At 34.6% G+C, this 64,404-nt stretch overlaps 4 protein-coding genes across 6 annotated transcripts; 2 read left to right on the plus strand and 2 right to left on the minus strand.

The window, feature by feature from the left end:
- The first annotated feature begins 3,857 nt into the window (after positions 1-3,857).
- LOC125670021 (SUN domain-containing protein 2-like) lies at positions 3,858-32,698 on the plus strand. Of its 3 annotated transcripts, none has more exons than XM_048904912.2 (22): positions 3,858-4,090; positions 6,924-7,013; positions 11,097-11,129; positions 11,721-11,881; positions 12,925-13,332; positions 14,107-14,136; positions 16,486-16,512; positions 17,758-17,901; positions 19,160-19,322; positions 19,576-19,649; positions 20,477-20,544; positions 20,703-20,864; positions 21,761-21,925; positions 23,292-23,360; positions 25,180-25,223; positions 25,622-25,829; positions 26,186-26,389; positions 27,437-27,521; positions 27,682-27,797; positions 30,219-30,386; positions 30,814-30,906; positions 31,037-32,698. In XM_048904912.2, the coding sequence occupies exons 1-22, from the start codon at positions 4,062-4,064 to the stop codon at positions 31,178-31,180; spliced, it is 2,685 nt and encodes an 894-aa protein (XP_048760869.2). In that variant the 5' UTR covers positions 3,858-4,061; the 3' UTR covers positions 31,181-32,698. The 3 variants fall into 3 exon arrangements, with proteins under 3 accessions (XP_048760869.2, XP_048760871.2, XP_048760870.2); XM_048904913.2 differs by lacking the exon at positions 3,858-4,090 and adding an exon at positions 8,112-8,125; XM_048904914.2 differs by lacking the exons at positions 30,814-30,906; positions 31,037-32,698 and having other exon boundaries at positions 3,887-4,090; positions 27,437-27,525; positions 30,219-30,355.
- On the minus strand, positions 32,532-42,092 carry LOC125670022 (mammalian ependymin-related protein 1-like). Its single transcript, XM_056163962.1, has 6 exons — positions 41,885-42,092; positions 39,320-39,430; positions 37,545-37,620; positions 33,270-33,428; positions 32,941-33,047; positions 32,532-32,638 (listed from the first exon to the last, which is right to left on the minus strand). Exons 1-6 carry the CDS (start codon positions 42,023-42,025, stop codon positions 32,594-32,596), a joined length of 639 nt encoding a protein of 212 aa, XP_056019937.1. The 5' UTR covers positions 42,026-42,092; the 3' UTR covers positions 32,532-32,593.
- Positions 42,093-45,492: 3,400 nt separating this feature from the next.
- LOC125668643 (uncharacterized) lies at positions 45,493-49,810 on the plus strand. The gene is made up of 3 exons (XM_048902961.2): positions 45,493-45,756; positions 46,178-46,562; positions 47,560-49,810. The coding sequence occupies exons 1-3, from the start codon at positions 45,586-45,588 to the stop codon at positions 47,670-47,672; spliced, it is 669 nt and encodes a 222-aa protein (XP_048758918.2). The 5' UTR covers positions 45,493-45,585; the 3' UTR covers positions 47,673-49,810.
- LOC125668644 (uncharacterized) lies at positions 49,377-52,477 on the minus strand. The gene is made up of 6 exons (XM_048902963.2): positions 52,079-52,477; positions 51,403-51,513; positions 51,220-51,298; positions 50,745-50,915; positions 50,042-50,145; positions 49,377-49,808 (listed from the first exon to the last, which is right to left on the minus strand). Exons 1-6 carry the CDS (start codon positions 52,211-52,213, stop codon positions 49,746-49,748), a joined length of 663 nt encoding a protein of 220 aa, XP_048758920.2. The 5' UTR covers positions 52,214-52,477; the 3' UTR covers positions 49,377-49,745.
- Between the last annotated feature and the right edge of the window lie 11,927 nt (positions 52,478-64,404).

Here is a 64,404-nt window from a genome sequence, read left to right on the forward strand (position 1 = left end):
ATTATTATTATTAAGGCGTTATATAAATCTTATTTATTATTATTATTATTAAGGCGCTATATAAATCTTATTTATTATTATTATTAACGCCATCATATTTTTTATTTCAACTTCAGAATAGTAGTGTGTGGAATCAGAGTGATGTTTAACAACGTATTTTTTGAATGACTACTGATCACTAGACATGAATATTTTCCTTTTCCATTTAGGCTGAAGAAGCATATTGTCTATGATGTCAAAAAGTCTAGTCCTTAATTTATTCTGAGGAATGGTCGTGTAAAGTGTTGAAAATCATACGTTTTGATGTTGTTGATTTGAGAAAAGTTTTGCGATTTCAAACTTACTTACTGTACTTTAGAATTTCGTAGAACCCACATTTGATTTGCACCACTTCTGGCATATACAGTTAAAATTACTTCTTCACAGCTGTTCATATTTTCGTGAGGAGCAAAGATAAGGGCTTGGTAAAACATTTACTGGATCCAGCAATGTATCTTTCTTTGTAAGGGTTTTGGGAAGTTTAGGAATCCAATATAGGCACGGTAACTCACAATCATCGATCCCATTGATTAGGATATTAAATGTTTCCAAAACTGAAAGATGATTTTGAAGAATTTCATCTTTTATAAGGGCAGCTGGAGTATAAGTACGATTACCAAATGTGAACAAAAAGCGTGAAACTTTAACACTATAATCAAAATTGGCATGATAGACATAATGCACCACATCACCCAAAAAGTCAGAAGGGGTAGTTATATGACACGCCATATTTATATCTATATATGACACGCCATATTTATTCCTCTATAAAGATATCTTATATAATTTGTGAGATATCTTCTCTTTTTATTAAGATATCTAATAAACTTTATAAGATATATCATATACTTTATCTCATAAAATATGTAAGATATCTTATAAAACATATAAGATATCTTATATATGTTTTATATAAGATATCTTATTGAATATATATTGTATTTTATAAACTTATAAAGTTTTTAAAGTTATAAAATGTCTTATATACTAGGTAAGATATATCATATATTTAATGAAATATCTTATAAAGAAAAAAATATAAGATATCCCATATTTGAAAAAAAATATCCCATTAAGGATATAAGATATCTCATAAACTTTAGAGGATATCCTATAACATTTACATGATAAGATATCTTATATAATTTATGAGATATCTTTAATGAGGAATAAATGGAAAAACGGCGTGCCACAAATAACTGGTATTACAATACTTTTCCCCATGTGTATAGATAGAGAGTAGATTACTGACAACTACATACAGAGTACTGTCCCTTGCACCTGGTTGCCATTAATGAACTGTAATCATGAAATATTATTAATATTATAAATTGTCGTCATTAATATCATTATATGTGACTTAACCCCATGCAATGAATACAAATATGTGAAAAATACGGAAGCCGATAGGTGCCAGGGTATAGATTTATAATATTCATATAACTAGCGGCTGCCACTTAATTTATGTGGCGGCCGCCAATTAATTTTACTGGTGGCCGCCATTTAATTTAACTGGCGACCGCACTTAATTTATCTGGCAGCCGCCACTTAATTTATACATGGCGACTGCCAGTTTCAAAAACAATTTTAAAACTCATATTGCTGAGTGATTTTATTTTGGGAAGATTTAGAATAGGGTCGTTTTTCAAAGTGTTGGGACAGTCGGAGGAGAAATTTTCTCCTGCAATTGTTGACAAGCAGAAAAAGAACCTAAAAATGTCTCGTTTACCCAAACTTCATGCTCCTAAATTGGAGGGAGGGGGCTCCGTTCGTCTACAATTAATCAGTTCATTCATTATTACCATTCATTACTCCCACCAGAAGAATAGGATGGGGGACTTTTTAGTTTATTAGCACAAAACCATACGGTCTACAGGCATGTACAAATGAAGATTTGCTTGTGCGCGAATCTGTCGACATTTGATATCGCGAACATTTATATAGAGTTGTAAATTAACAGCACAATCGAAAAACAATAGCGTATATCACATACATATTACTAAGTGTTGGAAAGGGAAATTAAAAGGATTGCACCCCTTTTTTGATTTTGAGAGAGAGAGGGGGAGCATGGAGAGAGAGAGAGAGAGAGAGAGAGAGAGAGAGGGGAGTTGAATATAAATTAAGTGGCGGCCGCCATATAAAGCAAGTGGCGGCCGCCAGATAATAAGTGGCGGCTGCCACATAAATTAATTCCTTATATTTCATACTGTCCTTCGGATTTTATCGTGCCAACGTCTACCGGAACCTGGGACCTCCGTTTTTACTGGACTTCCATCCCAAAATATACCAAGGCTGGACACCCACGCCCGGTGAAACAGCTAGCGCATGATAAGACAAGTATCAAGTCAAGTGCAAATAAGGGTACTGACTAAAACCCGGTCTCGGTCCTGGTCTTCGGTCTCGGTCCCGTGACTAAAACCCGGTCTTCGGTCCCGGTCCCATACACCTTTATTCAATAAAAATAGAATATATCAGGATATTTGAGCTCCATTTATCAATAACTTAGGTATGATATCTCATGCCTGCATTCTGATAGTAAATTGATCATATTATTTTCTTCTTTTGTAAAATAATATGTGAAAACTCCGGGACCGGTGGGACCGAGAAATAAAAACAGTGCTAAAAGCCGGTCCCGGTGTCGACATTTTTCCTCAATAGCCGTTTTAATCTACCTTTTCATAAAAAATATAAGGACGTGATACTCAATGGCATCCCTTTGTATACATATATTTCTGATTTATTGTGTGTATAGGTTTTTTATTCCAATATTCTTTATACATGTATTTATGTCAGAATCGAACTCAACTACAGCTACATTTTGTCCCAAATGATCGCGTTACACTACCTTTTCATTAGAAGATAAGGATGTAGAAGGAAAATAATATATATGTACTTATCCTGGTGTATTTGTTTGTAATTTACAGTTAGTTTATTTGTTCATTAAGCTGTCTGTATAAGAAGTATGTTGACAATATTACATCTGTGTTTACAGCCGTTTAAACACTTTTTAAAAGTAGAAACTTCAGATGGATGCTTAAAAAAACAACAACATACATTTAATGTCATAAAAGTATAATATCATCTACTGAAAACATCACAAAACGGAATTTAACTCGATTAGTTTCATTATAAATTATCAAGCGTTCGTTTCTGGAAGTTGTCCGGAAATGTGAGGATCAACATTAGTTTTGTATTTTATTCTGTTTTGATGATATCCGCTGTGTTATTTCATCGTCTGCTACCTATTTTGTAAAATTATTTTCTTTTTTTACTCAAAATAACAGACCAACTTAGTAATGAAAATAGGATATGTGCAATGAGACACGATGAATACAAGAAACGTTCTTTTCTATCCGACACGTAGAAGTGATGGGGCGGATCTATGAAATTTTCTTCAAGGAGTTGCGACCTCGGGTGGATTTTGATGTATATACGGTACCCTTTTCGTCAAAGGGGGAGGGGTAAGACCGTAAACTAAAATGAACCAAAAACGACATGTTTTAAATGTTTGTTTGTTTGTTTGGGTTTTTTCCCAAGGAAGTTGTGTTGCACCGCCTCTCTTTTAGATCCGCCAACACCCTTTGAGATCATCTCTAAAAAAAATTAGTAGGCTGAGGTATTCGGGATTTAACCAAGCCAATGCAGTGTAGTACTGTAGAAATTTGCAGAGGTTGTTAAAAATATGGGTGTCGATGAATGCAAGATATAGGGATCTGTGTGAAATATATTTGAATTATTACTAAAATACATATAGGCCTATAAGTTCGATCCACGCCTTCTCGGCTGGATTGTTTACACATATGTGGAACAACCAATCAGAGCACTCTACTTATAAGCATTTCGGCTATGAAATGATGCACAAAATTTGACGAAGAAAGGTTGAAAGCGATTGTAATAAATGTTTTGGATCTAGTCTATTGTGTTTTTAGGAATATTAAAAAGAAAACACAGTTATTTTACTACACTGTGTAGATGTTTGATGCACTAGATTTGTTGGTGTCTAACTAACGGGATAGACTTGCATGATGCGAGTTGAAAGAGCGTCCAGTTCGTAAGTATTTGCAGCAGCTTTCAGTTTAGATGTAAGGGGTGTACATAGAGTATTTCTAAATATGTATAATTAACATATTTTTCTTGTTTACTATTTACTCACATGTCAAATTCGAGAGGTTAGTACAGTACCAACACCATAAGCAGATAAGAGCATGTATGCAGGTGCTTGGGTCATAACATGAATACACATCTATTAGTATTACCTTATCATATGTATATATATATATATATATATATATATATATATATATGTAAATAATCATATGTCTAAGGTTAGATGTGTATTCATGTTATGACCCAAGCACCTGTGGATCAGAAAATAAAAATTGATATGTTTCATTGGGGAAGGTGGGGTGCGGCCAGATGCAGTAGGCTTGGAGTTAAAACTCTAACAGGTTTGGGAACACTTCCCCTACAGCGAGATATTCTCGCAAAAACGCGATTATCCCTCTTTAGCGAGAGTTAATATATCCCGTACAACTAAGAAAAACACCCATTGAGTACATCCTTTTGTGTTTCACGTGAAAAGAAGAAAAAGTGCTAAAATGTCTTATACTTCTGCAAATATACAAATCAAAACAAAAAAGCTCATGATGTGCATTGGATTTCGGCCCCCTTCCTTCTTATGCAGCAGCATTCACCATTGATATGAAATTTCTTAACTGTGTTGTCAATTTTATAGAGATAATTCATGACATGTTGAGTGTGTGTCCCACTTATTCAGCATTACATGCAGTTGTGAGTTCACCATTATTTTCAATTAAAACCCCAAAACATATGTTTAAAGTAATTGATTAATTTCTTGTGGATGAGGGTTAATAGCGGTTTTTTTGTAGAGGAAGTGTTCCCAACCTGTCTAAACTCCATTTGGAGATGTCATTCGGATCTCTGTCTAGCCAATTGGAACCATCATGAGAGATTCCTAAACCCATTGATCATGTTATATGTTGTTGACAAACCCATGAGTCTGAAACAAAAATTTATGCTATAGGCCCAAGTGTAGATCATCTAAAAGAGTGTTATAATTGTAATCTGGCATTGAGACTAATAATGAAGAGGAATGTAAAATGATCAAACTAAATTGATAATCTTTATCGTAAAGCACCAGACTAAAGACATGGTATCAAATACTGGGATGACCTACTTCAAATATTTTCCTTCTCAAATTCTCTTTACATGACCCTGTAGAACTCTTCAGTATACTTGTTTAATAGGGGCATTGAAATAAAAAAGTTATGAGAATAACTATACATATATCACTTCACAGTTACAATTTAGTGATAGTACAATATAAATTATGGTGAGGTAACTTCTAGATACAAACAAACAACCTAATAGGAAATTTCAGAGTGATGTTTGGGGGGAGGGGGCAATGAAAAGGGAGAACAAACCAACTAATGTTCACAAAATTTCTTTTTTTCTTTTGAAATTCCAAGTTTTGAGAGGGACACTGATAAGGATGGGTGGGTGGCTGGGCTTTTAAGAGTTTCTGAATCAATTGTAGTTAACAATTTTCAGGAGATGAACTTAGAGAGCCCTCACTTTTATATGATATTGGAGATGTACACGTGTCATACAGTGATTTGTGGTTTGATGTGCACGGCCTTCTTATATAAAAAAAATAATAAACTCGGATGTGAAGGGGATATGGTTGTTGTTTATCAGTTACAATCAGATTCATCACCATGAAGACCAGTCAAAAGAAGGAAGAATATCTATGGGGAAATATTTTATCCTTTTGTTAATTTTCTCTGATAACAATTTATCAGCATACACATGTATATTTCATGTATTTGGCAGTCCTACATTTATTCTATGTTGAATATCATATAGACTACACGTGTATGTATTTTGATGTTTTATTGTATTTTTTATTTGATTTTTCTCTGAAATATACACATCAGTTGATCTTTTTACACATATTTTTGGTATCTGAGGTATGTAAGGAGTGTAGGTACATCAACTTGTAGTCCTGAGTACTATGGTTTTTAAAAAATATATATATATTTGCAAAGGATTCAGAATTTTAAAGATTCCTTGAAGACTATTTAGATTGTGCAATGCAAATTAGATGAAATTCTCTTAATAATAATAAGTTGTTATGTGTGGACTATTATTTTGAACTGTAAACCATAAAATATTTCACAGAGCAAATATGGTAAAAACATGGGAAGACAGATCATTTGAGGGTGAAACATAATAGTAATAGTTACAACTGATAGTTACAAATCAGGCCCTGCAACCCCCCCCCCCCCCCCCCCCCCACCTTTTCACTACATTAGTCATTTGAAGTAAAATTTGAAGGACTTTCCCTGCATATTATGTTATCATGGCCCCAGAGGAATTTTTCTTACGTGCTAAGGTGCCTCCGTGGCTGAGTGGTCAGAGCATCGCGCTCAAAATCACACGGCCTCTCACCTCTGTCGGCACGGGTTCGAATCCCAGTGAGAAAGTTTCCCAGTTTACTTTCAGAAGGTCGGTGGTCTCTTCCCAGGTACATTGTATCTGGGTTCTCTCTTCCACCAATAAAAACTGGGTGTCACCAGATAACTGAAAAATTGTTGAGTGTGGCGAAAAACATCAATCAATCAATCTTACGTGCTACACTGTGTAGGATTTGTCATATTCAGAATGTTAACAAACTTGTGCACATGTTGGAAGCATCAAAATAAGTATTTCACAATCAATATTTTTAACGTGTGGTTTTTATTAATGTTTTTTTTTTTTCATTGATTTACAAAGAAAGAATAATATGCCATGTTTGAACAAAGAATTACTTTTGCAATCCCAAATTTCATACTTAATCGTGATTCAAACATTTTGATTAATAGATCAAAAAAGAAAATATTAAAGACCTACAACTACAGCAGAACAGTGCACTCAGCATCTACAGATTTTCTTGAAGATGATTACTTCAAAAGGTGAGTACAAAGTATTATTTGCTGTGAAATTAATGCATCATTTGATAAATTGATAACACACTTCTGTATACATTTAAGTTTATGTAATACATACATTTACAACAATTATTTATATATCTTGTACGTATAGTGTATATTACCCACTGAATATACTATAGCTTTATCCAACACCTTTTGAATAAATGTATTCTTGGTTACAAGTTGCATGCAAATAAAAACACGCCATGAACTTGTGCGAAGTTAAATTGCTGAAAGGCCAAAAAAAAGAGAGGGGGGGGGGGATCAAGATATGAATAGTGAGATTTTCTAATTTACTTTTTCCAACTTATTGAAATGGTGTATATATTCCCATGGGAAATGCTTCTCAAAATATCTACATCATTTCAACTCATTCGATATAATAGCAAATATAAGATATATACATGTATAGTTATTTAGGTACATATATATGATATGTATATATTTTCTGCATGTAATTTAGACTGTTTTTTTGTTTTGTTAAGTATTAGTATAAGCTGAACAGTACAATGAATAAGTACAAGTGTTATATGTATACTACACAGATAAATTTTTAATGGTTTGGTTAATGTTTTATGGAATGTTGACAGTTCTTTTCAAGATTACAACAAGTTTCTCTCAGTTACTAGTTATAAGAAATGCACTAGATGATAAATGACAATTGATGAATTCTAAGTGAAGAAAATAATGTCAAAATATGATGTATTGATATAATTGTGGTAATTATTCATTCATTGTATATATATCAAAATGTCTGAAGAATTTTGAAGTCGATTTCAGTTAAGTTTTATTAGAATTTGTAAGACCTATGATACAATGCTAATTTGATAGCTCTGTGAATTTCACCATTGGATTTTGTATTACGTAACATTTCCCTGTAGTCTGTCACGGATGTACTTAGTGGTCATCTTGGGAAAGATATCTTTCTATTTGTGTGCATCATCAAGAGATAATTTGAAGATTTTTTTTAGCACCCTGTATGACTGACTATAGTTTCCAGGTAGTTTATGTACAATAATTTATGTTTGTAGTTGATTGTTTTGACAAATACAACAACAATATTTGTCTGTTTTTTTCCAGATATTTGGTTTGTTGTGAGTGATCATGCTTTTATAGGCATGGATTTTGTGCTTGAAGTTTTCACATGTCAACAGTTGCATGAGAACTACAGTTAATACCAGCATCTATCAAGTTTATGAATTAACATAAGCAACCTTTTTCTACTCACTTCAGAATAACAGACTACAGTACTTACCATCACAGTCGTGAATCATGTGACTTAAAATTAGACAATTTCAAAACGGTCACCAATGTTTTCAGTCACAGCAAGACTGTATTTTTTCTTATATTTCTGTCTTGTTTTACAACCATTTTTTTTTTTAAAAAAGTCTCAGGATTTGCGATCGTGAATCATTCGTAACATAAGCTCATCAGTAAGACTGTGTAATTCCTATTCTTGCTGTCCCTCAGCAGTCACACATGTACAATGTAGGAATGTCTGACCTTTGGTAAATACCCGCTCCTCCTCCAGGCTTTATTCCTATATTTCTAATTATATAATCAAAGGAAGGAAAGGATACCAGCAACATTGTGTACATGTATTCACTTTGACGATGTAATGGAAGTGTTATTAAATCAGAAGTATCAATGGTATTTAGATACATATCATTTATACTGTACATAATGTTGATCATGTGACTGTGCTAAAGGTACCAAGGATTATACCGTAGCTACTGCCAATATTTAACAGTACATAGAATAGTGTCGGAAAAGTTTTCACATTCTACAAATGTTTTCCATCCATATATAAATCCGTAATGTATTTTAATTATTTGAAAATTTGAGACTTTGAAATATTCTCCAGGTTTAATGTTTTTTTTGTTTTTTTTTTGTAAATTGGTCAGTGTAATAGTTTTGTGTCATCAATAATGACATCTTCACTAGCCAAGGGTTTTTGGCCCACTGAGCGGAGTGGACCGAAAACCCTTGGCTATAGCGAAGATGCAATAATGATGATGATTTCATTATCAGGTAATTGTCAAAGTGTTGTTGAAGTGAATTTCTAATATCTATCATTACTAGATATGAAGGAGCACTTGTTTTTGCACAATCCAAAGTGTTTTATGGACTGTTTCTTTGACACTCTGATTAAAACAACACTTGTTTTCAAGTTTATCTATATACATTTGTATATATATTACATGTACATTTGGAAATAAATTCCATCATGTCCATTTGTCAAATTCAATGTTTGTCAGAAATAAAACTTTGTTCTTTCTTAAATACAAGTGACCATGATGAGCAAGTGACCTTTTAAAAAAGCAATTTGTGTCATAGATGTAAAGAATTAATCTAGTTTGTTTATTTTGTGTCATAGATGTAAAGAATTAATCTAGTTTGTTTATTTTCATGGGGCTATGAAAACAACATAAGCATGGTGTAATTCCTCCATTACTAGCTTAGCAGGTTATGCAAATTACCCCAAGCACTTGTTGTTTTTATACCTTCATAATACAAACCACATAGACATTTATTCCGAAGATATACATGTATTGAACTTCTTTTCAAACGTACATAACACATTATGGATTCATGGTTGAATGGTAGTTTGGCTGATGATAGCAGCTAATAAAAACACATAAGTAATATCTAGTAATATTAATGATAAGTTAATTTTGTTTTACTGAATGTTACTGAATATAGAAGACAGTGATTTGTTTACAACATGCCACTTTATAAAGAATTGCACTTAGGAAAACCCCATTTTAAAAAAAAAAAAAAAAGAGTTCTCCTTTTCCCCTTAGGTAGTGTGATATTGCTTTGATAAATTCGCAGGTATCTGAATTTTAATCAATGTAGATAGAAGAAAATTTAAAAAAACTTATCTATATGCATGTATTTATATAGAGAGAGTTTTTTTTCTCTTCTATTTATAATCTATTGATTAAAATATTCAGATACCTGTGGATAAATTTTGAAATTTCCATAATTTCCTCACTTTACTGCCACTTTCCTAATATTTAAAAGACTTCTTGCTATTACTACTAAGTACATGTTCAAAATTTATGATGGTCTTACGACACAGATACAAGAGTCATTACTGGCAACACTGATGCCTTATTCACAATCAATACTGATTAGTGTATACAGTCATCCCAACAGCAGATCTGGTGTTAGTAGGGGTGATATAGTATGTACTATAAATTAGCAGGGACATTAGTGTCACTACTGCACAGATGTTCATCAATAATACCAACATTGTCATTCAGCATTTGTGCCTTTGAAAAGTGTAATGCACAGACCAAGGTGTGTACATGTAAAATGCATGTAACAGTACTAAACGTGTTTTAGGTAGGAAAAAACTTGTAATATTGATCTAAAATTTGTTCATACACACGTGGTGTTTGTAGGGTGTAAGCGACATGTTGTTTACACAGATATTGATGAGGAAAATCAGAGTTGTAAGAAGTTAAGCTGTGGGAATGGGTGTGCCAAGTTTAGTTGTTAATAAAGAAAACAGGCAATATCTAGAACAAAAATAAACATAGCCTTCCCCTGTGTTTGACTGCTGGCAAACTTAATAATATTTGGCAAGTTTAATGTATCCTAGCTGCAGGCTGATGCTGTAAAGTAAGGGTCATCATATATACACTATATATTGTATACTACAGTCTGTAGTTCCACACAAAAGGAATACTAATTAATGTAGAGTGTAGCAAGTTCATAAATATCAACAATATACTAAAAATTGTGAAAAGTAGAAGAATATTCTTTCTGGATACAAATGAATATGGTCCAATAATTGGTATATAGCTGGCCTAGTGTTGTTATTTTATTAGCTAATGATCCACAAAGGTAACTCAAGCACTGTTTAAAGGGTTACTTTTTGACATAATACCCAGAGTTGACCTCAGGCATGTAATGTTAGTAAGCGGCTAATGATGACCACAAGGTGTACATTATAGTGGTTCTACATACACCCAGAATTGGCATCGGATACCTTGTTTCTATTTAATCTGCTTTTGTTGCATTTTAGTTAATTTTTTTTCTTTTAAAATTCTTTAGGATGAATAAGACAGATTATACATATTCACGGAGGTAAGCATTATTTTCTTAAATAGAATTAAATTTGTATACGATTTATACTGCATGTTCATGCATTCGAAAAACTGCCCACACATACATTTAAAGGATTGGATGAGTCTTCAAGCAGTAATAGATTTAAAGATTGAGCTCTGCTTGAGTAAGAGAAATTAAGTGTCTGCATGTTACACTTCAGTCTGGGTGAATCTTGCTGATGGCAATGCCCAGTGTCCCATGAAGAGACTGTGAAGTGACTGCATGTAATATTTTGATTACGGGGATAGGAGTGGGAGTTGCAGAATTTTCAGCTGCATAATAATGAGAAACACTTTTAAACTTTGTTGGGCAGGTGGAGAGGAATGTGTTTGATTTGATGAAGGAATTAATGTGAACAATATATTCTTGTATGTGTGTGTGTTTAGTCAGGCGGGATAAACAAAATTACACCTTCTTCATGGCTCACTGATCACATGAATTATTCTAGATTGGATTCATACATATTGCCTCACTTCCAGTGACTGACAAAATTAAGATGTCGGTTTTTAAACTGTGATGGGAAATTTGATTTCTACCACTTTGTTTAATCTTCTTTTGGTTTTACTCTAGTCCAAGTTACAGTAGGAAAGCAGAAAGTCCTTTTTACCAAATTCCCAATATGTCTCGATTACATGTCGGAGACAGCATGACCTCCAACACCATCGGTGACTTGTATGTAAGCTCTGATGAGGAGGATTACATAACAGGAACGAGAACGTCCACCCGAACCGGTGAGTGTAACTACACAGCTAGCACTGGAATTTAAAATGATCATCCAGGGTAATCATTATTGATAGATCAGCTAGTGTTGTCAGATCAGCCCAAATGTTGATTTAACCATTTAAAGGAGAGTTGTGATGTTCATATAGTGTGGAGAGTTTAAATAAACTGACACAACACACTGTATAAATGTGTAATCTACTTTCATACAGACAATACACAAAGTTTTTGGATGGGATGTATTTTGTAAGCATTCAGGCATATATACCTTGTGTCCTCAGTAAACTGACCTGAGCTACATGTATATCTGGAGGGAGACAATGTCTGACATGTACAACATACTACACTACTATTAGTTTTGTATTGCTTACAAATAACAAGTGAAATGTTTTAAAGTAGGTACAATATACTTTAAACAGGAATGCTTTTGTGTACCAATCATTTTGCTTGAAGAGTTATTTTGCAGAAGTAGAGAATGTATAATCGAGTGTAAAAGGAAATATTTTATTGGGGTTTGAATTTGCCAAATTTTCCACATTATAAAATTCATATAGACTACTCTTTTTGTGATCATGTGATTCCACTTCCCATAGTGGCTTTAAGTAAATTTTGTGTATGAACTAATTTGATAAAACATTTTAGAATATTTAGGGTGATGACGGCCTCAGTATATACTTAGTATAGGTGATGTAAAGTGCATGATAATCGCCATGAATAGGGATTTTACCAAAGGCACCTTGTTCTTCAGTCTCACATATCATTAGAGGACTGCCATAAACAATGGCAGCTTTGTTTCTATCTCTTATTTAAAGCTTTGGAAAGACAAAGTTTTTGAAATCTGATTTTTTTAATGTCATTTAAAATCCAAACAATGTCATTTTCTGCCAATCCGAAGCAATCCTTGGTGAAAAAACACCTTTGGACTGACAGTATTCAAGTTCTTTGAGATACCACCTTTCTTACGTTTATAATGTACGTTGTACAGTGTAAGAGATACGTAGAAATATATTTGAAAGAAGGTGATAACTGAATGGGATGTTTTCTTTTGTTACAGTGTATGACGATGGGATCCTGCTTCGTTCAGGCAATAGTTTAAAAAATAAAAGGACTGTGAGAGATGGGACTTATGTGAGGAACATTAATAAGAATGCTAAAGAGACTAGTTCATCTCTGTATTCGCTGAACACCAATATCAGCAATGTTAGAGAGTCCAGGGGCACTGCCAGGAGTTCTCGAATGCGAAGATCCCAGGCCTCGGACCATGTTACTAGCACCAATCAGATATCTGAGATGAGGTCTTCCACAAGGTCATCATCTGCTTCAATGTCATCTATGTCAAAGTCTTCAAAATCATCTATCATGGATTCCTTGCAGAAAACTTTATCCAGCGAGTTTGATGATTCGGAAATGGAGAAGGGAATGAAGGAAACCCAGAACTCTAGCAGAAAAATCAAGCTATATGGTAATGATTTAAATTTTAGATCATCTGGGGGGAAAGCTACATGTAAGTGTGTTCTTCTGTTGTATTACTCCCATTAGCACAGTTCTAGTTCTGTCTGTCCATAAACTTTCATATTTTCATCTTCTCAATAACTATTTAACTAATCTCAACCCAAAGCGTACTTGGATAAAGGGTTATTAAGTTTGTTCAACGGAGGGGCAGTGTCCCATTCCAAGGGAAAATAATAATTTCCTGATAAGAAATAGCAGAAATAAGATAGCCAGAAAAGCCAAATTTAATTGATGAACTCCTTTATAGATATTGAAGCTATGACCTTATTACCACAATAAATGGAAAGATTTTCATGGGAACCATAAGGATAATTCTTTAAAATCTTCTGAAGAATACAACATGTTGAATTAATATGTAAGCAGCCTCATGTAGTTAAGATTTTAATTTTTCACAACATGACCTCTGAGGAAGTTAGAGATGGGGAAGTTCTCAGATAAGTATTGTGGACAACGAGCCCCTTGTAGAAAATCAGGCTCTGTTGTATTGTAAAATAAAATCTATAAAACAGAAAAATCAATCTGTATGTTTATCATGTGACCAGTCAGGCCAGAGCTGTTAGTCTAGAACTTTGAATATCTTTCTTTAGAAATGCAGAATATATTTTAATGTGATTTAGGGAAATATAGTTTGTAAATTTTGTTTATTTGAAACAGAATATAAAATCTGGAACAAGAATTAGATGCATAGTAATATCTTGTCATAAAACGATGTGTTTCTTTTCAGGCTTAGATCAAGTTGATTCAGAGATGTCAGGTAGGTGAAATTAGCATTCTGTACACTATATATTTAAGCAACCATAATTCTTGATTCAATTGGTGTTGTTATACAAGAATTGACCAGTAGATATTGTCTGAACTCTGAATATAAGTCAAATGGTTGGGAAAGAAACTATTAAAGGGCTATTCCAGCAAAAGAAATATGGGGGGAGGGAAGGCACTTTATTTTAAGACAGCCACCCATACAATTAAATTTTCCTCTGCTTTTGAAATTGGCATTGTTTTCAACATACAATGAATACGTTTGTTGCAAACTAGCTCGATTCGGTTTTCTAGTACCACCTGTCTGCATAATCATTACCAAGTCAAAGGTCAAATGGGGTATTGACTGTTTCATTTAACGTAACAAATGGATCAACCATATGATATTTTAGAACTTAATTCTAGTTTTTATTTTTAAAAATGCATAAAAATATAAACAATAAAATGTCTTTCTTTGTTGTTTCATCGGGAAATGAAGGTGGCAATCACTGCAGAAAAAAATTACATATTTTGGTTTCCAATGCAATTTTGGTAGAGAGAAAAAAAGGATGATCTCAGCATATAAAATGGAAAAAAAAAATGCAATTAATTTTGTATACTTTGGAAACATGTGAGTTGTAGAAACCTAGCTCTGTTTGCTTATTATAAACAAACAGTTTCACTAGATTAATGATGTGGGATATTGTCATATCATTTCTGGACTAGATGTGCATGTCCTTTTTACTCATGTCATGATCTGGGTGCTTGTTAATTGTTGAAATAACAAGAAGTTTTTTGTTTTTTTTAAATGATATAAAACTAAATAAAATGTGAAATTATACCACTTAAAATTTAAATTCACATTTATTGTTACTCTCTTTACAGTCTATGCGAAAGACATCGGACCGTCAGACCTGACCGATGTGCTGTGCCTCAGTGTCCGGTTTTGAGCTTTACTATTTTGATGCGGAGTCATTTAAATGTTTGTTATAAGTAAAAAAAATAGCACACAAATCCAAATACGTAAATGAATGCAATTGAAACTGCATGGACTGTCTAAAGCATTATACGGAGGGATCCCTGGTATAGTATTACAAGTATAATAAATAAGATTTCCTTGGTTTTGCATTTTCACGTGTTTCACTTTTTAACATTAGGTTTTTCGGTCTGACAAAATCTGGTTCGGTCCGGTGTGTTCATTGATTACACAGGACTGAATGTCCTGTGTGGTCCAAAAAACTTTCGCACAGACTGTCTTTATTGCTTTTAAAAGACATGTGTCATATTACATCAGTTATGATATGTATACATAAAATGCCATTGTATAGCGGTGTACAAATTCAAGCAAGCAACGGAGAAGAACTTTTCAACGAGTTAGCTGGTTTTTTAAAAGTGCAAGACATAGATATTTCCCTAAATTACAAAGTGTATGCATATAGATTGTGACTTTTCCTTTGACTTTACCCCCTACAATCTTTCGTACAGGAAACTCGCGAATATTCCATTTAAAATTTCAGTCACAAGCACAATATTTACCTGATTTATATCGCAATTAGGCAAAATTTCCACTCTGTTAAACGTAATGGCATACCAGGTGGGAGATTTCATATCCGATTTACCCTGCACATATCAAAGTCTGTCAAAATTCACACCTTCAGAAACAATGGTCTTGATTCCCTGATCCTTGATTTTGTTGAATAAACAACAACTCGGGTTTTGGTAATTAACCTCACACGACGCTGCATGTTAATTACACGTTAACCAATTGATAGCTTGGGTATAATAATTGATTCAGAGTGCTGATTAAACAAGATCACCGCTGAACCTGTGCATTTTAAAACGAAAGTGTTAAGGGTGATAATTCCTAGAATAGTCATGCTCGACTGAAATCGAAAGTAGGAATCGCGTTGTAATCGAAAAATGTACAGTCGTTTCATAATGGTGAAATTACACGAAAAGGTTGTAAAACTCATGATCGTTGGTTTCATTAGACAGGTGGTCGTTTAAAACAGGTACTATAGGTTGGGTGTGCTTGGAGGGGAAAGTTTTACGGTAACATTGAGTTATCTGCCCATTTATCAATCTTTTTTCCGTACTTAATGTGGGATGGCTCCGCTTTTCTTCTTCTTTTGTAATAAAAGAAACGTAACGTGATACGTTTTCATTTTTAATCATAATTCACAGGCACTCATGGTTTTTTTTTTAACCTGGAAGACAACCACCCATACAAATATATTTTCCCAAATCACTCCCACCCATCCAAAAAAATATCGACTGCCGTCCCCCCTACGTTTTTTGCTGGAATAGCCCTAATGTAAAGAAATCATACAAGATATGCATTATATGTGATTCACTTTTCTTACAGGGATGGAATCTGAAGTAGAATTCACCGGTATGTAAATTCTTATAAACAGCAATATATATTTTTAGAAAGTTAAATGCATTTCTTCAATCACAATAAGTTGTATTTTCACCTTTCTTTTTATATGCCCATCAAAATAAACAAAATGCAAAATGAACCATAGTCCCAAGGATCTTGCAACTTGCTACATTTAATCACCATGATGAGAGGAAGATGCCTATTGTTTTTCAAGGTCAAAGGTGAAGGTCATAGTATCAGTTAATAGAAAAATCTTGTAGGCAGAATGCAAACCGAACTATTGGGGCTAGGACCATCGAACTTGGTACACATACTCCTCATGCCAAATGGAGGACACCTTTTGTTCTTCAATGTCAGAAGTCAAAGGTCAAGGTTGTAGTATCTTAGTGGGAAAACCTTAGGCAGGATACAGACCGAACTGTTGGAGCTAGGACCATCAAACTTGGTACATATACACCTTAAGACAAGTGGAGGATGTCTATATTTTCTCAAGGTCAAAGGTTAAGGTCGTAGTATCACTTAGTAGAAAAATCTTGTTTTCATTACGGATACAGATATTGCCTTGAAATTTAGTAACAAGCTTCCTCTCGGAATAAGTTCAGTTTGCATTTCAGCTGGATTGGTGCACCATGACCTACTTCATTGGTAAAAGTAGGTCAAACAGTTTTCCAGATTTTTTTCATTGTGAATACAGGTATTGCCTGAAACTTTTTCACAACCTCCCTCTCAGAAAAATACATAATCAGTTCTTATTTCAACTTAATTGGTGCACCATGACCTACTTTATGGCCAAAAGTAATGCAAATAGTTTCCTAGACTTTTTCTCATCATAGATACAGATATTGCACTGACATTTTGTCACAACCTCCCTCTCAGAGAAATACATAATCAGTTCACATCTCAGATGGATTGGTGCACCATAACCTACTTTAAGGCTTTTCTATTCGGAATGTATATGATATCAATTTAGAGTGCATAATGTGCTTACAGGTCCAATGGGCACATGTTGCACCGTTTGCGGTACTCTTGTTTGGTTCACTTTGATGTCGTGTATTTTTTTGTTGCTTTCATAGATAGCAAAAATCTTGAAATTAATTGCAATAGTAACTTAGATATAAAAACACACATTGAAAATTATGAAAACATGATTTTTAGCAGAAATAGTCATAATAACTTGTTGCAATATCAAAGCTGTGCATTGTACATGTACTCATTACTGATCTCCTGAGAATCCTTGTTTTCATGTGTTCTCTGTAGGGACCAACATGTCTGCCTATGGCTCTGACTCATCTGCAGCAAGGAAGCGTTTGTCAAACTCCCAGTCTGAAACTAACACGAATTCAGAATCATCGTCATCGGTAATGACCACCACTACCACCACCACAGTGACTACCATCATAGGTACGGAATGCAGTGTATGCTGAGGGTCATTGTGACACTTCAGCCGTACTGAAGTAGAAGGTCTTTACTTTGTTGTCAATCTTTGATAATCTGAAAGATATTGTATATAATGTAATGATTTGGGTATCAATCTTTGATAATCTGAAGGATATTGTATATAATGTAATGATTTGGGTATCAATCTTTGATAATCTGAAAGATATTGTATATAATGTAATGATTTGGGTATCAATCTTTGATAATCTGAAAAATTTTGTATATGATGTAATGATTTGGGTATCAATCTTTGATAATCTGAAAGATATTGTATATAATGTAATGATTTGGGTATCAGTCTTTGATAATCTGAAAGATTTTGTATATGATGTAATGATTTGGGTATCAATCTTTGATAATCTGTAAGATATTGTATATAATGTAATGATTTGGGTATCAATTTTTGATAATCTGAAAGATTTTGTATATAATGTAATGATTTGGGTATCAATCTTTGATAATCTGAAAGATATTGTATATTATGTAATGATTTGGGTATCAATCTGATAATTTAAACAGATATTGTAGGATATTACATAAAGTAACACAGATGTCAGTTTTTGATTATATAAAAAGATTTATTTTTAGATACATTTATCATATAAAGTTAAAACATGGAGAGCAATCTTAGAAGATATAAACAGATTTTGTAGGATACATTAATTCATAGTGTGGGTATCAACTTTTCTCAATCTCCAACTTGGCGAATTGTTTTCCAAAAGTGGGTGAATTGGAGATATATATAGGGAGATCCCAAAATGTACCACTTTCTGTGGGGGGAGGATTAAGTGAAAACAATCAGAAATTGACAAATGGGAGGGTAATTATGACTTGAGACCAGTGGACTTTTGTTGCTCAAGTTTGATGATCCTACATATATGCCTTTTGCATGCATTCTTAATGACCAAAAAAAAATGAAAATCTCTAGATCTTGGAGTAAAAAAGCACTTTTTTGTGAAATAAGAATAAATGGGAGTAAATCATTGAAATAAATTGACTCCTTGTACTTTAGCTTGGAATGATGAAAACAGGGCATAATACTAATGTATACAAGATTGTGAATTTGTTAATCTGAGGTGTGTTGAGAAAGAAGCTCATTTCAAAATCAAAGACCCAAATGGAGTTGCGAAGAAATATGAAATATTTAGAATCGGTTATTTTCAGTAATAAATGTTGTCAATACATGTATAGATAGTTTAATATATTTTCACTTGTGATGTAGAATCCATTGCTGGAAAACCTGTGTGGCAAAAACCAGTCTGGTTAATGAGGAATGGTATACGGCGAATTTTCAACAGTTGTGGTTTTGTTACAAGGAGAATTCTATCAACTGCTTTCTCTGTCATTGTGCAAAAGTATATCTGGGAATTAGGGCTCTTCTCCAGGTAAGATGTGATGAAATGATCTCGGTAAAAAAGGTCAAGAAAGTTTATCACCTATGGTAAGGTGTAATGTAGGGTTGGGTTTAAATTTAAGACAATAACATGCATTACATTGGAAATTTATTTTTTAAAACACAAGCATTGTCACTCTTCTGTTACTCTTAAAGGGGAAATGAAAGTGTTAGAGAAGATATTTATTACAACAAAGTGACCTAATTATTGCAATGATTAATCACCACTGACCTAATTATTACAGGATGTCCAGACAGTCCCGTCTGTGTTGTATCATCTTGCCTTTGTTACTGCTTTTACCATTGTTAATATATACAGGTAAATATTATGTTTAGTACCTATAGTTCGTATTGTAAAATTAAAGCAAAGTTTTGTCTCACATTTAAAGTTCTTACATATACATATGTTACCATTACTGCCAATCTGGGATTTTGTATCTAAAAGATTAAGGAATTTAATCTGATGTTAAGGAAAAGTTGATTTTATGTATTGCAGTACTGATCACTATATGAGATGTATGATAGTACTACCTAAGTCTACCTGTATGTCAGTTATAAAGAGGAGGAGTGTAGTTGGCCTCTCTGTGTTCGGTTCTACTTCTATCGACTTGTGTTCTGGTTGATGAATTTTGTAATTGTAGTCGGTTTCGTGGTCAAAATACATTGGATGGTGTTCCCTGTCTTTGTCCAAGATGGTTTTTAAAAAGTTTGGTTTTGTTTGCACTGATTATTGAAATGTTAAATTTTCACCATAATATTTTGTGAATGCTTTGTCAGTAATGTCATGCTGAAATAGAATGGTTCATTTTCTAGTGTTTCCAGACTTCTTGTAGACTTCAGCATAGCGACAATGTCTCACAATCAGATCACATTTCCTCCATGTCCAATATTTACATGCATTCAAATTCACACAAAGTTTTGAAGTAGGCAGTTTATTCAGCTCATTGTTTAGAATTGTTTGTTTCTATGTCCTGTTGAGCTCCACAACCATATAGATTTATTTTATTGCCCAATGCTATTGAACAGTGGTAAATACTGTTATGCTATATGATCTTAATGCAATTAAACATCTGATTAACAACTTGAATTTTTATGCATAATTATGTGATGGAAACATCATAACACTTCCATGTTATTGCATTTCAGTTTACCCATTCACAAAACCGGTAGCTTTTACAGATTCACAGGAGAAAGACTCTCAAAATTTATCAGGGGTAAAGTCTTTAATACCATACCTATAGTCCATTGATAGCGATTTTGAAACATTTAAAAATATTCATGTAGAAGTGCATTTATTTGAATATGACTATTTGTGTTAACAGTGAAGAAAATTTCGGATCACTTTGTTTATCAGTCTGATTTGTCTTGACAGATGGAAGGACTAAGTCACCAAGAACTCAATGAAGAGGTGAGAAGAATTATCCTGCAGCTCTACCAGGGAGGAGAAAAATCTGTATCTAAAACGGAAGAAGAGAGATTGATGGCCTCTCTGGCCAATCAGAAGAGCTCGATGAAGGAAACAGCAACCATACAGGTAGGAAGCAACGAAAGGGAGGAGTCGCTGATCACGATTTCTGTGAAGTTAAATTTTCCTGGTTGGAGAAAAAGCAGCATGTTCCTGGGGTGTTGATATCGTAGTTATAAAGTTGTCCTTTTTTTTTTTTTATTCTTCACATTCTTCTGTTTATGGAGGATTTGATCTATAAAAATACTAAAAAATCTAGATTCCATGAAATTGATGATTATTCACACTTTGGGTTATTTTGTTTTCATGTATGTGTACAAGAACTATGCAGGTTGTGGTGAGCTTTGATAAAGATTTTGTTGCACATAGAATTACACAAAGTCGTGTAGAAGCTAAAATACCACGTGTGATAAATGCAAAGGTCACACCTAATCAGTCATAGAAAAGACAAATCCAAACTCTTCATTGACAAAGAAGAAATTCTTACAAATCCATATAGGCAAGAGATAGCAGATAGTTAGGGAAACTGTTGTAATAAAAAGAATCCAGTATTGACAGGAATTAGTGCAGAACCTGACTGTAATTCAGGATGGTTTTAAGTTCCAGACCAACATGATTTTCTGTTTTGTACATTGAGCATTAAATTGTTTCTGTTTTTCTCACCTTGGAGAATTCATTTGAGCCTCAGTTTCAATTCTCCATGGTTGTGTTTAAATTTTATATCTACATGTGTATATATCCTAACAATGGTGTATCTTTCATGGTTTAAATTTCCTGAGGTAATAATTTTACATATGTAGATTATCTTTCATATTAAACCTTGAAACAGTTATTAAACCTTTCATGCATCATTATTTGAAATAATTTGGAGAATAAACTTATAAATTGTGTATTTTTAGGTATATTTATATATGAATGAGGTAACTTGGCGTTATTTTTTATACTCATGGCGTTTCACTACATAGGTGGAAAAGATCAACGTAACGGAGGAAATTCTGAGAGTCTTACAGCAGCTTAATGTGAGGGGGGACGCCCTCACTGAGGGAGACATCAGGGCTATTGTTGGTCAAGTAGTGCAGCATGAAGTCACAGGGTTACAAAACCAAATCAAAGAGCAATCTAAAGCACAGGTATGAAATTCAATGGTCAACTTATAATCTCACATATCTGACATTGAATTGTATTTATATAGTAAAACTGATTTTTAAGGTACTCGGTTATTTAAGAAATAAATTTCAGTTTTGAAAGTACATGAGGGTTTGTGAACTGGGATGCCTCACATCGGCATACTTCATGAAGCACTTTAGTGTTGTAAAGTTCTTAATATTTGTTTGAAAATTACATATTTTTACATGTAATACAAAATATTTGAATATGGAGCCAAAGATAGTTCAGTAATTAAATCACTAGTTGTGCTCTGTACAAATTTAAAATTAAAACAAGTTTTGGCTGTTCTGAATGAAAATATGACAAAATTGCTATACTGATGTACCCTGTGACATCATAATGTGCAAATTCTGTAAACAATATGTCATACTCATAGATCTTTGATTACAATGCTTTTTCACAATATTATGCCAGATAGTTTTTGAAAATTTACAGGACTAAATGAGGTCGCTTTTCTTAGCTTATCATTAGACTTTGCAATGTATTCATTTATAGAGAAATGATATATATTAAGCAAAAAATATGAATTGTTGTATTTCCTACATCCAAGTCAAAATTAGGGTAGGTTAGTAGGAAATGAATTACTATCGTTCCAATAACAGTGTCACTGAGCTTGATTGAGCGTGCAAATTTCACTCACTGATTGGTCATGTGGTTTCAGTAAACGTGAGTTTGGATGACCATGCTATGCCACTCTTTCAATTTGCTTGGTCACTGAGAACAAAAGTAAAACCTGTTTCATTGAAATCAAGGAGAAGCCTCGCCCAAAAATCTGCACGCTTGGTCAAGCAAAGTGACACATTGTTAATGGAAAGAAAGTATAGTTTTTCAAGCTTCATTTCAAGAGTACACATGGAAACATTCTGATGACAATCTCCATTTAAGTTGCAGGTATAACAGATTGAACATGAGGGGTTCCTTTTTCACTTTCAATGCAACTATTAAACATGCTAAGCAGCTTTGATATGAATTACCAATGAAGTCATTACACATGTCAACTCCAAAAAAATTTTATTCGACGATCTATTGAACAATATTTTAATTACATAATTTCCATGGTATGGGGTATAATTTAGGGTCATTTGGGTTAGTGGAATTACAGCAATTTTTATTTTCCATTTTAGGAAATAGAACAGCATTGATTTATAATTGTTAAAAGATGATACGTAAATATAAATACATCATGTATATAGGTTGAAAGGAACTTGATTATAAGAATTTCACTCTATGAAATTCTTATAAGCAAGTATTATACAATTTTTAACAAGCTAAAATGTCTACAAGATACATAAAAGAGAACTTGATGACTTATTTTGTTGTTATTTACAGATGTCAGGAACAGAGGAACACAGTGAAAGGATTCTGATGTTACAGAATGATCTGAGAACAAGTGTTACCGTAAGTAAAACTACAGTATGATTATTTTCTAAGGGTAGTCATTAGTACAATTACAGTATCGATACAGTATGATTATTTTCTAAGGGTAGTCATTAGTACAATTACAGTATCGATACATTATGATCGTGGTCATGTGTAGAATTACAGTAGTGAATGTAGTCGTTAGTAGAGTAGGATATCGGTATACTGTGAATGCATTCATTATTAGAAATATGGTACCAATACATTATAAGTGTAGTCATTAGTAAGTTTAAACTTAATTTAAGATATTAACAAACAAGATATCTTTCTTGTTGGCTCATATATTGCTATGTGTGGATCAACTGTCCTAGAGGGTGATCTCTAACCTTCTCACATGTACACTACTACTGATTACAAGGATATAACTAGTGATCTCTAACCTTCTCACAGGTACACTACTACTGATCATAAAAATATAACTAGGGATCTCTAACCTTCTCACAGGTACACTACTACTGATTACAAGGATATAACTAGTGATCTCTAACCTTCTCACAGGTACACTACTACTGATGACAAGGATATAACTAGTGATCTCTAACCTTCTCACAGGTACACTACTACTGATGACAAGGATATAACTAGTGATCTCTAACCTTCTCACAGGTACACTACTACTGATGACAAGGATATAACTAGTGATCTCTAACCTTCTCACAGGTACACTACTACTGATGACAAGGATATAACTAGGGATCTCTAACCTTCTCACAGGTACACCACTGCTGATTACAAGGATATAACTAGTGATCTCTAACCTTCTCACAGGTACACTACTGCTGATTACAAGGATATAACTAGTGATCTCTAACCTTCTCACATGTACACCACTGCTGATTACAAGGATATAACTAGTGATCTCTAACCTTCTCACATGTACACCACTGCTGATCACAAGGAGATAACTAGTGATCTCTAACTTTCTCACAGGTACACTACTACTGATTACAAGGATATAACTAGGGATCTCTAACCTTCTCACAGGTACACTACTACTGATGACAAGGATATAACTAGTGATCTCTAACCTTCTCACAGGTACACTACTACTGATTACAAGGATATAACTAGTGATCTCTAACTTTCTCACAGGTACACTACTGCTGATTACAAGGATATAACTAGTGATCTCTAACCTTCTCACATGTACACCACTGCTGATTACAAGGATATAACTAGTGATCTCTAACCTTCTCACAGGTACACTACTACTGATTACAAGGATATAACTAGGGATCTCTAACCTTCTCACATGTACACCACTACTGATCACAAGGATATAACTAGTGATCTCTAACCTTCTCACAGGTACACTACTACTGATTACAAGGATATAACTAGTGATCTCTAACCTTCTCACAGGTACACCACTGCTGATTACAAGGATGTAACTAGTGATCTCTAACCTTCTCACAGGTACACTACTACTGATTACAAGGATATAACTAGGGATCTCTAACCTTCTCACATGTACACCACTACTGATCACAAGAATATAACTAGTGATCTCTAACCTTCTCACAGGTACACTACTACTGATTACAAGGATATAACTAGTGATCTCTAACCTTCTCACAGGTACACCACTGCTGATGACAAGGATAAAACTTAGGTCACGGCTCAGTGAGAAGCTGTCCACAAACTGAAACTTATAGGTCAAGGTCTAAGTTGCATTGAAGATCAAGGTCAAAGGTCTGAGTCAGATTTGTGACAATTGTAGATGGTTATGGATTTAATGTCCAAGAAATACATCTTATTGAAATTTATTTCCTAATGACCTGTAATTATTCCTTTACAGAATCTTGAACAGAAGTTGGGAGAAGAACTGGACAGGATGAAAAGGTTTGAACATTTTATGAATTTTACTTTTGTGTACATTAATAAAAGGACTTGTATGGAAGAAAAATTTACTTTGTTTTGTCAATGAACTTCTTGTTTTCAATGTTTATGAATTATCAATCAGATTTATTATCTTTGTTGTTTGTGAATTGTCAAACTTTCTCTCTGTATAGGTACATATTCAATTGTCTACGCGCTATAAATTTATTTATACTGTAAAATGATTTGAATTTCAGTTTATAAATTTGGGTTTGTGTGTAAGATTTATTTATAGTGTAAATTGATTTATTATTTTATTCATTTATAAAGTGCAAAATTATATACAGTTTCTATGCGCTGTACAATGATATGAATTTCAGTCATTCAGTACTTGACAGTGACACAATTGATTTGAATTTCAGTCAGTCGGTACTTGACAGTGACACCCTGACAGTGGAAGCCTCGGCCAGGCTCCTACAGATCCAGGGGAACCTGTCCTCAATCCAAGCCCGTCTAGACAGCCTGGAGCTGGAGAAGCAGTGGTTAGCGGCTCAGCTGAAGAACTGCTGTAGGAATGAGAGCTTCTACATGACTCTGGTACAGGACAAGGTCAACCTCATCCTTGGACAGGTGAGGAAACCTCGATCTTGTGGACTTCAAACTGCAAAGTTGTGTCTTCATATTCACTAACTTGTCTGATATTTAATTTTTCACTAAGTACTTAGAGGCATTTTCCAATATTGACAAATATGTACATACTTTGTTTCAATCTCATCAAATTCTGATCTTTGATTTGCTTTCTGTATGTTGTTGCTTTGTGTAACAACTAGCATCTAAGGTCTGATTTTAATCAGATTGAGTCCTATTTAAATTTCACTATGTAAGTGATAACAATTATCGTGAAAGAGGAAAAATATAGGCATATTTGTTTCCATTCACGAATATGGAATATTGAGTCTTTCTGATCATTAATTTTTATATTGCAGATAATGTCAGGAAATGACTCTGGTAGTACTGACCAGTATGTGTTTGGAGCATGGCTAAACTCAACATTTATTAGAAAAAGTGATTTTGAGAAACACAAGGCAGAGTTTGGTCAAGAACTGAGTGAGAAAATACTACAGGAAATGTCTAGGACAGAGGCTATTGGTGTGAATGTATCTGGGGGACAGTATGGATTGACAGAGAAGGTAAAGGCCTGCACAGAGTACTCAAAAATATCATCTGATCAAACATATCTAGATTTGTGAGTTTACAGAAATTGACTGTAAAAAAAATCCTTTATTTATGATACAAATATCTATATTACTTCATTTTCAATTCATAATTGTACGGCGCTAAACCAAGCTAGATTTAAAGAGTTTTATTATTTACATGTAGTTTCGGAATTTAATTTAGTGCAAGTTTATCTATTTCTTTTAATTTTTGTTATTCTTTGTGAAATATTTTTCCATTGTCCTGAAAATTTGATAATATTCATTGGTCTTGTTACTGTTTTATACATACATATATGAATGGGGTATTGCATACATGTGCAGGAGAAATTTGGGTTACACTTTTTGTAGCAGCAATAGAATAGAATACAGTGTGTCATTATGAATTGCTACAAACTTCCTCTTAGTAAGCTTGATGGAGTAAAATACATTTTCAAATTCCTGGCTTATTTACATACAATTTGTAAAATACATGTACATTGTACCGAAATGTCCAAAACAGTAATTTCTTATGTAAGCCACACAGCCTCACTACTTGGTTTATTTACAGGCTGTGATGCAGATTGTGTAATTTCTAATGTACATCTAAGCCATGTATTTATTTACAGGCTGTGATGCAGATTGTGTAATTTGTGTAATTTCTAATGTACATCTAAGCCATGTGTTTATTTATAGGCTGTGATGCAGATTGCGTAATTTCTAATGTACATCTAAGCCATGTGTTTATTTATAGGCTGTGATGCAGATTATGTAATTTCTAATGTACATCTAAGCCATGTGTTTATTTACAGGCTGTGATGCAGATTATGTAATTTCTAATGTACATCTAAGCCATGTGTTTATTTATAGGCTGTGATGCAGATTGCGTAATTTGTAATGTACATCTAAGCCATGTGTTTATTTATAGGCTGTGATGCAGATTATGTAATTTCTAATGTACATCTAAGCCATGTGTTTATTTACAGGCTGTGATGCAGATTGTGTAATTTCTAATGTACATCTAAGCCATGTGTTTATTTACAGGCTGTGATGCAGATTGTGAGTGAAGCTTTAGATAAGTTTAGTGCAGACAAGATAGCCCTGCCAGATTTTGCTCTGGAGTCTGCAGGTTTGTATGTATACACTCTTATCTAGCATCAGAGTAAATCTGTTACAATAATCATTCTGCTACATGTATTACATCTTTAAAATTGCTGTCTTTTGCATGTTAAAATTACATGCTGATGTTTTCAAGATTTGTTTGACTAACAACCTGTTTTGTATTTAAGGAGGCAGTATTATAAGTACAAAATGTTCCCAGACATTTCACAAAAACACAGCTCGTTTAAGTATCCTGGGGATTCCCCTTTGGTATGTGTCCAACTCACCTCGCAGTGTCATCCAGGTGAGTTCTAATGCAGCTACACACAATTCTGTACATCTTCGTTATCAGTGGGCAAATTTTATTAGGGCCCCACCATATGGCTGGTGTTCTATTGTAATCATTCTATCCGTCCCTTAGCACTTTCTATGACACTCAATAACTTATGAAGTTTCCTTTGGAGGATTTCCTTACTTTGATTAGGCAGAAAAAGACCCCTTTCAATTTTCAAATTTTTGACTTCCAATTTTTTTTTTCTCATATCAATAAGATTACAGTATATGTCTATGGCATGAAATGACTTGAGATTACATGAGAAGATTTTTATACATAATATTCAGATTAGACAGAGGAAGACCCCTTTCCATTTTCAGATTTCTGTCTGTCCCTCAGCACTTTTTATGCCACAGAATAAAATATGATTCTTTGGGAAGATTTTCAGAAATTTGATATCTAATACTTAAAGACCCAACTTTAAGTTAACACCCCCAAATTGTTAGCCACTTGTCATTCAAACATTTAACAATAGATCTCAGGTGGAATGACATCTGCAGAGATTGTGGTCTGGAGGGACCCCAGAGAGGTGTTTTGATAGCAATAACAGTCAATTCTTTAGATCTTGAGGAAGCCCAGTATACAAGAGTTTTGATAGCATGGACCTGTCCAGGACTGCTATTTTCTCCCAATTATTAACAATGCAATTTTAATATAATTGTATTCTTTTCTCTTCTATATACATGTATTATAAATTACACAATCAGAAATCAAACAATACTTTGCACATTCATTTCTAAAACTTGTAACTTATGAAATAATTTATATTATCAATTTATGATAGCTCTATATTTATGAAATTAATTAATCATTAAGCCAATGAATGAGAGAAAGAGAGGAGAAAAAAGGGGTGGTGGGTATAGACTGTGTCAGCTACTGTTAGAGATACAACCATCATACAAACACTATCACCACTGAAACTCTAAGGACGCCCTTGAAACATGTCCTGTGTCTATCAAAAGTATACATAACACCCTGATCTTTTGGCCAGGTAAATAACAATGACCAAAGATAAGCTCCGCCCACATCCAGTGATCCATGAAGAAACCATATGGTATTATTTTTGGGTCTTTAAATTAAAGACCCATCTCATGACCCTAGGGTCAGTGAAAATGTAGGTGGAGCCTAATCTAAACAGATGTTATTTACCTGGAGTGGCCAGGGTCTACCAAGGTGTTAATTGCTATATCCCATGACACTCAAAGAAATACACAGAGACAGAACATGGTAGAAATCTACCTGTCCATGCTTTTTATTATAGTTTTGATATACACAGGACCTGTCTCAGGGACCTCTGCAGAGTTTCTGTGGTCATAGTGTTTGAATAATGGTTGTATTCCTATGGGTAGCTGATACACATTCTACACCCACCCCTCTTTCTCTCTCTCTGTCATTGACTCAATGAATAATTTATTCTGTTATAAATATAGAGGTATCATAAATTGATGACATAAATTATTTCAATAGGTTACAAGTTTTAGAAATTATTGTGCAAATTATTGTTTGATTTCTGATTGTGTAATTTATAATACAGGTATATAGAGGGGCAAAATTACATTTATATTGAAATTGCATTGTTCAGGGGCCTTTTTAAAAACAATTGAATTACAAGAAAATAGCAGTTGTGGACAGGTCATTGCTATCAAAACTCAGGTATACTGGGCTTCCTCAAGATCTAAAGAATGCCTGTAGGTACTGGCTGCTATTGTTATCAAAACACCTCTCTGGGGTAGCCCCAGACCACAGTGTCTGCAGATATCACTCCACCTGAGATATATTGTTAAATGTTTGATTGGCAGGCAGCTTACAATTTGGGGGTGTCAACTTAAAATTGGGTCTTTAAGCAAAGAGAGAGCCCTTTAGGGGTTTTGTTGTTACAGAGTTACAGGACTTAAATTTTTAAAAACATTAATTAACTGACAATTCTTTCTTTGGCATGTGATACCTTTGAGTTCAGAAAAAAAAAATTAAGGGTGGATGTACTAATTATGCTAATTCAACCTCCTGACCAGATACATGTAGATCAGTAGTAGAGCACCTAATGGATAATGTTCATTCTGGGACCTTTCTGACTTGACAGTTTTCTTGCTGAATACAACATACTGTCTTTTGAAATGTGACAAGTCTTAGTGAATTTACTTAAATAACATTTGCCAGTCTATTCATGAGGTTCAGAATATGAGGTTGGTGTGTATGTGTGTGTGGATGGGAGGGTATTGTTTTGGGTCATGTTAAATCTATCTGTAACTTTAACCTCATTTTGGACATAACACTTGAACTGTACAAAGTGAACTTTGTCACACTCAGGTTTCACAAATTCACACAACATATTTAGTTCTTGTACAGGATTTGTGTTCCACGATATTACTGACACTGTTTAACTGGTTACAGCCTGAGATGCAGCCGGGTTCCTGTTGGGCCTTTCAGGGCAGTAAAGGCCACCTTGTGATAGAACTGTCAGCCAACATCACTCCCAGCGCTTTCACGCTGGAGCACATTCCAAAGTCCCTGTCGGCCGATGGGAAGATCGACAGTGCCCCCAAAGGCTTTACCGTCCTGGTAAGCAGCAGTGATGTAATAATTCAGGGAGAGGATTGTGTTTCGTGATAAATACTGTCATCATTTTATGTGTAATGTTTTTAATCTTTGGTTTATATACTGTAGATTTCTCATTTAACGCGAGTACTGAATATGGAGAAATGACTTGTATACGTAGTAGTCTGTTAATCAAGAGTTCTTGCATGTATTTTAGCAACAGAAAATTAAAAACGAGTTAGTATTTCGTGAGTGATGCCTCTCACAAACTTACACGTACGCGATAAGAAATTCATCGTGTATGTTTAAGAATCTACAGGAAACAACTTTTATTGAAACCAGTGTAGATCTTTTAGGGAGGTGGACAATAAGGGCTGCAGTTTTATCTGTGTGAAATACCTTTCAATATTTGTTGTGTAATTATATGATCTGTCAATTACTGTCAATGTAGGGTTTACGCAGTGAAAATGATGTGGTAGGAGTACACATAGGAAACTTTACCTACCTGGACTCTGGGCCACCTCTACAGACCTTTAAAATACAGGTATGAATGCTGAGAATCACCCAGGAATGCACCCAGGAAAAATTATTGCACATCTGTTATTTTCTTAACGTGAAGAAGGTTGTGGGATTTTTAAGTGATGGAACTTAATCAGATGACTTTATCATTTCAGAAGTCCAATGTTGGTGCCTACAAATTGATCCAACTGAGTATTTTGAGTAACCATGGAAATCCTTTGTACACGTGTCTCTATAGATTCCGAGTGCATGGTGTACCGTACAAACCACCAAAACCAACCAAAAAGTCAGCAGGGTGACAATGGAGTTCTCTGGTGAAAAAAAACTTCTCCTGTGTACATGGTCTCTCAAGGAGTGAATCTTCCCGCGAATGACTTTTCAAGGAGTGGATCTTCCCACGAATGACTTTTCAAGGAGTTGATCTTCCCAAGAATGACTTTTCAAGGAGTGGATCTTCCCAAGAATGACTTCTCAAGGAGTGGATCTTCCCACGAATGACTTTTCAAGGAGTGGATCTTCCCCAAGAATGACTTTTCAAGGAGTGGATCTTCCCAAGAAATGACTTTTTTCTGTGATAAACACTCTCTTGGTGATTTTTTTTATAATTTAGGTGATGCCTTACTTTCCTTATATTAAAATTTGCAAAACATTAGCAATCAAACCAAAGTGATGGCCACCGGTAATCATTGGCCACATTTTTAAGTGTTTACAAAAGGTTGTACCAAGTGCATAATGAATTACATGTGAGTACTTATGATGAATTACATGTAACTGCATAATTTAGAGCTGACTTTGGAGTGTTTCGTTCGCCACCCAAGCTGTGTTCAGTCGTTGTCGTGGGTATATACAATATTTTGTTGTACATTAATTTATGTATTTTTTTATTATTCTTTTTTAAATTAACATGCTTTTTGTATTTAATGCTGACTATTAGATTGAAGTAGTATGATTTTTTAACGTTGATCCTAAGACAAACTACAACAGTTTCAATAGCTATACATGTGTTCCAAAACAATTTGTATTCTACATCTGTTAGTTTTTGAAAGTATAGTTTTGAATTTAGTTGGTTCATAATTGAAATTTTATCCATGGATTTATCATGAAACAAAAATTGCCTGGTGCCTCATGTCTCAGGGTCTTCAATGAATCTCAAACAGAAAATGAATGTGTTCCTGTAGAAAATGTACTTCAGTTTGTCATCCAGGTTTATAGTACTTAGTCATACTTGCCTCCATCTTTCATGTAAATCAAAGAATATATACCACAACTGTGTGTGTATGTGCATTATTGTCCTTGCCTTGCGTACTGTAGATTACTTTTATTTTGTGAGACTTTATTTTTGCGTGACTACAATGATGTATTTATTCACAAGACATAATTATTGCAAATTATTATTCATTGCTTAAATCTTCTATGTATAAGAGTTTATTTACTAATGGTAAGTCTTGTGAAATTATGCATAAATAATGTTCTTGCAAATGAAGTGTGATTTACAGTATTAGAAAATGATAATGAAATGGAGTGCACCATTAAATACATGTTTTGTAGAATACCAGTATTTAAGATTGCATATTATTTCATCCAAGTTGAAAATGAATTTATTGACTTGGGCAAAAAGAATGATTGTGATCTTCAAGGAAAAACAAAGAATTTTTTATGGTTACAAGTACAAAATTTAATAATGATGTATACAGAAGTAAGGAAAAGAAAATTTACAATGGATGAAGAAAGGACACTCTCTTTCTCATAGAAATATCCTGAAAAAGTACAGAATTTTTTATTATTTGAAGAAACTGAATAAATTACAAACAAATGTGTGTATTTGAATTTTCATTATTTTCTGGGTGTAGATATAGGATAGATGATTAATTTATTACCTTTAGGGAGAAGTATTAAAGTATGCCGCTATCTACCAATCTAATTAAAATCATATCCTTGCTCTCCCAGACATGCTGCTATGCAATGTTTAAATGGGTCAATCTGGGAGGGGGGGATGGGTTTTATCAGGATTGTAAGTTTTAACCATCTCATAATTCACTTAAAACAAACTGTAACTTACAGCAGGATAAATAGGACCTGCCATACACATAACGGGAGGATTGAAAACGGTGGGATTGGAAATGCCAGGAGTGATGCCACTAAACCCTGTCACCAGGTGGATGTTTCCTATGAAAGAAGTAAATATGGCAATGAGAATGCAGCACAACTGAAATATTGTGAATATTCAATAAGCCAAATTGCTTTTCTGAATTTATTGTTTTGAAGCATAGTAATTGAACTTTGGAAAAAATGTGCAAGAGCTATAGGTCTCCCATTTTAAACAATAGGCTTGTTGACCAGATTGTGGATAATTCTGTCGGTCTAAATGGTTAGTTGAAATGGACTTACTTCCAGCGGAATATCCTATAATGGTCTCTGATATGGGTATACAGCCTGCCTCGGTAACCTGGGCAGTGACACTCAGGTTTGCCACCATCATGGTGTACGTCTTGACGGCCAGGGATTTTCCTCCAGCCCCTAGGGTTTGTTCAGTCTCCTGGGCACCATCTGTATGTAGTAACATAAGTTAACAATATTAGAAACATAAAAAGAAGGGTGTGGAAACATGCAGAGAATTATTCCTGCATACAGTACATATATTGTTCAAGTTGAGATGTAGGCCTATTGGGTATCAAATTTATTTTTAATTTCTATGTACAAGGGATGGGAGGCATTTTGAATTTGGTCTGTCTGTTTACCCTTGGTCATGACTTTTGAATTATATAGGAGAAAAATCGGTGTTAAGACTGTTAGATAAAGGTCATTCCAAGGTCAAACTGCCAAAATGGGACATAGTCACAATCAGGAACAGACCTTCACATGTAGTGTTGAATCAGTTGTACAACTTACTGAAGTTCATTCTGGAACTTGGTGGTTGGAGTAGCACAAGATGAGTGTGTGGACATAAGTATGTGTGGATATTAGTGTGTGTAGACATTACCGGTGTGACATTAGTATGTGTGGACATTACCTGTGTGACATTAGTATGTGTGGACATTACCTGTGTGACATTAGTATGTGTGGACATTACCTGTGTGACATTAGTATGTGTGGACATTAGTATGTGTGACATTAGTATGTGTGGACATTAGTATGTGTGAACATTACCTGTGTGACATTAGTATGTGTGACATTAGTATGTGTGGACATTAGTATGTGTGGACATTACATGTGTGGACATTAGTATGTGTGGACATTACCTGTGTGACATTAGTATGTGTGGACATTACCTGTGTGACATTAATATGTGTAGACATTAATATGTGTGAACATTACCTGTGTGACATTAGTATGTGTGAACATTACCTGTGTGACACTAGTATGTGTGAACATTACCTGTGTGACATTAGTATGTGTGAACATTACCTGTGTGACATTAGTATGTGTGGACATTACCTTTGTGACATTAGTATGTGTGAACATTACCTGTGTGACATTAGTATGTGTGGACATTACCTGTGTGACATTAGTATGTGTGGACATTAGTGTGTGTAGACATTACCTGTGTGACATTAGTATGTGTGAACATTAGTGTGTGTAGACATTAGTATGTGTAGACATTACCTGTGTGACATTAGTATGTGTGACATTAGTATGTGTGGACATTAGTATGTGTGACATTAGTATGTGTGGACATTACCTGTGTGACATTATCTGTGTGACATTACCTGTGTGACATTAGTATGTGTGTGACATTAGTATGTGTGACATTGGTATGTGTGGACATTACCTGTGTGACATTAGTATGTGTGGACATTACCTGTGTGACATTAGTATGTGTGGCATTAGTATGTGTAGACATTAGTATGTGTAGACATTACCTGTGTGACATTAGTATGTGTGGACATTACCTGTGTGACATTAGTATGTGTAGACATTAATATGTGTGAGCATTACCTGTGTGACATTAGTATGTGTGGACATTACCTGTGTGACATTAGTATGTGTGGACATTAGTATGTGTAGACATTAGTATGTGTAGACATTATCTGTGTGACATTAGTATGTGCGAACATTACCTGTGTGACATTAGTATGTGTGAACATTACCTGTGTGACATTAGTATGTGTGGATATTAGTGTGTGTAGACATTACTTGTGTGACATTAGTATGTGTGGACATTACCTGTGTGACATTAGTATGTGTGGACATTACCTGTGTGACATTAGTATGTGTGGACATTACCTGTGTGACATTAGTATGTGTGGACATTAGTGTGTGTAGACATTACCTGTGTGACATTAGTATGTGTGAACATTAGTGTGTGTAGACATTAGTATGTGTAGACATTACCTGTGTGACATTAGTATGTGTGACATTAGTATGTGTGGACATTAGTATGTGTGACATTAGTATGTGTGACATTAGTATGTGTGGACATTAGTATGTGTGACATTAGTATGTGTGGACATTACCTGTGTGACATTATCTGTGTGACATTACCTGTGTGACATTAGTATGTGTGTGACATTAGTATGTGTGACATTGGTATGTGTAGACATTACCTGTGTGACATTAGTATGTGTGGACATTACCTGTGTGACATTAGTATGTGTGGACATTACCTGTGTGACATTAGTATGTGTGGACATTACCTGTGTGACATTAGTATGTGTGGCATTAGTATGTGTAGACATTAGTATGTGTAGACATTACCTGTGTGACATTAGTATGTGTGGACATTACCTGTGTGACATTAGTATGTGTAGACATTAATATGTGTGAGCATTACCTGTGTGACATTAGTATGTGTGGACATTACCTGTGTGACATTAGTATGTGTGGACATTAGTATGTGTAGACATTAGTATGTGTAGACATTATCTGTGTGACATTAGTATGTGTGAACATTACCTGTGTGACATTAGTATGTGTGAACATTACCTGTGTGACATTAGTATGTGTGGATATTAGTGTGTGTAGACATTACTTGTGTGACATTAGTATGTGTGGACATTACCTGTGTGACATTAGTATGTGTGGACATTACCTGTGTGACATTAGTATGTGTGGACATTACCTGTGTGACATTAGTATGTGTGGACATTAGTGTGTGTAGACATTACCTGTGTGATATTAGTGTGTGTAGACATTACCTGTGTGACATTAGTATGTGTGGACATTAGTAAGTGTGGACATTACCTGTGTGACATTAGTATGTGTGGACATTAGTATGTGTGGACATTACCTATGTGACATTAGTATGTGTGACATTAGTATGTGTGTACATTAGTATGTGTGACATTAGTATGTGTGGATATTACCTGTGTGACATTAGTATGTGTGTGACATTAGTATGTGTGACATTGGTATGTGTAGACATTAGTGTGTGTCATTAGTATGTGTGGACATTAGTATGTGTGGACATTAGTATGTGTGACATTAGTATGTGTGACATTAGTATGTGTGGACATTAGTATGTGTGTACATTACTTGTGTGGACATTACCTGTGTGACATTAGTATGTGTGGACATTAGTATGTGTGGACATTAGTATGTGTGGACATTACCTGTGTGACATTAGTATGTGTAGACATTAATATGTGTGGACATTACCTGTGTGACATTAGTATGTGTGGACATTACCTATGTGACATTAGTATGTGTGGACATTAGTATGTGTGGACATTAGTATGTGTGGACATTACTTGTGTGACATTAGTATGTGTAGACATTAATATGTGTGGACATTACCTGTGTGACATTAGTATGTGTGGACATTACCTATGTGACATTAGTATGTGTGACATTAGTATGTGTAGACATTAATATGTGTGGACATTAACTGTGTGACATTAGTATGTGTGGACATTACCTATGTGACATTAGTATGTGTGGCATTAGTATGTGTAGACATTAGTAAGTGTAGACATTAGTATGTGTAGACATTAGTATGTGTGGATTTTACCTGTGTGACATTACCTGTGTGACATTAGTATGTGTGACATTACCTGTGAGACATTAGTATGTGTGGACATTAGTATGTGTGACATTAGTATGTGTGAACATTACCTGTGTGACATTAATATGTGTGACATTACCTGTGTGACATTAGTATGTGTGGACATTACCTGTGTGACATTAGTATGTGTGAACATTACCTGTGTGACATTAGTATGTGTGGACATTAGTATGTGTAGACATTACTTGTGTGACATTAGTATGTGTGACATTAGTATGTGTGACATTAGTATGTGTGGACATTACCTGTGTGACATTAGTATGTGTGACATTAGTATGTGTGGACATTACCTGTGAGACATTAGTATGTGTGACATTAGTATGTGTGGACATTAGTATGTGTGGACATTACATGTGTGACATTAGTATGTGTGGACATTAGTATGTGTGACATTACCTGTGTGACATTACATGTGTGACATTACCTGTGTGACATTAGTATGTGTGGACATTAGTATGTGTGGACATTACATGTGTGACATTAGTATGTGTGACATTAGTATGTGTGGACATTAGTATGTGTGGGCATTACCTGTGTGATATTAGTATATGTGACATTAGTATGTTTGGACATTACCTGTGTGACATTAGTATGTGTGGACATTACCTGTGTGACATTATCTGTGTGACATTAGTATGTGTGAACATTAGTGTGAACATTACCTGGGATACAGTTTTCTTGGAATGCTGGAAGCGTGGTTCGTGTACAAGTTGTACCATTGATTGAGTATTGTACACCCTGAAAACAGAGAGGTATAACAATTAGATGTGGGCAGCACCAAGGTCAAGCATGCATGGTTTGAATGTTCTCCTATGCTAATGCACATTAAAACTAAATGTACAGTAAACCACGGTTGCATCAGACTCACTGATAATGAATTCATGCTTACAGCAAAGAGATTTTTCATACCCTGTAGTTTTAAAACATAAACTTACTGGATATAATTAAACTATTAGATTTTAGTGCGAGGGACTGTTTTGTTATTAGATATTGTGTGTGTTATTGGTTGGGACTGTTTTGTTATTACATGTTGTGTGTGTTATAGGTTGGGACCGTTTTGTTATTACATGTTGTGTGTGTTATAGGTTGGGACTGTTTTGTTATTACATGTTGTGTGTGTTATAGGTTGGGACTGTTTTGTTATTACATGTTGTGTGTGTTATAGGTTGGGACTGTTTTGTTATTACATGTTGTGTGTGTTATAGGTTGGGACTGTTTTGTTATTACATGTTGTGTGTGTTATAGGTTGGGACTGTTTTGTTATTACATGTTGTGTGTGTTATAGATTGAGACTGTTTTGTTATTAGATGTTGTGTGTGTTATAGGTTGGGACTGTTTTGTTATTAGATGTTGTGTGTGTTATAGGTTGGGACAGTTTTGTTATTACATGTTGTGTGTGTGTTATAGGTTGGGACTGTTTTGTTATTAGATGTTGTGTGTGTTATAGGTTGGGACTGTTTTGTTATTACATGTTGTGTGTGTTATAGGTTGGGACTGTTTTGATATTACATGTTGTGTGTGTTATAGGTTGGAACTGTTTTGTTATTAGATGTTGTGTGTGTTATAGGTTGGGACTGTTTTGTTATTAGATGTTGTGTATGTTATAGGTTGAGACTGTTTTGTTATTAGATGTTGTGTGTGTTATAAGTTGGGACTGTTTTGTTATTAGATGTTGTGTGTGTTATAGGTTGGGACTGTTTTGTTATTAGATGTTGTGTGTGTTATAGGTTGGGACTGTTTTGTTATTAGATGTTGTGTGTGTTATAGGTTGGGACTGTTTTGTTATTAGATGTTGTGTGTGTTATAGGTTGGGACTATTTTTTTATTAGATGTTGTGTGTGTTATAGGTTGGGACTGTTTTGTTATTAGATGTTATGTGTGTTATAGGTTGGGAGTATTTTGTTATTAGATGTTGTGTGTGTTATAGGTTGGGACTGTTTTGTTATTAGATGTTGTGTGTGTTATAGACTGAGACTGTTTTGTTATTAGACTAGGCTGTGTTGAGAATGAAAATTAAATTGTATTGGATATCAATTTTACAACATAAACGTTAGATGTACAGAAGTTATTTTTATAGTACACAAATCAGGTGTGTGCATGAAGTTGTAAATAGAATTAATAAGCCTTGTCTAAGAGATACAAAATAGGGAATTATTTAGATTTCTAACCCAGGGTTGTCGTTATGATAAGGTTGTTTTAAGTTGGCTGTAAGATATAGAATATAAGGTATATAAGTGGGATAATTCACATATATATATATATAGTGAATTTTACAGGGTATACAATAATTGTATACTATACATGTATTTTAAGTGTTGATGTGGGATATTTTAAGTGTTTACGTGGAATATGCTATGTGTTCAATGGATTGTTGTATGTGTTTAGGCGTGTGGATGGTTGGAGGTGGTAGACAGGGGGCTGTTTTAAGTGTGCTCACATTTCTGTAGTCCATGATGACTTTGGCCTGGATCTGGTATCCGTCCACGTCCATGTACTGGGTGGCTGCCACTTTCTGGTTGATGGCATCGTAAGACACGTGTACGGAACTCTGGAGAAAGAAATAATACATCATCGAGACTTCTTATACACGTTTGGAGTTTTGATGAGTACTTGCGTATCTTATTGTTCCTGAATGTGCCACTGTGGCGTTCGCAGATTATTGCAGCATTAGTCGACTATATGTTTCAAGTTGTATATGGATCGCAAAAATCGTAATGATTATTTTTCTCAACATAAAACTATAAACCGTCAGTGTAAAAGACAATAAAACTTTCAACCGTCAGTGTAAAAGACAATAAACCGTCAGTGTAAAAGACAATAAACCGTCAGTGTAAAAGATAATAAAACTTTAAACCGTCAGTGTAAAAGACAATAAAAACTTTAAACCGTCAGTGTAAAAGACAATAAAAACTTTAAACCGTCAGTGTAAAAGACAATAAAACTTTAAACTGTCAGTGTAAAAGACAATAAAACTTTAAACCGTCAGTGTAAAAGATAATAAAACTTTAAACCGTCAGTGTAAAAGACAATAAAAACTTTAAACCGTCAGTGTAAAAGATAATAAAACTTTAAACCGTCAGTGTAAAAGACAGTAAAAACTTTAAACCGTCAGTGTAAAAGACAATAAAAACTTTAAACCGTCAGTGTAAAAGATAATAAAACTTTAAACCGTCAGTGTAAAAGACAATAAAACTTTAAACCGTCAGTGTAAAAGACAATAAACCGTCAGTGTAAAAGACAATAAACCGTCAGTGTAAAAGATAATAAAACTTTAAACCGTCAGTGTAAAAGACAATAAAAACTTTAAACCGTCAGTGTAAAAGACAATAAAAACTTTAAACCGTCAGTGTAAAAGACAATAAAAACTTTAAACCGTCAGTGTAAAAGACAATAAAACTTTAAACCGTCAGTGTAAAAGACAGCGGTACGCCGTGATTACGTCTGGAGTCTGCAAAACCTTTTAAATTGATCATAAACTAGTCATGCTGTGTTCATTAACTCTTAATTAATTACATGTACCTAACATAATTAAGAATCAGGCGTCGGAACTGAGAAGGGATGGGTGGGTGATTATTTAACATAATTAAGAATCAGGCGTCGGAACTGAGAAGGGATGGGTGGGTGATTTTTCATGTTTTCCTTTGTTGTTCCTGTTATTTAATCATTATTTGTTTGGTCACGAATTTCAACCACTCTTCAATCTCTCACTTTGAATTTGATTCTGCTGTCTCTGAGAGAAGTATCATTTTTAGAACTAAAGCGCTCAAAATGTTTGATCTTTTTTATGATAAAGGTCAGAAGCCTTGTGGGAATCTTTAGTGTCTGAGCGATGATAAACCTTTCTAGGTCCTTGTTAATATAACGTAATTTAATTAAAGTAAAAGCACAGGTCCAGAGAGGGTTTGTACCGCCCCTTCCAAGCTTGGACAAAAATACACGACTTTGCCTAATTCAACGCGGTTCCGTTGTACAGTCGTAAAATACTACACGCTAGACGCCTATACATGTATCGATTGAATAAAAACCTGCTTGCATATGCCCTCTCCCCCACCCTCGCTCGGCCTGGTGAAAATTCTAAAGCCAAAATATGTGTTGTTTTGCTCGGTTATGATTGTTAAAATTAATTGGTTACCAAGGGAACGATATAATGGTACACCGTACATTGTCTGATAATGAAGATTGTAAGATCACAATTTAGAACTTATGATGATGTCATAATGCAAACAATGTCATCACTGTAAGACCGCAAATTTTACATGGGTGTTTCCAGGTGTAAGTCCTATACAGATGTTTCTAAGACAGAATGTTCAGTACAAATTCTACATGGGTGTTTCCAGGTGTAAGTCCTATACAGATGTTTCTAAGGCAGAACGTTCAGGACATTGTCTGTGGATATTCAGCAACTCTGATCTGTGGAGGTGCCAGTCGGTTGTTAAGTGTCGCCAAGGGAGCAGTCTTAACTACTTTCAAAATGTTTTAAAGCCAATTAGAATAAGGTTTCCCCTCAATTGTTTTAATTTGCTAAATTCTTATACTATAAGTAGAACATTTCAGGTGAACTTGCGTATGATTTGATTATGCCTCGTACGTAAATCAATTTTGATCACCCCCCGTATGTAGATTAAACGATTTGACCACCCCCGTATGCAGACCAAACGTTTTGATCACCCTTCGTATGTAGACCAAGCGTTTGAATGTCCCTCGTGTGTAGACCAAGCGTTTTAATCACTTCGTATGTAGACCAAGAGCGTTTTAATCACTTCGTAGGTAGATCAAGCGTTTTAATCACTTCGTAGGTAGATCAAGCGTTTTAATCACTTCGTAGGTAGATCAAGCGTTTTAATCAACCTTTGTATGTAGACCAAGCGTTTTAATCACTTCGTATGTAGACCAAACGTTTGAATCGTCCCCTCGTGAGTAGACCAAGATTATAGGGATTCAGATATACTCTCTTTATCTGGAACGTGTGTTACAAGACAGATATTAACGACTTATATCATACCTGGATAAAGTTAGGGATTGCTGCCCCGTCCATCATACTTCCAAGCTGTGACCCTTCCTGTCCCTCCCACTGGCGAGGTACACAACAAATGTTGCATCTAGCAACATAGGCAAATGAGAGGAAGACAAAAACTTGCAACATGTTGCCACTGGTATGTTCAGATGTACAATGAATGTAGGGGAGTCAGAGCGCCGGCACCGTCCGTGGCTTATCATTGTTGACAGTTATCTCTTAAGATAAGGAAATCTAGAATAAAGTACTTCTAGTAACTACAAGCCATGGACTGGGTGATAACTGTCTCTGTCATACGTTTTGTACATTTAGATTATACAATTATTACATACAACAATTATTCACATACACCTGTGCATAGTAATTATACAGTTTTCAATTAAACATTCGTTGGTCTATCCTCTATCTGTAGAGGTATATATATAGAAATATACACATTCAATCGTTACACTACTATATTTACTTGGTCAACTTCTGAATGCCCTCTCCCCCTCCCCCGAACTTATCCTTTAAAAACAATCAAATATCAATGGCAAAAGGATAGTTCATAATACTCCTCGTACATGTAGATCTGTAAAGTTAGCGACTAGTAACTGGCTCCTTAAAACACCACAGAAAAAGTTAGTTACCAGTTACTAGAAACAGAAAAAGTTAGTTACCAGTTACTAGAAACAGAAAAAGTTAGTTACCAGTTACTAGAAACTGGTAAAGTTAGTTACTGGTAGCCATGTATTTACTTCAAAATTAAAGGCTGTAAATACTGATAAAGGCTACAAATTCTGATAGCAAGCTACAAGAATCGGGTTACTGGGCTTAAATATGATTATTTATCAGGTTTACTTACAATGCAAAATTGCAATGCAAAATAAGAATACATTTTCAGGCCGAGTGTAAACATTTAAGCAGGTAAATACTCTCTCTCTCTCTCTCTCTCTCTCTCTCTCTCTCTCTCTCTCTCTATATATATATATATATATATATATATCCAAGTACAATCTTTCAGTAGGTGGAAACGAGTAATTCAGACCTTTACACTTCAGATTATGGCATAAATATTGAACTAGTCTTATATTTCATACAAACACATTTCGTAAGATTTTAAAGAAAACATATTCAAGTAGCTGATTTCCTTAAGGAGAAATGCTACACCAGAGAAATTTGATACGGATTAAAAATGGAGGATATGTGCAACAATATTTTAAAAATGAAAACTTTCAAATCTATTTTATTTAGTCAAAAACTGCAGTTTTAGTATAAAGCAATCTGTAAAAAAAAAAAAAAAAAAAAAAAAAAAAATCCTGTTGGACTCGAACTTGCAGTTGACGTGCTTTAATTTTGTTTTCATTAAACAGTCGATGTGCTAACCTACTGAGCTACTCAGCTAGGTAATAATATTTGTAGTGAATAGACAAATATTGCTGAGATTCATATTTTCATCCATGTTTTTAAAGGAAGTCGGCCATTTTGACGATGTAGTCTAGAGTACCAAAGTGATGGCATATTGAGATATTAGATGCACTCCTCTTCGTGTATATACATGCAACCCTGAATGAATTATTTCGTGATGAAAACACAAATCTCTTTCTTGAAAACAATAAGTAGATCATATGTTAATGGCTTTCTCCATAAAAAAGCATAAGCTCATTTTCATATTTATAATTCACTCCTCTCCATTGGATATTTCTGTACAGTAAATACACATACAGTCAGCTTGCTTTTTTCTTTAAGTATTTTGCACTGTAAAGATTTAGTAGCTGGCAAAATCAAGCATGGTGTATGAACTCCCCAATTCCTATGTCGTGTCTAACTCACATTAACTCAAAACATTGAAGATATCTTTAATCATTTGAAGATGATTCAAAATATCATCAATTCATTTGATGAGCGAAACAATTCAACTAAAAATATCTTCAACTAATTAATGATATCTTTAATTCTGAATTATTGTGCTCATTAATGGAATAGTGATAGTATTAATTATTCTGATAAATTGATGCTCGCTATTATAGAATTGTGTCGTTGTTCAAATGAATTGATGATGGTATCAACGAAAGAATGCTCTCTTCAATTTAGTTATAGTGCGTATCAATTCAGTTAATGTGCGCAATGATTGAATTGTTGCTCTCTTCAAATGAAATAACGATATCATTAATTGAATTGATGCGCGCAATAATTCTTTTAGAGAGGGAAACTATCTAATTAATTAGAGATTATGTCTTCAATTCAAATTATCCACAACTGAATTAATGATCACTTTAACTGAATTGTTGCTCTCTTTAAAAAATCGTTATGACTAATTCAAGATTTCTTCAGTTGAATTAAACAGATCATCATCATATTGATGCGATCACCAATTTAATTGATGAGAACAACAGTTGAATAACAAAATAATACATGAAACTCATCTATAGACGGTCCCCCCCCCCCCCCCCCCCCCAGACCTACTATAAAGTTAACACACAACATTTTTTAGAATTTATTATTTTTGTTTTTTTTACATTGTTCTAAAGAATACCCCAGTATATAGTACAATGCCATCTTCCTCGTTAAAGCAATTAATAATTCGTGTTTATCTAAACCAAACAGGGATTAAAAGTTTGAAAATGCTGCAAGGGATGAGTCAACGTTTGTATATAGTACGTCCTGGAATCTTTCAAATACACGATTAATCAAAACCCAGAGAAACGGACGAGAATAAAATTTCAGCATGGAGATAAGGATTTTTAAAATCGAGTGCTGTGTTCCTCTCCCTTGAAACAAAATAAATACGAATTGCTATAACGTTTCTCAAGCAAAATCCAATAGACCCCCCCCCCTCCTTCCTTTTCACACACATATCTATAGTTTGTGGATAGAATTGATTATCGAGAGCAATCTTTTATATCCCCCTCTTGTGTTCTTAATTGACTGAAGTCTTTAACGAAACATTTCAGTTTATCAACCACCACCAAAAAAAGTCAAAACTTATTGCGTATTAAGAGAGCGAGTCCTCAGTTTGTACTCACGTGTTTTTCAAGAAGATACTTCCGTAGGCCTATTTCTTAAATTAATCAAAATTTTTTGGGGGAAAATTCCTATACCTAAAACGTTTCACCTTTTTTAAAACACTATCTATGAGGGATCTCACGACTAGTTTAATAAAAGACAAAATTCCACCCCTTCCATATCGTCGGCAATATATATTTATTCATTCAGAAATAAACACTAATAGGTTTATGGAAACAGCAATATCCAAAATATAAGATTTTTGTGACTGGGCATACTGGTCCAGGGGTCATGATTCAACATCAGACGGACAGACAAAACCTCAACCGACTGGCTGATGTTGAGCGCCTTTCATTTGTGCCATAAAGTTCAAAGCCAATGAGATATCACTACTGCTTCTAGTACAGAGAGATTCTACAAGCATAGCATTATCTTTATCCACTTTCTTGCTCGGGTAGTGCTCTGAAACAAAAATCCCCACACAATGATTATACAAACATTATTTATAAATTCCTATGACCATTCCCTATAAATGTTTATCAGTTCACTTTAAGCTCTTCCGCGTGCCTTTCTAATTGCGCAGTTACCCCAATCACGGTTCCATAGGGTTATCATGTATTGCATCCGGAACCAAAGACAATTCAAAAAGTATAAAAGAGGATGAGTTGAGTTCTGTCGACAAAGACCTCTCAGATTCTAAGACGATGGAGTCCCTCGGCGTCCTTGTACTTTTGGCGGTAGCCTGTTTACTGCCGTCCGTCGTCCTGGCTCACGGTCGTCTTGTCCGGCCCCCGTCAAGGAGCTCCATGTGGCGGTACGGGTTTCCTACGCCTGAGAACACGGGGGACATGCAACTGTTTTGCGGAGGAAAATGGGTAAAAACTATAATTTTCAATCAATGTTCATTGATTTCCCCCCAAAACGATTTGCCAACTATGAAGTATTAAAAAAAAACAACCAAAAAAAAAAAAAAAAACCAAACAAAAAAAACAAAAACAAACCTGATTGTAAAATAAGATTTTTAAGAACTAATCAAATGCCAAATTTTCATACCTCCCAAAATCGAACATTACGTATAGTCGAAAATCCGAGGAAATCGTCATATGTTAAAATCACATTCGCCGCAACAGGACTTCACCCATCTGATACTAGCCAAAAGGATGACGCTTCACGGTGTTTTAAGGTAACGATGTTCTTCTCAGAAAACACCGCGGAGCGTCAACCTTGTCTAGCAAAGATGGACTTGACCAGGGTCGGGACATTTCTTTTGAAACATACCTTCTTTTCTCTTCACAGAATCAATGGGGCCGTAACGGAGGAAAGTGCGGTGTGTGTGGGGACCCTTACCAACAGAAACCACGTGAAAACGAGGCGGGTGGAAAATACGCCACGGGCATAATTTCCAGATGTTATCCTTATAACTCGTCCGGTCAAACACTGACCATTAAGGTAGAATTAACAGCCAATCACCTGGGTTATTTCGAGTTCAGACTGTGTGAACATAACGACACAAGTACTCCGATATCACAGTCCTGTTTAGATGAGAACCTTCTGAGATTTCCGGACAACACCACGAGATATAACGTCCGAGAAGGTGTCTACGGTGTGATCAATCTTCAGCTGCAACTTCCAGCTACAGTTCTGTGTACTCAGTGTGTGCTGCAATGGAAGTACAATACAGGTAATAACTACACTCCCTCCTGGCCTCCACGTCACCCAACCTGTTTAAATTCGAAGTTTTTCATTTAACAAAATTAAGTTGAATATTTTTCCATCTAAAACACACAGACCAAAGGCGGATTTAGGAAGCCCCCCCCCCCCCCCCCGACCAAAGGCGGATTTAGGAAGCCCCCCCCTGCCTCCCCCCCCCCCCGACCAAAGGCGGATTTAAGAAGCCCCCCCCCCTCACTTGATCTTACCTTTATCTTATTCTTACAGTATCAAATCCTGCGGTGGGTTTTTTTTTTTTTTTTTTTGGCTTCTGTGAGCTTCACCTACGCCGGTCCCCGCAAAGAATAGTCCAAAAATAATTTCCAATTTCCCAACAATTTTTATTATTCTTTGCTTTTATTGTCAAGAAATTTAAGGTACCCCGGGGACCAGCACTGCAGAGGGTAGGTAGGGGGTAGCTGTATATGTTTATTGCCATACACAGGACAACAGCAAATAATCTAAGATGGTCGTCAAGAACGAAAAAATGGCTGCCATTCAATGTTTTTGAAACCTAAAACATAAACACCACCCTCTCCAAAATATTTAACATAATGTTGTAGCTGCTTTTTCGACCTTTAACCTCTCTGAACCACTCATTTTCTCCAGAATTTGGTAATATATTACGGTATTATAAAGAACATCCGTAATGCAGGAATTCAATATTGAGAAAAAATATCAAAATTCCACAGGAATTTTTAGCGCTTTCGCCATAGGACTCTTCTGATTACAAAATGCTAGCACAACAACAACTTCCAAGAATATTGTTTTCTCCTTGTCTTCAAACTTTTCTAGTTTTGCAATCTCTACACATAGTCTGGTCCCGTTCCCACAATGCCGTTCGCGCACTGTCCGTCTTGAGGACCTCAATGTCGTGCGCGCGTGAAGGAAATTGTGAGAAGGGGTCCAGGATATCTCTACACACAGTGTAAGACAACATTGAGTGTTTAACTGATCAATGTTTGCAGGTAGAAGTTGGGGCTGTGACGGAAGCGGATGTGGAATTGGTCGCGGTGCGCAGGAGCAGTTTTACGGATGTGCAGATATCGCCATTCTTAGAAGCTGCGAACACTTTAACTGACCAGAGATATTCATCATTGTGTAATTCTATTTCCTATCATTACTTTTTTTTTGTACAGGAACATATCTTTGTTATTTGTGTGTATTCATTATATCAATTTGTTTAATACCTCAGTGAAAATTTTAAACATTATTAATAGCAAGCATTCCAATGCAGTTGCATATTTTTTTACCAAGTCTACCTGGTAGACGTTTGTAGCAAGAATTTCGGAAGTTGGAATATTCATTTAAAAATGTATGAAAAGCATCCGGGAACTGTATTGAGTTATTATTATTATTATTATTATTTATCAACCCCAGTACGAACTGAAATGATAAAGACTCCATCCTCAGACGCCCCCAGACGTTGGTTTTCAGTGTGCAGTGGTGTTATGTTATTTCCTGATATGTAAATGTCATCTCATTTATAATTCGTAAATGTACATTGTATAGTCGTTACTTAGAAATAGCGGGGAATTCAAATTGTTTTAACTGGTTATGTTAGAAAAATGATCTTTAAATATATTCCCAAGGATACCATACCTACTTCAAGAATTACATTACTTTAAATTTAAGATTGTCACGTCAAACTGATTGAGATTCACTTGGTTTGGCGAAGAAGCAATTCAACTCATTTTTGACTATTTCATTACAGGTCACTGCATTGGATTGTTGATTTTATAACTTGTTTTAATTTCTTTATTTTCACAAATGTAACCCTTTGTCTTTGAAAATTACTTTGTCCCAGATGCCTTTGTGGTATATTCCTTGCTTTTATTGATATACTTCTTCTCTATATGAATTAAATGTGTATCATCAGCGAACATTTTGATTTTATACTCTATGGGTTGATCACAGTTTGGCATCTGTATGCCCTCTGTCGTTGGACGTTGCGTAATAGCGCATGCTAAAGGTTTAATTTGAAGAAAATACATGTATAGGAAGGGTGCAATAGGACGCCCTTGTCTTACTAACATCGTCAATATTGTAAAACACTGTCACCAATAACCGTTTGTCTGGATACAAATCCTGGCTTAATATGGAAAACATTCATCTGCGATTATCTGAAATGTCAGTCTTGATTATAAAACACGTGATTTGCTTACTGGTAAACAATTGGAGTATACCATGAATCATACAAAGCTTTATCCATGGTAATTTGTTTTATCCATCTAGTTTATATGTTTCAGAATTACAGGGAATGGAAATCACTTCGCTGTATGTGTGAATTCATTATAAGCATGTTCATTGTAACCTTGATATCCTGTACAGAGTGATGGGCTTTGAAATGATCACTTCCTGTTCCCATGTTCAATATATCACACACTTTGTAGAGCATCAACAGATGAATAGTGTAAACAAATACCACTGGAACTATATCAAGTGGTATTAATTTGTACTAACAGAAACTTGGTATTTATTTGTACTAACAGAAACTTGGTACTTATTTGTACTAACTAGTCCTGTTAGTGTTATCCAGAGATGTGTACCTGCGCCGCAAAGCTTTTGGTATTCTATATTTAGAAAATATCAAGTCTCTGATAATCTCTTTAAATTTCATTCAACATCTGTAAATATTTCATTCTAATAAACTGATATTACATAATACTTAGTGTTTTCATCCACTAGCTCTTCCTGGAAGGTTGTGGACCGGTCAGTGACCAACTGACCGGAAAACTTGGAAGGATTAACAATTACCGTAATCGATAGAAAAAATGAACTAAAATTTTATCTGAAAAAAAATTTATTTTTGTAAAAAGATCTGGTAACATCAGTCATGCAATAATATGTTACAGTGAAAGTTTTTATCGTGCAAAATTTGGTTGTGAAGTCTTGTGGAGAGTTAAAACAGAAATGTACAGCCAAGAAAATAATTTTTAATACAAAATATGCCAGATCTTAGAACTACAACATGTCTAAAAATTAACACTACATGGAATGTTTTTCTACAAAGCAATATATATACACGTGTCCAAACATACAGAGATTCACGGACTTACAAAATTAATCTAAAAACGTCTATATTATGACAGAATCTTCACGAGACGCCTGCTCTTCTGGGACTCTTTGTGCAGTTTGGGTGGAATTTTGCTCTTTAAAACAGGCTGGACATTTTGTGGTTCGCAAACCCAAACTTTTCATAGGGATCCATGTCAATCTGTTATAATGGAAGAATTTGAAGATGTGGAGATAAATTTTCAGCTCAACTTGGACATTCAAAGCTTTGGTGAATGTAAATATAAATCCTATCAAAGTATTAGAAGGGTATGTAAGGTTTTGCGATTCAGGAGTACTCTTTGAATTTCAGCATTGGATATCCATCATGTTCAATGCTCTGTATTTAAAAAAAATTCTTTTGTGAAACACGATGCCTCTAATTTTGCATTTTACCTCCTCAACAAATCTGCTACACTCCCTTGGTTTGTCAAAGACTCGGGGGTCTTTGATGCCAGGTTCAATTCCTGTAAATCCAACTGTGGCCATGAAACCAACACCTAATAAGAGAAAGAAAACAAATGGCAAAGCTTGCAAATCAGACACATTAAATTACCATGTCCTCCGCTTCGGTAAATTGTTTAATATTTGTCACATTGATCATGGTGCAGTTTAATGTTTCCTTTCCTCTCCTAGCAAATTCTCTTCATTATTTTTTATTCATTTAATTACATACCAAATGGAGTTAAATATATTGTATGTCTACTGTGTGATTTTTCTGTGTTCTTTAACATTCTCTTATCCTTGATCCCCTACTTTTGCCAACTGCTTGACCCCCTACTTTCTCTCCACTTTTGCCATGTGCTTGTTCCTCTAATTTCTCCCCACTTTTACCTTCTGCTTATTCCTCTACTTTCTCCCCACTTTTACCACCTGCTTATTCCTCTACTTTCTCCTCACTTTTACCACCTTCTTATTCCTCTACTTTCTCCCCACTTTTACCACCTGCTTATTCCTCTACTTTCTCCCCACTTTTACCACCTGCTTATTCCTCTACTTTCTCCCCACTTTTACCACCTGCTTATTCCTCTACTTTCTCCCCACTTTTACCACCTGCTTATTCCTCTACTTTCTTCCCACTTTTGCCACCTGCTTGTACCTCTACTCGATCCAGTGATAGTCTCTCCAACAGGGATACAGAGTTTGTTGGTAATGGAGAAGTATGCATTTCCCATGGTTTTTTCAGCTTTGAAAGAGCGTTCATACACAGTGATGTCTACGCTGTCGTCTGCGGTGCCCATGTGTGTGTCTGACAGCGGTTTGCTTCCCTCTAGTAAGGCAAATAAATTAAGATGGTTACTGAAACTTTTCCTGTCTTATTTCAGAATTCTCCATTTCAACTACAGCTGTTAACAGACTACAGAAAAGAAAATTACTTTTGATTCTCAAAGACTCTGTCATTTCTTCTACATGAAAATTATGAGAGTTGCCATTTAGAAACGTGTTGAGTAAATGATCTTAAATATACCGGTTTTCCAGGATTTATGAATCAGACTCCATCCATTAATTATTCAGATGCACTATAGAGATTCAAGTATATTTTATTTAAAATAGTATTTTAGAAAGAAACCTACTAGGTACGCAGGCTTCCTTAAATTCGCCCCTCAGTCGTGTGGTGTTGCAACGTCCATCTACTACCACATATTGAACTCTCTAGAACAAAAATCTCAACTGTAATCAGTGGTGTATGTATTGTTAATGAGTGAAAATGAAACCTCAACTGTTGATCAAATGAAGAGATGTGAAAAAGAACTTACTTTTTCATAGTCCATCACAACTTGTCCTTTGTATGGCTTACCATCCAAATAAACCTCAAAAAAGGAGGCAATTTTGGTGTTTTTGGCATCATAGAAAATTTTCTCGCTTCCCTAAATCAAATAAAATATACGAATACACAAAATACGTTCATTAAGTATGATCCCAGATAGCATGACTCTGTTGGGCTAACATTGCCTAATATTTACATTAACTGATTTTTTTTTCAGTTCTAGTTCGATCCGGTTATTTAGTACCACCTGTCCTCGTAATCATTCATTCTCTTCCACAGAGTTATCGGTCCTTTCTCTCCCTTATACGGTAACGATGGTCAACGATATGACATTAGGCTACTTAAATCTAATTTATATTTTCAACGAATACATAAGGCTATGAATATAAGCAATAAAAATGTTTTTCTTTGTTGTTTTATCGGGAGATGATTTTTTCCTGCAATGCTAGCTACCTTCATCACCCGGTAAAACAACAAAGAAAACAGTTGATGTATAAAATGAAAATGTAAAGGTACTGGGGTGTGCAGCTGACAAAATGTACAGCTGTATACACCCGAAATAAATATGACCAGTGTCCAGACCGATCCAACCTATGCCGGAAAGATATGACCTTGCGCATTATAAAAACAACAGGTTAATATTGAGGACACGTCGGTTTACTTACAGCTTCTAATCCTCCTTTTCCATTTTTGTTGGTGCCGACCATATATCCCATGTTCCCGCTCCATTGTTTGGGGGTACAGCATCCCCAAGTCACGTGACACAGCAGTGGGATGGCGAGGAGAGTAAAAAAATTCATGTTTCCACACTGGCGATTCCTGTAAAAATGAAGTGTTGACGAAAAATTTCCGGGTGTTTCATAAGAGTCACATGGCAGACATCTCGTGATACGTTACAGGGTGTTGCAAAATTTAGAATAGGTACCTGTACAGAGATAAAAAAAAAACTTCAGTTCGGGATCGTTAGAGGGTGTCCTGTTACGCTCACCTGAGTCTCCACACCAGAGGGTGTCCTGTTACGCTCACCTGAGTCTCCACACTTACAGTATTTCCAAAAAAGAATTAGCTCGGCCTTTCAGGCATTTACAGTTTTTAAGGGTGGGACATTGAAATGCTGTGAATGAGCTGTGGAATTATATATTAAATGTGTAATCACAGGGAATTGCTCCAGTTCAAAAAATGTATAAAATACTATATTTTAAAATATTTCAAAAGTATATTGTTTACATTTTTAAAAGGAGCAAGCCACAGGCGCTTGTTTCATAGACTTTAAATATATGCTATGATATTTAGCATATCGTATAACATAGCTTATAAAGGCTTTGATACATGCGCCTGTAGAGGGGTGAACAACGTTACGATTTTATTTTAAAATCTTTATTTATATTCGATAATCTTGATATTTTTTATTTATATACAATAAATCTTAAATTATATTCGATACTGTTATTAATTATATTCGATGATCTTGTCAAGTTATACATTTGATAAAAATTTTGATATATATTCGATAGGCCTAATTTTGGCGGCATTTTATCGGCTTAGCATCAACATGGTACATGGATTCAGACTTAGTGAAAGATATATTATTTAAGAATTATTTATGTGAAGTTTTTTTTTTCAATATGAAAATGATAAAGGATTTCCCCAATAAATCATTCACGTAATACTTATGTTATAATACTTTGAGTAGAGAGTACTCTAATCCTGATTATGGGTATTATATAAGTATTACGTCAGTGTATGGTTTGTTAGGGGAAAATTTCTTAAAAATTGTTTTATTCAAGTGTCTATGATACAAAAGTGGGTTGGTCAGGAAGCATAAGCACGATAGTGTCCTTACTCTTATGAGTCTATGTGGACACGTGTACCAGAGCCGTGAATAGCGTGTAGTGAATCTTATGTACCCCTACCCCAACCCAATGAAAAAATACATGTCACAATATAAAATGGTTGGATGTCAAAACCTTATTACAGTGTTGCTGACTTGTTGAACAATCACATTTAGGTAGGCGATCTCTGGCGGGTGTGAGAATCAACCCCTGGAATTTCGCCCCATATGTGTTGGTACACCAGCAGAGTCGGGGAAGTCTCCCCCCCCCCCCCCCTCTCTCTCTCTCTCCCTCTCCCCCTCTCGATCAGGAGTCCGACAATGTAGTAAAGACATTTTTGTGGCCTTTCTATTTGGTTTAAACTATATTTATTGAATGAAACATTGCATGAAACATACAAACAGATGCAATTGTTTAGCCCTAGCTGGTGGGTGACTTTACAATGAATGTTACTGAGTCTATGTACTATGCTGATGCTAGGCCAGATATCCTACTTTCTTTTTTCCCCACCAATTAATCTGACTAAAGTACAGACTTATGTTATGAATGTATAGGTCTATATATATTTATGATATAGGTCTGTACTTTAGTCAATATATAATAATATAGGTCTGTACTTTAGTCAGATTGTACTTTAGTTAGATTGTTAATCAAAGAATTCCCTTTATCAATATAGCTAGCATTTACAAATCAATATTATCGAATTTTATCGAATATAAATAACAAGATTATCGAATAAATAATAATAATAATGCCATATTTATATAGCACCCTTTTCATACACTATGTACGCTTAAAGGTGCTTAACAAGATTATCGAATAGATAACAAAATTATCAAATAAATATGGCGATTTATTGAATATAAATCACTTGTTTATCGCGTATAAATTAAAAATTTTGCATTTAAAATTATCAACTATAAATAAAAATTTAGCATATAAATATCAAGATTAATAATAAATAATAATAATACCATATTTATATAGCACCCTTTTCATACACTATATACGCTCAAAAGTGCTTTACAATGCATATATACTTACAACAGAATGTTATACACATAATACATAGAATATAAATAAAACATTAAAAGATTATTGAATCTCATTCAAAAATTTCGCATATGAATAAAAGGATTATCGAATATACATATAAATCATGATTTGTACAATATTGCAATGTTTTACACACCATACCCTGGGGCGTAATATATGTATCTATACATCTAAACAATAACAGAAACACCCCTCCCCCCAAAAAAAAGAAGAAAAAAAAGAAAGAAGAAAGATAAGTGCCCTCTTGAAGACCACATTCAAATTTGGACTTGGAATAATAATTGCATCTATATAAATCATAATTCAAATCAAAATACAGTTACGAAAGTCATTTAGCATCATGTAAAAAATTGAAAATTAAATTCATTTCATTTATTTCCCTCTCTCATAATTACATGTACAAGATAATTATCTCGTAATTATGAGACAATATCTCGTAATTAAGAGAAAATATCTCGTTATTAAGAGAAAGGATCTCGTTATTGCTAGAAAAGATATAGGCCTAGTAATTACGAGAAATAATATGCGTATAAATCCGTGTTGCACAACTTATTAACAATGGAAACATTTGATTTAGAAAAAAGGAAAATTTGCGATGTTAACTATTTTAGCGAAACGTTATTTTGGGAAAATATTTTCAGGGTCATTGTGTAATATAAAAAGATATTCAACAAGTTAGTATTTCTATCTATGTTTGTTTAGTCACCAAACTGAAATTATTATGGAGTTCCTAATTAACGTAAACTCAAATAATTGAAGATATCTTTAATTCTTTGAAGAAATCAAGTTAATTTTTGAGCACAATAATTGAAATGATGCGCGCATCAAATCAATTATTATAGGATTAAACATTCTTTTTGAAGAATTTATCGATGTGTAAACTCCGGATATTTTACTCACAAACTGAATAAAAGTGCGAAGCACTTTTATGTTAAGTTTGTGAGTAAAATGTCCGGAGTTTACACATCGATAAATTCTTCAAAAAGAATGTTTGATTCTTATAATTCCAATTCATTCACTTTATTAACAATTGCAAAAATTTGAATAGTTTCCCCGCACTATGTTATTTATTTTCAGGTGTGTATGAATACATCGCGTTTTCGGATTTATTGATGTGTAAACTCTTGTTCAGCTTTATTTTTGTCCAATCAAAACAATTGTAATAAATAACATTGGAATTATCAATCATTGATTTTCTTCAATTGAATTGATGCACGCCTCAATTGCACAATAATTGAATTAATGCGCGCATCAATTCAGCTGATGAGAGCAATAATTAATTTGATGCGCACATCATTTCACGTTATTGCTCTACTCAATATCAACTGGTGAACGCATCAATGTAGTGAAAAGCTTGCAAAATTGAGTTTGGAGCTCGGTATAAATGATTTGATGATCACTTTAATATGGATATGTTGCATTGAAGATATCTTTGTCAAATAGTTGCTCTCTCTCTAAAAGAATTATTGCGAACATAAATTTAATTTATTTGAATGACTGCTTTCTTCAATTAAATTGTAGCGTGCATCAATTCAATTGTTTCCATCAGAAGAGAGCAACAATTCAACCCAATCTCTCACCAGAGGGCGTTACGTTACGCTCGCTCCACAAGTGAAGCTTGCGTAGCACGCCCTCTGGTGAGAAAATGCAATTCAACCCAATCGGAACATCACTCGGCCTATTCCGGAGAATAAACTCCGGAATAGGCCGAGTGATGTTCCGATTGCTATTCAACCGAGGGCTATAGCCTGGTTCCGGCCTACCCATAATGCTCCGCACAGTATGGGTAGGCCGGAACTTGGCTACCGTGGGCTACAGCGCGCATGAATTCAGCAATGTTATCATCAATTCAATTAATGCGCGCAAAAATTCAGAATTGAAGATATTGATTATTTGGAGAGATCTTTAATTCAATTGTTGCGCGTATCAAATAACTTGATGATATCTTTAAATAATTAAAGGCATCTACAATAATTTAAGTTTATGTTGATATGGCGTTCCATATCTTATCATCGTGCATTCATCACCGAGAATCCCGAGGCCTGTTCAGCAGAGAGAGCGCTCGCGATTGTTCGCGGGCTCTCGCTTCTGAACGGTAGAGTTCGCCAAAGTGCTCGCGATCGCTCGCGAACCTGTTCCCAATGTAGTTCGCCTTGTAATCCAGTATGGCGTCGAATGTAATGATCAGTGGATCTTTCATTTTATTTTTGACGAAAGCTGTCCTCTGATAGCTTCTGTACATTCTGGAATGTCGAATTTGAACAGATTTGAACTTTATTTGCGTCGTACAGTTGACGGGAAAAGACAAGGACTTTGAAAACAATAGTTTGCCTCTGAGAAATGACAAATTTTACCACTTTTTGTCTCTATGTAACATTTTTAGAATCCATAGTTACAAATAAGTGGTTCGTCTGTCAAATCTCTTTATCGCCTGCTATCATCAATAACAATGGCTCTTCGGACGATCGACCAAGCTTCAGATCGGATTCCAATATTAAGATTATATACATATAAGGTGTTAACTAAGCCTGTAAGCCTAAAGATAAACGGAAGACTTTCTTATTTAGCATTGAAAGACAATTTCCCCAAATATGAAGAGCCTATAGATAGCCTGTATAGGCTTAATATAATTATATTATATTAGTTATCTTTAAAGAAGTTTTATTTCTCGTGTATCTACATTTTTTAGATCTTGTCTCATGTACATGATCCTGTAGAAGAAAATAAGATAAATTTTAGATTTTAGATACACAGATAAATTTTAGATTTTAGATCGATACACAGATGATCAAATATATCCATTCATTGTGAAATGTCATATATTTAAGCTTTAATTCATGTTCCACTGGTGATTTAACTAGTCCTTAGAAAAACCTACCGCACAGAACATTCCGAAGAAATAGGAGATATATTTCCCCCATTATTTCATACAATACATGTATATGTACTCTATGAAATGGTACGCAAGAGAATGTCTAATTCACAGTGGTAAATCATGTGAATTTTACATGATCAAGTACACGGAAAGTCAACACAACGGAAATATCAAACGAGTAAGTAACACCTGATAGTATGTTGGCGGTCGAAAAGTTTTTGACTGAAAACCAAAAAACATGCCAGTGTTCTCTGCTTCTATCGCACGCAGAACTACCATTTTATATTTATATAGATTTGTTACTGAGAATTGCAACAATTCGTTATTGATAAAGGTGTTACTTTCTTGTTTGAAATTTTCATTGTGTTGACTTTCGTATAATAGCTATTTTAATGTCAAAGTCACGCCTGATTCGCAACTGTGTAATTGAAGACCTATTCTACAAGAATGTAGGCTATATACATTAAAACATATGACTAATATGGTTTGGTTTTCTGATTAAGCATGTCGTAAATGTCTAGAAAACAAATTTAAAAAGTACTTTTAAAGCTTGGCGTGGAGAAAAATATACTGTAACAATTTATTAATCTTTAATCAATTGTTCATATCTTATTGAACAATTTTTGAAATATTGCTTTCAATCCAATTTAAAAAAAAAAAATCGGTTCTATGATCGCTACACCAAAAACAATATAATTTTAATTAGATTAAGTTTGTTAAAATTTATCTTGGAAATGATTGACTATTGAACAGCTGATTTGTAAGGAAGTTGTCACCATTGCATTAGGTTGTCTTAGAGATAAAATAGTTTAAAAAAAACAACTTGTTTTTGTTGATTAGAAATTGAGATATGCTTTATCAGAAAGTCGTATTAGTTTTAATGTATGTGACCCACATTTTTAGATCCTTAGTTAGTTAGTCAGGTCAGTTCCCAGTTTTCATACCCATACTATTTTAACACGTGCACATGCTCTTTCTGGCATTCTACATGTACTGATGCAGCTTGTGTTACATTTGTTATTAATTTTCAGATTTAATTAGTTTAAATTGTTGGTCACTAATAGCCAAGTTAAAGGATCTAGACCATTGTGAGGAATGTTGACAAAACAATAAATAAAAAAATAAATGTAAATATCTTCCTTTCCGATCGATTATTAAGCAAATTGTAACGGAGACAAGAATGAAACAGACTACCTAACCCTATATGGTGCCCCCCCCCCCCCCCCCCCCCCAACTTAGTACCAAAGCGTTAACCGAACATGAATTCACACAACATGGGGATATGATTAACATGACCTTGCTGCTCAGGAGGTCAAAGTCATAGATTATGGAATGAAAGGTCTTGCCATAAGAAATTTATATACAAAATCCCTACCTTACGGCAGCTCACTACATTAACACTTACATATTTTATGACTAAGTCACAAGATGGTGATTCAAATGTTTTGTGAAAATACTTGTATTGCAATCGATTTGTTTGTATATTTACGTAGCTCAGTGGATAAGGTATCTGATGACTGACCCGCAGATCCCGAGTTCAAATCCGCGGGTTTTTTTTTTTTTTTTTTGCTTTGTTTTATGTTATCTACTGCAATAATTTTTTGAAAACCATCTATCTCTCTCTCCAAAATTGTTTATTGTTGCCTTTTTGACACATGTACTTATTATATGTCATCATATTTTTCATAATTAAATCATTTCATGCTGAGCTGATCTGAGAAATTATTTGAAGGTGTAGTGAGCAACCTTAAATATTTCAGGAGATATTGAAGTTAAATTTTCTTGAAATCAGGTCAAGGTCACATCAACATAATTGTCACAAAGAATGTGAAATATAAGATATAATATGTGTGAAATATGATAGCCCTATCTATCACTCACCATTCAAAAGTTATGAGCAATGTTAAAGATTTGGACACGCAGACAGGACAAAAAATATCTATAGACAGGGAGGGGGGGGATCATAATCTTTTTTTTTTTTTTTTTTTTAAATCTACACAACGTATTTACAATATACAATAGATCGATTGATTTTATATTGTTTAACGTCCTCTCGAGAATATTTCACTCATATGGAAACGTCACCATTGCCGGTGCAGGGCTGCAAAATATAGGCCTATGCTCGGCGCTTACGACCTTTGAGCAGGGAAGGATCTTTATCGTGCCACACCTGCTGTGACACAGGACCTCGGTTTTTTTTTTTTTGGTCTCATCTGAAGGACCACCCCCATTTAGTCTCCTATTACAACAAGCAAGGAGTACTGAGGACCTATTCTAATCCGGATCCCCACAGGACAATATACATTAGAAAATCGACACACACACACAAATATATATATATTATATCTATCTATCTATCTATCTATATATCACACGTACATACATATGCATATATAGAAAGTGCTATTATTTTATTAAATATCAAAAATGTGTAGTCCTACTGTGAGATACTGTCGATAAAGTCATATAATTAACTAGATAAAGACTTGGTTTGTCAAATGTCGCAATATTATACAAATTCTAATTCATATGCAAAAATCTTGATTTATATTCTAGTCTTGATATTTATATGCGAAAATCTTAATCTATATTCAACAATCTTGATATTTATAGGCGGTATTTTTAAGTATACTCGGGTATCTTGATATTCATATGCGAAAACTTTGATTTATATGCGATAAATCTTGATTTTTATTCGATAATCTTGTTATCTGTATTTGATGAATTTTGATTTATATTTGATAATCGTTTTCAATTTATCAAATATAAATAACAAGATTATCAAATATAAAGCAAGATTTATCGAAGACAAATAACAAGATTATCGAATATAAATCAAGATTTATCACATATAAATGAAAATTTTCGGATATAAATATTAAGATCATCAATTATAAATCCAGATTTGTATGATATTGTAATGCTTTACACGCCATAAAGACCTTCAAATAAATAAAGACAAAGTTGATAAATGTGAAAATCGAAGGAGTCTTCCTCTTTCTAATCCAAGTAATATGTATCTTTATGAAAATCTTCCCCTGAAAACTTTAATTAATGTGTGTTACAGAAAGTGCTGACAGACGGACAGACAAAGTTATTACTATAGGGCACCCGCCATATGGCAGGACCCTAATAAATGATGAAGCAGCCATGAGTTATATATGTTACAAAATGTTTGATACACCTTGTTCCCCTACACCTCTGAAATCAATTTCCATACTCATACATTTAGTTTCAGAAAGAGGATTTATATTTTGAAGGGGCAGATTCCTTTACACTGTATATATGTCTTATCATGTTCACTTCAATGTATGGCATATATGTGATCAGTATTCACAGTTTATTTGTGAACAAAATCAGCCAGTTTCTCAAGTGCAACAACTCTCCTTTCTTCTAAAGCCAACAGCTTTTTCTCATCCTCCATCCTCTCGGCATGCATTTGATGCAAGTCCTCTTTAAATGATGTCACCCAGCTTAGATCCTTTGATATGCTGGCAACTTTAGTCTTCTTCTTCTATAGGAAAGGTGTTGCTGATGATGATGGCTGAATGGAGGAAGCCACAGGCACAGGATTTACAGCGGGATCACCATGCAGCAACTGCCTCATCTTTCATTGATAATATTGTACCTGAAATTCAGCAGTCTCAAATAAAAACTATGTAAATATAGCCACACAGGTTATTCATTAACAAACCCTTCTTTTATAAAGACTGGTAGTTTTAAAAAAGATGTGAGGGTACACACATCCCTAAATTTGTCAAAAATGTAAGTGTAAATGTGTTCATGTATTTTCTGGGAAAACCTCAATTATGATTGATGATTAGTTTTTGACATTTATCCATACATATTGATCTAAAGAAAAGAAGTTACAATTATTTCTTGCAGTAGTGGTGGGTTTTAAACAATAGATCCTCAAAGGAAACAATAAACAACACACACAATATTAGCATTTGGAATACAGGGGTTTGAACAATAACATAATGATTTTCTAATAGATGAATAAAAGCTGAAACTAACATAGATTTTGACAATATTTCAAGAAACAATTTAAAATCATTGAGTGAATACACTTGTAGCAGTCTTTCATTAATTTAATTATAACACTATTAGAGAGACATTGGGGATCTCGCTGATATATTATGCACTACTTCGTATCAAATATATATTAGTAGTGGGATTTGAACCCACAGATCCTCATAACTGAAAATTAGCAACGATTAATTGTATATGGATAAAGAATAAGAAATTAGGATAACAAAATCAAAACAAATCACAAAGGCATATAAATTACAGATCATTATTACATTATTAGTCAGACAATGAGGATTTCCCTATAGTACTCACTACTCTGGATCATATACATAAGTAGTGGTGGGATTCGAACCCACAGATCCTCATAACAGACAGTTAGTGACATACAAGGATAGTGGGAAAAAGAAGAAATTGGGATATCGAAACATTCAGACATGTACAATATCAACAGCTAAAAAATTTCTCAGTCCCCATCAAACATGTTTTCCTTTTGACATGCTGAACAGATGAAAAATATGAACAGTCAAATATGAACAGTCAGGTAACAATGCCCTCAAGCTCTTGGAAGATTTTTTGATCATCAATATACATATACAGTGTATAAGATTTTGAAGCAAAAATTGTAATCTGTGAGCCTGTGAAAATTTATGAACAATAAGGCTATCCTGCTTTGATATTTGTGATCAACATTATGTAGACCTACAGATGATTTTAAAAGCATAATCTTATAAAGTAATGATTACTGGTCAAAATATTTGTGAACTGCGATTGTTTTTCTTTTTAAAAATGAGGGTGAGGGAATAAAACATGTTAATAACATGAAGCAATACAATAATGAATATACCTACCTTTCTTGGCTACTTACCTAGATCTCCATCAGTACATGTATTGGTAGTACTAAGTTCTTTATAACATGTCATCTTTGCTAAAGTATGGAACATAAAAAACAAAATCTGAGGGATTATACAGTATAAAAAAACCCACTTAAAATAGGAGGCTCTAGCTGATTTTGAGTATTAAATCAGTCAACATATACAGGTCCCTGGTTGTATTCGATTTCTTTTTTATACATAAAAGTTTAAACAGTTCCTGCATTTTTAAATTTATAGATCTAAACATTTAAGGTATACAACATATTTTGAGAGGACTTGTATTTGTTGTATCAACTTGCAGGTAAATGTAAGTTCTGTACTTTACCAAGCATTTCCCCCCTTCTTCAACCATTAGGATCTGGGGTGAGGGCTACTCCCAGGGCAGTCAAAACAAAATCTCGCAGACCACAGGGGCATCTTATCCGCTTTGTGTATTTGAGAACGGAGCGGATAAGGTATTTATATATGTGTGATAAGATTTTCATTTCCATACGCAGTTTCCTTTCGTCGGTTGTCGTCACAAAGCATCTAAAATCAGAACCCCTGTCGATCGCATATTCCGAAAATCATTGTAAATGCTAAATCGTTAAAAATCTACAATTGTGACTTTCGTAACAGTTATAAACTCAAATTGTCCGCCATATTGGATAAAAAACGAGCGCTCGCCTCCGTTCAGTTGACAGGTGCTCGCCAGGTATGACACTGTAACATTAGCGAGCACTCGCTCTACTGAACATACCTCCGGATTACAAGAGTCTTGAACTTTCATACACAATCACATTAAGCATTAGACAACCTGTCATTGGATCAAGTTCTTGGCACACTGATTTTAACTACGGATTACTCCATTTACCTGATCAAGATACAGGACACGATGGGTGTGACCGGTCAACAGAGAATGCTTATTCCTCTCAGCCACCTGATCCCACTTCTGGTATGTCCAGTTTGCCCAGCTCTTAATTTGGTATTCCTTATAGGAGTTTTGAGATTGATTGTATCTTCAGCTTTTTATATTTTACAAGTGTATTCCTTTTGACAAACCCTTTATTTACATGAAGGATCCCGTGGAATCCGGGTTAGAAAAGCCTGTCCTCAGTACCCCTTGCTTGTCGTAATAGGCGATTAAATGGGGCGGACCTTTGAATGAGACCGCAAAAACCGAGGCCACGTGTCACAGCAGGTGTGGCACAAAAAAGATCCCTCTCTGCTCAAAGGCATAAGCGCTGAACATAGCCTAAATTTTGCAGTCATTCACCGGCAATGTTGACGTCTCGAGCGGGACGTTAAAAAACGATATATAACTAACCAACCTTTCTTTAGGTACCAAGATCTTTTATTTTATAACCTCGGCCTTGGAGTTTTACGTACTTTTGAAAAACTTTAACGTTCGTCATATTTCTTTAATGGTTAGTGATAGGGCTTTCATATTTCACATGTGCATTGCTGGTGATAAGAACTTTAGTGGAGTACCATAATATGAAACTTCCGAGATATCAGCTCTTCTGTGATAGAGGTATGTTCAGTGTTCTGTTGAATGCTTGGTGGGTGCAAGATGAAAGGTGAAGATAACGAGCAGTGATCAATCTCATATATGAAGGAACATATATATAATATATGTATACATATACTATAGACTAGCTATGTAAATACAGATAAAAATAATGAAAGTGTAAATTTTGTTTATATCAGCCGTTGGTATACATTGAACTGTCCATATCAAGAATAATATTTGATTGAACTAGGCCATTAAATTAAATATGAAATTATTTTTTATTTCCTCTTCTGCACGAGTGATATTCTAATCAAAGAAAAATAGTTTTGTTTGAGCGATTTCATTATTAAATACTAATAAAATTACTAATATTGTATGTCCCTGCAGTTTGGGTGGTTGCATGATGTCTGATAATTGACCTTTTGGCAATATATGAAGGCAGCAATAGGTGTCACACCGGTAATTATTTTCACTATATATTAATATAGAGGGGAAAAAATCATTAAAAATCAGTTTACAGAATTGATACCGAATAACGCAGTCGGAAACGTTCTATGTTACATATCTCGTCTGCCGACACGGCATTTTCGAAAAACAATTGCCCGCAAACAAGACTACCCTCATATTCACGTGTTTTTCACATGTGTGTAAACAGCCGGAGTGCACCTAAGGAAGTAGCCTCAGCTACCAACAGCAAATAGTTCCTTTGTATACACTTGGTTATTTCTGCAAATTACACAAAATTTCCTAATCAGGGGTACAAAAATTAAAAGAAAAGAAGAAGAGAAAATGAGAAAAATCGCGCAAGGAAAAAAAAATTCTTTAAATATAT

Source organism: Ostrea edulis, chromosome 4 (assembly GCF_947568905.1).
Source record: "Ostrea edulis chromosome 4, xbOstEdul1.1, whole genome shotgun sequence".
NCBI classification, from domain to species: domain Eukaryota; kingdom Metazoa; phylum Mollusca; class Bivalvia; order Ostreida; family Ostreidae; genus Ostrea; species Ostrea edulis.

What these genes read in the sequence shown, in the direction of transcription:
- LOC125668643 (XM_048902961.2), top strand. Translation starts at nt 45,586, where the DNA reads ATGGAGTCCCTCGGCGTCCTTGTACTTTTGGCGGTAGCCTGTTTACTG. An exon ending in TGTTTTGCGGAGGAAAATGG is followed by an intron (nt 45,757 to 46,177) that starts GTAAAAACTATA and finishes TTCTCTTCACAG; the next exon opens with AATCAATGGGGCCGTAACGG. An exon ending in GCAATGGAAGTACAATACAG is followed by an intron (nt 46,563 to 47,559) that starts GTAATAACTACA and finishes CAATGTTTGCAG; the next exon opens with GTAGAAGTTGGGGCTGTGAC.
- LOC125670021 (XM_048904912.2), top strand. Translation starts at nt 4,062, where the DNA reads ATGATGCGAGTTGAAAGAGCGTCCAGTTC. An exon ending in TTTTGCTCTGGAGTCTGCAG is followed by an intron (nt 27,522 to 27,681) that starts GTTTGTATGTAT and finishes TTTGTATTTAAG; the next exon opens with GAGGCAGTATTATAAGTACA. An exon ending in TACAGACCTTTAAAATACAG is followed by an intron (nt 30,907 to 31,036) that starts GTATGAATGCTG and finishes TTATCATTTCAG; the next exon opens with AAGTCCAATGTTGGTGCCTA.
- LOC125668644 (XM_048902963.2), bottom strand. Translation starts at nt 52,213, where the DNA reads ATGAATTTTTTTACTCTCCTCGCCATCCCACTGCTGTGTCACGTGACT. An exon ending in GAAAAGGAGGATTAGAAGCT is followed by an intron (nt 51,514 to 52,078) that starts GTAAGTAAACCG and finishes TATTTGATTTAG; the next exon opens with GGAAGCGAGAAAATTTTCTA. An exon ending in TATCACTGGATCGAGTAGAG is followed by an intron (nt 50,146 to 50,744) that starts GTACAAGCAGGT and finishes TTCTCTTATTAG; the next exon opens with GTGTTGGTTTCATGGCCACA.
- LOC125670022 (XM_056163962.1), bottom strand. Translation starts at nt 42,025, where the DNA reads ATGTTGCAAGTTTTTGTCTTCCTCTCATTTGCCTATGTTGCTAGATGC. An exon ending in TCATCATGGACTACAGAAAT is followed by an intron (nt 37,621 to 39,319) that starts GTGAGCACACTT and finishes CTCTGTTTTCAG; the next exon opens with GGTGTACAATACTCAATCAA. An exon ending in TATAGGATATTCCGCTGGAA is followed by an intron (nt 33,048 to 33,269) that starts GTAAGTCCATTT and finishes CTTCTTTCATAG; the next exon opens with GAAACATCCACCTGGTGACA.